At 44.7% G+C, this 71558-nt stretch overlaps 5 protein-coding genes, 1 long non-coding RNA gene and 1 other non-coding gene across 12 annotated transcripts in view; 1 reads left to right on the forward strand and 6 right to left on the reverse strand.

Moving 5' to 3' along the window:
- Positions 1-11368: 11368 nt before the first annotated feature.
- Positions 11369-14807, forward strand: LOC133920988 (protein NUCLEAR FUSION DEFECTIVE 6, mitochondrial-like). 6 transcript variants are annotated; one of them, XR_009910194.1, is made up of 5 exons: positions 11369-11632; positions 11737-11867; positions 13461-13497; positions 14014-14086; positions 14465-14807. XR_009910194.1 is itself a non-coding variant. In XM_062365680.1 (4 exons), exons 1-3 carry the CDS (start codon positions 11490-11492, stop codon positions 13478-13480), a joined length of 294 nt encoding a protein of 97 aa, XP_062221664.1. In that variant the 5' UTR covers positions 11369-11489; the 3' UTR covers positions 13481-13497; positions 14465-14807. The 6 variants fall into 6 exon arrangements, 3 of the variants coding, with proteins under 3 accessions (XP_062221664.1, XP_062221682.1, XP_062221672.1); XM_062365680.1 differs by lacking the exon at positions 14014-14086; XR_009910191.1 differs by lacking the exons at positions 13461-13497; positions 14465-14807 and adding an exon at positions 14263-14453 and having other exon boundaries at positions 11370-11632.
- Positions 14808-15537: 730 nt separating this feature from the next.
- On the reverse strand, positions 15538-18040 carry LOC133921010 (uncharacterized protein At4g28440-like). The gene is made up of 2 exons (XM_062365708.1): positions 17694-18040; positions 15538-16000 (listed from the first exon to the last, which is right to left on the reverse strand). The coding sequence occupies exons 1-2, from the start codon at positions 17923-17925 to the stop codon at positions 15810-15812; spliced, it is 423 nt and encodes a 140-aa protein (XP_062221692.1). The 5' UTR covers positions 17926-18040; the 3' UTR covers positions 15538-15809.
- A 6206-nt stretch (positions 18041-24246) lies between these two features.
- LOC133921018 (callose synthase 11-like) lies at positions 24247-30702 on the reverse strand. The gene is made up of 3 exons (XM_062365719.1): positions 30422-30702; positions 24967-30339; positions 24247-24504 (listed from the first exon to the last, which is right to left on the reverse strand). The coding sequence occupies exon 2, from the start codon at positions 30323-30325 to the stop codon at positions 24968-24970; it is 5358 nt and encodes a 1785-aa protein (XP_062221703.1). The 5' UTR covers positions 30326-30339; positions 30422-30702; the 3' UTR covers positions 24247-24504; position 24967.
- On the reverse strand, positions 27259-27339 carry LOC133891299 (small nucleolar RNA J33). Its single transcript, XR_009904174.1, has one exon. It is a non-coding gene; the product is annotated as a small nucleolar RNA J33 (small nucleolar RNA).
- Positions 30703-39148: 8446 nt separating the features above from the next.
- LOC133921025 (altered inheritance of mitochondria protein 3-like) lies at positions 39149-43787 on the reverse strand. Its single transcript, XM_062365732.1, has 3 exons — positions 43448-43787; positions 42060-42329; positions 39149-40711 (listed from the first exon to the last, which is right to left on the reverse strand). The coding sequence occupies exons 1-3, from the start codon at positions 43589-43591 to the stop codon at positions 39371-39373; spliced, it is 1755 nt and encodes a 584-aa protein (XP_062221716.1). The 5' UTR covers positions 43592-43787; the 3' UTR covers positions 39149-39370.
- An 18477-nt stretch (positions 43788-62264) lies between these two features.
- LOC133889674 (uncharacterized) lies at positions 62265-64173 on the reverse strand. Its single transcript, XR_009903918.1, has 2 exons — positions 63001-64173; positions 62265-62544 (listed from the first exon to the last, which is right to left on the reverse strand). It is a non-coding gene; the product is annotated as an uncharacterized LOC133889674 (long non-coding RNA).
- A 6738-nt stretch (positions 64174-70911) lies between these two features.
- Positions 70912-71558, reverse strand: part of LOC133921033 (pentatricopeptide repeat-containing protein At3g58590-like) — a 2349-nt gene continuing 1702 nt past the window's right edge. The window contains exon 1 of the mRNA XM_062365746.1: positions 70912-71558. This exon is cut by the window's right edge and continues 1702 nt beyond it. Coding sequence (XP_062221730.1) covers positions 71088-71558 — 471 coding nt within the window. The 3' untranslated portion in view covers positions 70912-71087.

Genomic DNA, 71558 nt, shown 5'->3' on the forward strand with positions numbered 1-71558 from the left:
GAAGGGCAATCAAATGGCTTGGCGCCAAAGGACCAAGGCGGTGGTGAAGAGCGAGTGAAGGCTTTGCTCCGATGGACCGTGCGAGGCTACGGGAAGCTATAGATGATTCACATCAATCACATGAGGAAATCAAGAATAGATGGAGTGAATTATATATAAAAGTTGGCAACCCTCAAGGTTTGAAAGAAAGAAGCGGTACTTGAAAGTTTTTCAAAAGCTCAAAGTGGTTCAAATGTGTTTTTATCTTTGAAATTGAGTCTAGGTATGCCGCACTATTAAGAGGGATGCAACATGAGCTAATTGTCACGTCTCAGTGCTCAAGAGTTCCCAACCAAACCCAAAGTGAGAGTTTGTTGTTAAGAGTCTGGAGCGGAAAGTGCGGAAGTGTCCGAAATGGGTTTTGGAGTGTTCCTAATTTGATCCTATGTGTTTTATGTCATTAATTCAGTTGGGATGTGTAGCCCTCTGAATAAGCTTTCCATAGAGTCCAAAATCGTCGAAATCGGACTCCGGGATCAAAAGTTATCGCTGTTTTTCGGAGGTCAGCTGTGCTGTACTCGGAGACTCGGTGAAGACCGGATTCTCCGGTACCTGGAGTGGCCGGAGACTCCGGTGTAGGCCGGATATTCCGGTAAAGTTCAGAAAAGAGCCTAACGGCTAGTTTTTTTTGAAGTGGGCTATTTCTACCCCACTCACCCTATCCTTTGGGGCTGCTGCAAGGGCACGAAAGAAACACTTTTTAGAGCCAAAAGAACTCCATCCCACTCCATTCTAGTGTGTGAATTGAGAAAAAAAGTGAGTTGGGTTGAGAGATTGGAAGATTGAGTGCAAGTGAGCTAAAATCCAATCTTGAGCACTTGAGTTCTTGACAAGAAGTTCTCGAAGCGTTTGTTACTCATGGAGGTGAAGCCTCCTAGCTGGCTAGGTGTCGCCGGTGAGCTCCTGTGCTTGTGGTGAGCCACGGGAAAGTTTGTGAAGGGCTCGATTTCGCCTCCGCATGGGAAGAAATCAAGAGTGGATCGAGAAAAGCGGTTGAAAGAGACCCGTCTCGTTGGAGCTTCCTCAACGGAGACGTAGGATTCACGGTGGTGAATCTGAACTTCGGGAAACAAATCTTTGTGTCTCCTCTCTTGTTTCCTTACTTTTAAGTTCTTGCTCAAATATTTGTGCATATTGCTCGATCTACTTGTTTGTGTGTATTTGAGTGTAGGTTCTCTGTGGATCTACTTTGAATCATCTCCAGGAACACACAGCATCACTTAGTTTTAGCTAGAACTCTCTATCCATCCTTTTTATTCAGTTTCAGGCTCTGTTCTGTACAGAAACCGGAAAATCCGGAGTTCACCGGAGTTTCCGGACTTGTACAACCCGGAGACTCCTGTCCGGTGAACAGTAATTTCAGGTATATAAACAGTGTTTTTAGCTTTTTTCAATTTAAGTTTTATTGCATATCTCTTGCTAGATTAGAGTAATTTTTGTCACCTTAGGATTGTAACTTCCACACTTATTTAGGGTGTTTATGCACTAGCTGAGCCTAGCATATTTAGGGTTTTCACTTGTGAAAAACCCGCTAGTTTATATTCCGCTGCAAGTTTAGGCCAACAGTAAAAGGGGACGAATTTTTGTAAAAACGCCTATTCACCCCCCCTCTAGGCGACATCATTGTCCTTTCACTACTAGATATCACAAAGCTTAAACAACAATAAATACTAGCAAGATGATCACTAAGACAATTTATATGTAAATTCTCAAATTCACACGATTAAGTAAATTGCACAAATAAGAACACAAGGGATTATCCCGGAGTTCAGCCACCTCACAAATAAGTGCCTACGTCTTCGTTGAGGAGCTCACAAAGAGCCGGGTCTTTTCCAACCCTTTCCTCTTCTAGCGACCACAAAGATCAAGCTAGAATTTCCTTACTCAATTTGAAGTCGATTACAAACTTCCCGTGGCACTCCACAAAGATTGTGTGCTCTACGGGCGACGCCTTGCCGTCTAGAAGCATAAAGCTTCAAGAGAAAAAGATCACAGCGAATGCTCGATGAAGAACTCAATGCTCAAGAACCTTAATCTCACTCCAAACCCAAACTCACTAAATTTTTGCAAAACTTAGCACTAGAGGGGGTTGGAGGGATTTTGAATGCTCTTGGAATGCTCAAGGAGTGTAGAGTTCAGCAGCAACAGCAAGCATTTAATGCCATGGGGTGTGGAAGTATATATAGCACTCTCTCAAAAACTAGCCGTTACTGTTCTGATAGACCTAACCCGGAGTATCCGGTGAACACCGGAGTATCCGGTCTCAATTCCAAAAACGGCGTCAGAACGGTCACAGAATGTGTCAGAACTAGCCGTTACAATTCTGTTAAGTTATCGGAGTCTCCGGTGAACACCGGAGTCTCCGGTCCTGACGGGGCTATCACTCAGACTAAGTCTGGAGACTTGCCGGACCCTCCGGCTTCTCCAGGTACCAGAGTATCTGGTGAACACCGGAGACTCTCGTCCTTTTTCTCAAAAGAGTAAATATTAACCGAGCCACCCCTGCCGGAGTCTCCCTCGGAGTCTCCGATAAAAACATTTTCTCCTACCGGAGTATCCGATGAACACCGGAGACTCCGGTCTTTTTTCAACAAAAATAAATGCCTAACCGATCGACCTCTGGCGGAGTCTCCCTCGGAGACTCCGGCCTTAAAACTCACCAACTACCGGAGTATCCGGTGATCACCGGAGACTTCGGACAATTAACAATAAAACGGAACCGAGCACCCTCTGCCGGAGTCTGACTCGGAGACTCCGGACTAAATACTGAGGACCGGAGTATCCGGTGAACACCGGAGACTTTGAACTCAGTGAACTTCTGTCTAACATCCCGGTGTCCGTGGATGAGTGTATATCTCAACTTATTGGTTCTAAAGGATATCTTGAGCATTGAGACATTAAACAAGCAATCAAATGCAACCCTCTTAATAAAGCGGCTATCCTAGACTCAATTTTAAAAATAGAGAGATTTAAATCCTATTGAGTACTTCTCGTTGCTTCTCCTTTCTTTTCGAAGGGCGTCAAACGTCATATGTCTTCTCAATTTAGACTTAGATCTGTTCATGACTTAGATAAACATATTAGATCCTTAATTGTTTTATCATCAATAAGCCAAAACCCACTTAGGGGGCCTAGATGCATTTTCAGGCGGTCAGATCGGGAGACATAGTGATCATACTGGAGAAGGAGAGGTGGTCAGACCATGGATGGACAAAGAGGTTTGGGGTCTGATGGTCAGATCGAACCCCTAGGCAATCAAACCGTGGGGCTTGGTGGTCAGACCGGCCCAATGGCGGTCTGACACCGGATTGTGAAGTTTCATTCGGACATTCTAAATTGACATGGTTTCAACTGGCGGTCAAACTTGTAGGTGCGGCGGTTAGATCGCTGGAACAGGCAGCGCCATTTCGGTAAGGCCGTTAGCGAGGGCTCCGGTGACACCTTCGACCATGAAGGGTGCCAAAACATTCTAGGGGACTAGGGGAACATTTCTAGAAAGGCTTGGGTGGCTTGCACGGGGCCAAACTCGCAAAACCCCATGGATGGGATATAAGCTAGGGTTAAGCTTGGTAATAAAGCTACGGAGAGTGGGGAAAGCTAGGGGGAAATGAGGGGAAAGGGGTTGGGAGCTTCACCTTTGTGTGAGAAGCATTCTTGATGGTTGGCCAGCTTTGGGGAGGCTCTGATTTATAGATCAAGCCCCGGGGCGCTCCGACAGGCTAAAAAGGGGAAAAGGGCGTGGGCGGCCCCTCCAATGGGAAGGTGTCAAGGAGGAGCTTGGGGAAGACTTCGAGAGGCTCGGGGAAGCCATCTCTGTCGATCTTCGGTCATCGTGGTAGTCAAGGTAAAGCTCTCTTCTCTCTCTTCTGGCTTGGGACACGCTCCGACGAGGGGGAAGCTTGGGGATGGCTCAGGGACAACGTTGAGGACTCATGGATGACCTCCTCCTCGATCTTCGGCTTCTAGGGAGCTCAGGTGGGAATCTCCTCTCTTCTCCTCCTCTCTCTTTTCTCTTTCTCCATCTCTTTCTCTTGCTCAATGGGGAAGAACTGATGAGGGGGTGAGCGGAATAGAGCTAGGTGATTGCCTTAGGTGGCGGTTCTGAGTACTGGCAGTTAGATCGTGTGGAAGCTCATTCAGACTGTCTGGGAACAGAGGCTACATCAGGTTCTACACGCCTCTAGTGGTTAGACTGACGATGGCGCGGTTGGACCGCCAGGGGGGTCTTTTCCTGTCTTTCTTTCTGAGGGTTTTGGGATCTTCCTAACCACCTCCAAACCATTTCTACTTACATATACCCGGTGGAATCGCGCATAAGCCAAAGACATGTGTTTTCAAAACATTTTTGATTACTTAAAATATGATTCCAAAATACCATGATGCTTATGCAAGCTTAAATGCCTAAATTAGGACTTTTGGGACATGAAAGCTTGACTAGACCTGTGTGGTCAAATCTGTAGAGTAGGTGGTGCATGAGACATTTGAGTGTAAACTTTTTTCGCTAATTCAAGAACAAGAACCTCATGAACATATTCAAGCGGTTGTGCGATCAAAACCAGCAGTAGAAGTTTGATGCTCTTTGGAAGACACTGGATGAGCTGACGAAGAAGCAAACACAGGAGCGTGCAGGGAGGCACATGAGGGGGCCGGAGGATGAACCAATACCGCTTGAGTCCCTGCCAAAGGACAATGAAACAGACATCATGTGGAGGACCAGGTCATTTAACAAGTGGATTGAGAATGAGCTGAAGGAGAAATAGGCTCCTTTCTACGACATAAATGGGGCTAGGTACGACATTATGACTACAAATTTAGCAGAAGTTTACAACTGAGTGATGAAAGGTGTGAGAGGGTTGCCACTGGTGGAGATTGTAGAGTTCATACTTCAAGGGACATGCAAGTATTTCAAGGACCACTATACAGTAGCATACACAACGTTGAATAATGCTAGTATGATTTATGGAATGAAGATGACTAACTATATGGAATACAAGGCGGAAAAGGCAAAGATGCACCGGGTAAAAATCATGAGAACTGCACAACACGGATACAAAATTCTATGCAGGGACAAAGGAAGGAGAGGGGGCAAGCATGAGAGAGTTATCCATGAGTGCACCATGTTTCATGACAGGTGTGTTTACACCTGCTACAAGCTGATGCTACTATAGAAGTCATGCTCCCATGTGATTGACACGTGTGTTGTGATGGGTATGAGGACTCGAAGGTATGTCTTTGACTATTTCAAAAAGGAAGCTTTGTTCGACACATTGAACTATGAGGTCTACGATTTCAGAATTTATGATTCTTTCATGAAGGAATCTGGGCCTGATCGTGTGTTCATCCCTGATCTCGACGAGATAAAGCAAAAGAAGGGACGGCGCATGACTACGAGGCTCCATAATGACATGGATGAAGTAAAAGCTGGGCATCGCGTGAAATTATGTAGCAAGTGCAACAAAATATGACACACTTACAAGAAATGCATCGTTGGTGTCCCAAGTGTGAACCCGACGAAAGTACATCCTTTCGGGTCTGGTGCATATGGCAGATGTCCTAGGGGGTCATTGGTCATCGGCTTCATTGGCTCATTTAGATCAATTAATATTGTAGTTCGTGGTGTGATGAATATTCATGTGCATAACATTGTACTTTACTATTTTAGTATTGAAACTGTCACTATGTGCGAGGTTGTAACATGTTAGGTTGTGATTTGTTCACATATTTATATATGATTTGAGCAATCTATTATGCCATGTTATACGTTGGATGTTTATTTGTTCAGTTCCTATAAATAAAGATTAGTTGAGACCAGGTCTAGAGTGGTTGACACTTCTTACTCTGTGTTTATTGCATATACAAATGTAAATAACTTGTGAACATGCATGTATGGTGCACCTGGAGCTGCTTGATCCTGACGTCGACGTTAGGCACCGTTCGTATCGCACCATGATGCAAGCTGAGGAGATACATCTTTACAGTGGTGGTGAGGTTCCAAGGGCAGAGATGAGCGCGGTGTTTGGCCACATTATCTGGAACGTGGCCAAGGTCTTTCGATCGATGAGCTGCGATTCATCCTCAAACATCATGACGGGACCATGAGCATTGGCTTATACCCTGTCACGCCCATCCACCACCTTCACTGAGCCGCCGCACCCACTGGTATGTCCGAGCTTCACTGTCTTTGACCCCAGCTTCCTCTTTGACCCCTACTACAGCGAGGCGGTCCTTCACTGTCGCTGTTCACCCCCACTATAGTGGCATGTTGTCTCGACTTTCATTCCCCGACGCCATTGACCCGCACTACGGTGTCACAGGGTCTAGGCCAGCTTTCACTAGTGGCGGTGACCCCTTCTACCCCACCAGAGGGATGACACACCCTTACTTCGCAGACCCAGGTCCTTCAAGTTCTTGTGTCCTAGGCTCAGGTACGACACTCACTTCATGCATAACAAATTTTTATGTATGTCATAATTTATCGATGCTAACATGTTTTCTTCGTTGTTCCATGTGCAGAGATCGAGGATCTCCAGGACGTAGAGGCACATGGTAGCTATATGGAGCTACTTAGCAGGGACGTTACTCAAATCCCTAGGTACCTAGCGAACCACTCTCGGGGACACAGCCCTCTCAGGACGAGTACGCAATTCCACCGCTGGTTAGACGTCCTGCGCGGCCGATCGTTCCACCAGACCACCTCATGTACTCAGCTAACCAGATGGGAGCGAGGAGGCGCAGGGTCTCGAGGATGAATGCGACCAGGGGCCTCGTCCCTAAGAGGGGACGCAACTTGTATGCAGCTATGTCATTACTAACATGGTGTTATGTAATTGTCTTTGTTCAAAGTACTATGTTATTGTTACTGTAATAGTATCTTTCTTCAAACTACTCGTACAACAACCATTCTCAAGACATCCTGACGATAGTGGACAGATGCAGCAACACATATTCTTTCTTTACATTGTTTTTCAAAATAGATGCAATCAGATATATACTCAATTTTCTATAAATACCATTTATTATTGAGTAAAAAGGCATCGCTGTCAAAGGCTCCAAACAAGAACATGGTGCTTTAGACATGAAGTGACCACATGCCTCAACTTTTAGCATGAAATGACAACACCTTGCAGCAGCACAACATCACTACCGTGACTCACACTTTAGACACGAAGTGACCACACAACTCATCTTTAACCATAAAATGACAACACCTCTATTATGACTCAGGCTTTACACACGAAGTGATCACACAACAGAGCTTTAAGCATCCTATCCTATAGCTTGTACACATCCTGACCACACGTAGTAAAATGATGAGGAAACGCTCGGTCATTACCTTATCCCTTCTTCTATAGTACCACACATCTTTCTCTCTCTATCGGCGGACGCTTTCGATATCTGCTCGAAAGGAATCCCTAAGAACCACCCTATCATAGCAACAACTCTCCCTCCAACACACTCAACAGTTACTGGCAATATACCCCTTTGTGTATATAAGGGTAACCCATCCATGATTACTTCTTCTCTAACACAGTCTAACACAATTCCTTCCATAGCTTCCAAGTCCAGCTTTAGGTCTGATAAGGGAAAGAGAAAGATGGGCCCTTACGAGCTATGGCGCGACATCCTTGATAGATGCAAGCATGAGGACGAAGAGCGAAGGAGAAATGAAGACCAAGAGCAGAAGAAGAGGGAGCTAGAGTTGGAGATAGAAGAGCATGAGGCACGCATGCCACGGTGCGACTGCGGTATAATAGTAAGCTTAAAATCGTTCTCAATTACCACAGTTGCTTGGTTCTGTTGTGGGGTAAGTGTGCATGACATCATACCGTGCTATGAATTTTATCTAATTCATATGCTTCCCTCCATCAGTATGAAAAGCCCAGGTGCAAGTACGAATGGTTCGCGAACGAAGAAGAGTATGTGAACATCAACTACGGCTACAATAAGGCTGAGGCAATAAGGTGAGCGGATGTTGAATGGCCGAAGATGAGGCTACGAGAGCTCAATGAAGAGTGGTGGGATAAGTACCTCACTACATGCGGTAACATACAGGTTCCTTCACAATGCGTGTATAGCATACTGGCTGTGCTGGGGCCTATGGCATATGGAATGGCATAAGGGTACGTGTGCAGTAAGCCCTACCCCTATAGATGCAACTTTCAAGAGATCTGGTGGGAATATCTGGATGAGAAGCCTTCATCTTTTCCACCTGCTCAGTAAATATTTCCTTGCACCCGACAATCTGTCTTTCCATAAGGCATGCTTCATTTAGCGATAGAGTACTATATGCCATTGTAACTTGTCGTAGAATGTGTACAAATCGGTGCATATTGCCTTATATACTGTACCCACATACAGATAATGAATGCTTATGATGACCCTAATTTGTGATGTACTTTACTTTCTCCAATGAAATGATCGGGTTTTATCATTGTACCAATACATTTTTTCTAAACCTAATACTCCCATAGGATTCCAAGCATAGGCAACAATAACTCCTTGCTGAACTTTTGCAAAATGAAATGATCACACCAAGAAACAATTTTTATTGGGAATCTTTATCAAGCATCAATGCCACAACTTTTCTAACTTTCACAACGAATCCTATGCTCCAGCCCCCATGCACTCAGTCCATATATCAGCCCCCAGCCACTATAAATAACCTCACCCTCATCCATTGATACACGACTCATTTCTCAGCTTTCTCAACCACAATGTCTTCCTTAGCTCCACCAAGCCCACCAAAAAAACATTAGAGGATTTTCATCTCCCAGGGGGTCAAACCGTTGATGTGCTTCTGTGATGACTCCTGTAAGCTTCGCGAGTTCCAGGACATCTTCTACACATATGGTCTACACTTCTTTATGTGTGCCAATTACCAGCACGACAAGTCTCGACATAGACCGTATAAGTACACATCTATATAGCGACATGGATCACTCATGTGACACTTTTTATATGATTTTATACATTATCTTACTAATCTCCCATCTTTTTTTCATTTATTCAGTCTCCTCCACCTATCTATAACTTCATGGAATGGCTCGATATGGAGCAAAATAAACACTATAAGCGGTTGGTCGACATGAGAATGCGGTGGAGGAGGGAAGCGTACGAACACTGGTGAGTACGAGTAATAATAGGAGAAACTACGACTTAAACGTCAGGAGGAGCAGCCCATAAGGAAGACAACAACGGAGCATGCTGTAGCTGAAGCACGTGAATCAGAGAAGGAACGGAAGTGGGAGAGAGACAGTTGCGCTAAGCCAGTTGCGCTAAGGCGTAGGGCCCCGAAGTCCTGCAAAAGGGTAAATATCCTAGGTGCACTTAATTGAGAGCATCTATTGTAACCCGATATTTTTATTTCCTAAGCCATGTTAGGATTAGTAGCAGTATGCTATTAGTTTAGTTTGTAGGCATACCGTACTTGCCAATGTTTGTTGTCGTCATCTCTTTATGGTTAGGATCCTTTCATGAAACGACAATAAACCCCAAGCCCCGTATAATATTTGTCAGCGTATATTACATCTATTTCGGGTTCTATGTTAATAGTGCTTCACAACTACAATTATCTGAAAAATACCATATTTGCCAATGTTTGTTATCGTCATCTCTTTATGGTTAGGATGCTTTCACGCAACGACAATAAACCCTAAGCCCCGTATAATGGTTGTCAGCGTATATAACCTCTATTCCGGGTTATTAACATATTCCGGGTTCTACGTTAATAGTGCTTCACAACTACAATTATCTAGAAAAATAGATTTTGTATCATCCTAATATTACTTTATAAAAAATTACTCATATAATTTTATATCAAATGAATAAATAAATATCGATAAATTTACATCGAACCAAAAATTTTAAGGAAGAATACCATATATGCCATTAAAAAAAGTTAATGTTCTCTATATGCTACTGAAATTTTTTAACTTCCTTATTTTGTCATCGGTTTTTATCTTTTCTTCCTTCCCTGCCATTACGTTCCACTGCAGGCACAACTCCCGTCAAAACACTGTTCACGATTCATAGAAGGTAGCGGCTCGTGCTCCTCCAAATATCTATGATCTTCTATTCCTCTAAAAATTCTAATTTTTTTTATATATTTTATAATCTATGTGTAACCTATTTTAATTAATTCATCTAAAAAAACTCAGGTAAAATTTAAATTTAAATTATTCAGAAAAATATTACTTTTACATCCTCTAACAATTGTTATGACATCAAATAAAATCATTAAAATCTAAGAAAATTCACTAATGTTTTTATTATATGATAGAATAATTTTTAAAATTATTTATAGACCTAGGTTATATGGTGAAAACAAGAGTTTCTTTGTAATGCTCCATTTTAATTGCGACGATAAAAATGTATATAAATAAAGTATTACAAAGTAACTCATTTTTTTAACATATAATCTAAGGCTAGAAATAATTTTAGAAATTATTCTATCATATAGGATGAATATTAGTAATTTTTTTCAGATTTTTATGATTTTATTTGAGGCCTTAATAATTGTTAGAAAGTATAAAAGTAACATTTTTGAGAATTTTAATTTAAATTATACACATATTTTTTGAATGAATCTAATTAAAATAGGTAGCACATAAATTATAAAACATGTAAAGAAAATTTTAGGATTTTTTATACAGAGGATCACAGATATCCGAAGGAGGAGGCCGCTATGCTAGATGAACAGTAACCATGAACATTATTTTTGACGGCCGTTCTGGGAATGACTGAAAAGGAAGAAAATATTCAACTGATGGTAAATAAGGACGTTAAATTTTTTCAATGGTATATAGGGAACATTAACTTTTTTCAATGGCATATGGAGAAGTTTTCCAATTTTCAAAATAATAACCACCATCGACAACTATTTGTGTAACTAACATTTCTCGTTGAATTAATGTGTTCTATTTTTCAAATTGTTGTATAAAAAAATTATGTTTAAAAAATAAAATTCTACATATACATATATTACTCATTTAGTGGGTGAGTACAATATGTGATCCGCTGAATGAGCGATATGAAGATTTTACCCGTTCAGTACGTAAGAACTTGATCTCACTCGCTAAACGGACGAGATATTTCTCTCTCTGATTATTTAATTCGTTGACCGTCGGGCTTATAAGATCTTGTTCATTCAATAGACAAGTTATGGCTCTCACCCATTGAACGGACGGCTATAGACTCATCCTGAGATTTTTTGAAATAGTCATGTATTCTTAAAAATATTAAAGAAATAAAATATATAAAAAATCGTGCAAATCACGGGGAGGGCCGTTGAGTGGCCGTGGTGCGAGGCCCGTCCGCGCACGATTCCAACGAACCACCGCCTCCTCCCCCAGCCCAGCATAGCCGTAGGGTTTATTGGCGTCTCCCTTTCCGTCCGCCCCTCCTGCCGCGCCCGCCACCACGCCGCACCACACGCACACGCCTCGCCGCAAATGGCCGCCGCCGCCGCGAGATCCCTCCTACGATCCAGCGCCCCCTCGTCCCTCCGCAGCGCGGCGGCCAAAGCCACCTCGCGTGCCGGTGCGGCTCCACTGCCGAGGCGGCTGCCCACCTCTGCTCCCCGCGTCCTCCTAAGGTACGCGCAATCTTAGTTTTTGGGTCCGTGGGGTCCCCGTCTTTTTGTTCCCCATTTGCTTGATCTGGATGAAAATTTCAATGTCTGTGATTTCGAACCTGTAGGTCGCCGGTGGAGATGAGCAGCGTGTGCCTGGAGTCGCTGATGCCCATGCACAGTGCCACGGCTTCGGCGCTCATGACGTCGCTCCTCGCCGCCCCGGTTTGCAACAAGGGGTTCGGTTGGCTCTCCGAAGGTGATTTGCTCTGGCCTCAATGTCATTTTCTTTTGAGTAAATTTCAAAAACCCACAACTATTTTGATATATTTGCAAAAAAAACTATAATTTTCTCACCGTAGGCTCATCTATCAGCCTCGGCAACAGTGGGCTCACGGTGAGAAAATTGTATTTTTTTATAGCATGTGTTAAAATAGTTGGAAGTTTTTTAAATGAGCATCAGAAGTTGTAGTTTTCTGGAATATATGTCAAAATAGTTGCAGGTTTTTGAAATTTACTATTTTCTATTTCTTTTTGGCAAATTTAGATGACCAAAGTTATAAAGCATATCTGTTTGTCGCCATGTAGTAGAGTGTTTTGGGCTGATCACAATTCACAAACACACCAATCATCGAAAAAGTACTTCATTTTCCTTAGTAGATGCCTAACTTTTAGGTTGTTTTGAAGTTGCAATAAGAGTTTGAATTTTTGGGGTAGCATAACAGGTTAATGTTCTATACCCAAACAAACAGACTACCCCCTTTTGCTTGTGGACATTCACGCTCCCACATTGTGTGGAACATCAACCTAATTCTACTACTCCTGCGTGAAAGATTTGGTTCGATTTGAACGAATATGAGTTCACATAGTTCTGACCAGACCACCTAGAGTTTCAGTGGAAGTTGTGCACAGAGCAATCTTCAATCCTTTTTAGGATGTCCCAAAAATGTGTTATCCTATACAATACAAATATGCTGCTTACACCAGATCACCTTTGACATAACCAACAGGTTTTGATCCGTCTGTAGTCATTGGTTTCAATTCCATTAGATATTTTTCATGTTTGCACAATCCAACATCACCGGTTTTCTAGTTAGATGAACGATTTGAAATATTTTATATGAACAGGGGTAGGATAATGTGACATTTTCACGTAGTTCCTAGGTTTGTGGCACTATATGTGTGTGTATGTGTACGTGAGTCTATTCTACGCTTAGGTGCACTATAGTTTACCACTGTGCACACCCCCATTTACAGCTAAAAAAACTATCAGTTACAATCCGCTAGATAGATTAGTTACAATTGCTCGTCTAGAAGTACATAATTGCAACACGAGTTACAATCAGTTTAATATATATAAGGACTGGAGTTACGTTTTAGATTGTACTACGATTATGATCGTGTTCCTTAGGTTGTACATTATTAGGCAAGAAATTCGTTATGAATTACGTTCATCCATAACGCAATTGCAACTCAATTTTTTTTTTATTTACGTCTGATTGTAACTTCCTGTCTCGTGGATTGTTACTCTGCTATTTTTTGGATTGTAATTGGGGTTGGCGTAACAATAATTAGAGTTGAGATTAGACATGTAATATATATACAGTATGAGTATATACTATTTTCTGAGATGTATATACTATTTTCTGAGATGTACATACTCCTTCTGAACACCCATTAGAGGGGGAGTATGTACACCCGGTAGCTCAGAAAAAGCTTCATATACAGAAAAGTCCCCATCTCATAGCCACCATGGAAACCATACGCATTTTCCAATTCAAAATTGAAATATGATAATGAAGTTTTCCATGTTGAAACCAATCTTATACTTTCCGCGTGGCCCTTGTTGTAGGTCAAGATGAAACTAGATGAACTTCGGGCCCCAAAAGGTGAAATAAACATTAAAGGTTCCCTTACTAATAACTGTTGATGGCTAGGTTCCATCACTAGTTTATGCGTCAGAATGATATGCTGAAAGAGAAGACCGTCATCTTTATTTTAAGGAACCGCATCAAAAATTTTGTATTGCGCACTTCCACATTAATAAATAAACATGTAGCAGAATATGAAAAATAAACTCTGTTCTTTCTTATGGAGCTAGGACTTCTTATCGTTTCTTGTCTTGCAAAATGTGATAGCCCAGCAGCTATTGTACCACATTTCATTACACCACATCAAGGACTTCCAAATATTGTCAATTTTTGAGCAATCTATCGTTGAAGTTGTGGACCGTTTGGCCATACCAGAGACTTCTTTCTTTGACTGAGTTTTCCCGCCGGTTTTGTTGAAGTTGAACTCTTCATGAATTTAGTATTTAAATAGAATGTTTCTAAATTTGAATATGACATCATCATGAATTACAAATTTGAGGAAAAAGGGACACTGATTCTTTTGTATTGGCTCAGCTGGCAATGATGACGTGTGACAGTATCTAGGTGGAACGTAGCAGATTATAATCCCGTCACCTCAAATCTACAGGTCTGGTCAGATCTTAAAAACATCCATGATAACATATGTTTATAGCCATTTTCTATCAATGTGCCATATTCTTACAAGATAGAAATAGTTGATAATTAGTCTATCGGCCACAATAAATCTTTGTTCATTTTTTGTTCAAAATATTTGTTTTCTTGACCCATTGTATATCTCTATAGGCCTGTGATTAGTGCGATGGAAGTCATCTTGGATGAAGACTAGCCCATGCTATTTGTCTTGCCATCTCTGTTACATTCTTTTTATCCGTGATAATTGATAAATGAAATTCATGGGCGTAGAGCAAAAGTAGCTTTTATCGCTGTTAACTTTTATGATGTCAATTAAGAGCTCTAGCTCAGATTATTGCGTTTCTATTTGTAGATGGATGATCTGTCGCCTGCTGTGATGGTAAGCTGGTTTGGGTTATGGAACACCTCGTGAGCTTAAAGTACTTGGTCGGCGTCTCAGTTGACATGTTTTGTGCTCTGGGATTCCAGTTTGTATAAGCGTTTACAGGGTTATACATGACATTCACTGGTGGTTATCCAAGCAATTTCAATCTTCATTAATTCAAGTCAAAAGTTATGCTGATATATTGTTTGCCTTTTTACTCTTGGTGTGGTATCATAATCTCTTCAAACTATGTTCTGAAGTATGGATTGCAAATTATTTGAGCCACAAGGTTTCTTTCTCTCTTTTTTAAGCCAGCCACACGGTTTCTGTATGTGGAGCTGTAGAATAGAAACGCAGACTGGTCCTTTCCCTTGCACACAGGCCCTCTCCACCGTATCTGCATCTGGGATGACTTGCAGTTTGCTACTGGCCTAGCCCAGAGCACGGTTTGGTTCCAAACCGCTCGACCCGTGAAACCAGCCTGGACCAAACCGTAGTTGCGGTTATGTACGGGTCGGTTTGGTTTGCACAAGAAACCGGCTAACCCGTCTCCTTCCAATTGCGCCATGTAATTGTCTGACACCCGTGCTCTTCGATTGCTGCCCTTGTGTTGTCTGTATTGGGGCAGCCGCATCGGCCTTGGCGGAGACGCGCTGAATCGGTGCTTCGCAGAACAGGACACCGACGTCCATGGCAGGAGGGGCTCACGAGCAGGAGAAGCCGAGCGAGGTTGGGGTGGGGCGGAGGGGGTGGGGGTGGAGAAGGCGGGCATCCATGGAGGTGAAGGTGGGCGGAGAGGAAGAAGTTTCAGCCGTGGAGATCTGCAGCCTCGGAGAGAATTAATGGAGGCGGTGCTACTGAGGTTGAAGACGATTCAGAAGTTTCATTTCTTTCGAGCGAAGAAGACGATACACAAACCGTCCAACCCATCCAATCCAAACCAGCGGCGCTTCCAAGGGTTACAAAGAGTGCCCATCTGCAGCAATCTTACTGATATGGACACATGATTCAAACGCGATTCACAATATTTGGAATATGGAAACTATAATGCAAAACTTAAGTTCTCAAACGCATCAATCCATTCAGAAGAGCTCAAGATGCATCAGCGTATTAACTGCTCAGCACGTGGCGTTTGTTCATACAACGACAACGCTGCAGCAACTAATATCCATTCATAGGCATAAATGCATGATAATAAGGAGCTTGAACTAGTTCAACCCAACAGCTCTAATCTACTTCATAAGCTCCATCATCTTATCAAGTTATCGTTCTTGATGATGCAACTTTCTTTACCAACAAGCGTTCTGGTTAACAAACGAGATGAACAAGACCTTCACTCTTCAGCAACGTTGACAAGCTCATACTCCACAAGTGAGAGGTTGTTTTCCTCCTTCACAGTGAAGCTTGCCGGTTCAGTGACTTCGACGCGACCCCATTTGTCCACAGCAAGCCTCATTGAACCTTTGAACATGTCAATCTTTGCATTGCGGATAATAACAGTGCTGTCAGGCTTCAACACGTCAACTGTCAAAAGGCGTAAACTTGTTAGATATCACCCACGTATAACCATGTGCATGTATGTTTGGCGCAATAACAATTGAGCTGGGCATGATAACATTTGAGCTCTAACACATGTGAGCTGAGGATCCACAAATTTCAGTCAACCTATATTTGTATGAAAGCATGTAACGTACATTCACTTGTCATATTATCATTTACATAATATGCTTATCATCACAAGCAACACAAAAATAAATATGTAATGAAGCCCAACAAACATAGTATGAACAGCACACATTTGAGATTTGAGTGAGCACTTATGGAGAATCAGATAATAATGTAAACAAGTTAAGACAACATGCACTTTAGAGCCTATACTGGTATGCAACTATGCAGACATAGAAATCTGATTGACAAGTTAGGCTGAACGCCGGGAGCTCAGAAGACTGTCTTCAGCTAGGGGTGTTGCAGAATACCGTTCTAACATACAAAGCTTCCAAGCAGATATATCTATATTACATACCAGAACTTAACCAAAATGCAGTCAACACGAAGAGCAGTACACAATTGCATGTACAATTATTTTCCATATTTACTGAATATAGAACAAGCGAAGTACCAAGTACATTTCAACGCAAGAAGCAAGCCCTCATAGTAGATTAGTCCTAGAGAAAACAAAATCTTGCAGTTGACAGGGTCGCTAATAGGGCACAGACAAGTCACACTTGTAATATTATACAGAACTGCAGAAGAATATACAAAGAAATACCTATGCAGCTGCGTCATTTATCAAAGGGGGAAATCCGAAAACACTCCCACAAGTCACCCCCTTTTCCAAAAACACACCCACAAATCACTATTGTTCAATTACCCACCCAGAAGTCAACTCCCCTTTTATTTCCCCACCTCCACCCAGCTTTCCTCTTTTCTTTTTCATCTGGTGCCTGTCAACTCAATTCCCCGCCTCCACCGCCATTCGTGACACGGCCATACCAACGGCGGTTGCGGCAGCAGCCGTCTTTCTTGGAGAAGCCCGGGATGAGCATACACAGCACACCGCATGTGAAGCCATCCTCCATGCCGAGCAGCTTTGGCTCAGTGTGCTCGTCGTCGTCGTGCAGCGCCATGGTCCTCCCCTCGGCTTGGGACGCGGACCTTGACAGCGCGAGCGGTGCCAGGGCCAGCAGGAAAGCTTGGTCGTGGGGAAATAAAAAGGGGAGTAGACTTCTGGGTGGGTGATTGAACAATAGTGACTTGTGGGTGTGCTTTTTAAAAAGGGGTGACTTGTGGGAGTGTTTTTGGATTTTCCCCTTTATCAAACTAAAATTTTAAAAGGATATCAGCACCTTCCAGGTTCAATTTTATCACTCCACTATACCTTAAGATCAAATTCTACATCATCACAATCCAATTCCAGGCGTCATAGGCTCAAAGCATTGTTGATTTGCACAAAACAAGGACAAAACTGTGAATACATAGCATACAGCTATCGTAGACTAGATCAAACTGGAGTATTAAACTCCAGTTTTTGCCGTGCTAAGAAACGATGTGATATAGTAGCGTAATTTTCTTGCGCTAATGCACCAATATAATCATAAGCACGCCGCTCCAACCAGTCTCCCAAGGCGAAAGATTGCTCGCGAGTCACAAGTAATGCTGCATGACACCAAACAGAAGAATAGATTACTGTACAAACGGAACGCGGAGCGGATCCTACCCTGCTCGTTGCGGGCGGTGAAGAGGATGCAGCCGGTCTCGTCGCCGATGAGGCACTCCGCGATCCTCGTGGGCCGCGCCGCCGGTCCGGCGGCGGCGGCGGCGGGGCGGCCCTTCTGGAGGACGGTATTGGAGCTGAGCACCTTGGCGACGAGCGTGTGGCCGGCCGTGCCGGGCTTGAGCTGGTCCACCTTGACGAACACCGGCTTCCGCTTCGCCGCCGCTGTAGCCATGGAGACAAGCGCAAACAAACGCGACGGATAGAGATAGGATTACAGGAAGCGGAGGTGAAGTGGGGGCTGCCCAAACCCTAGATGGGGGAGAATTTAATAGGGGGTTATCGAGGAGGTCAACTAACGATGCGGCGGAGTAGTTAAGTAAAGGGATTTTTGTCATTAGGATGCTCATAAAGTGTGATTTGATTCACATTATATTGTACTCATCGTTTTTTTAGTTACATCGTGAAAACGTGATTTAATTCACAACATATCGTCTTAATTAAAATAATCATAGAATGAGTGAAAATACCTTATTACCTTTCTCCTCTTGCGCCCTCCGTAGACATGGACATGGGCTGACCTGACACGTGGGGTCCACGTGTGGGTGTGAGAGGAGGAGGGCTAAAGGGATAAGGTCGGTCGGCTTGGGTTGATTCACGGAGAGAGCGAGAGAAAGACTAGAGGGGAGAGGGAGGGAGGCCAGAGGGGATGGAGAGGAGGTCCGACCGAGCTCATCGGCGGTGGCTCCTCGCGGCGGCCTGGGGCTGAGTGGAGCCCAAGAGGAGGAGGAGGTTGATCGCGGCGACGGGAAAACGTACGGGCGAGGCTCAACCCGACGGCAGAGGGAAAGGGGTACCAGAGAGGAAGAAGAGTGCCAGGGAGGTGGAAAGACAACGCCAGAGGTACGAGGCTGACCAGGAGAGGAAGCTCACTGGTGGCAGCTTGTTGGCTGAGCAGGGCTTCCGTGTTGGGACAGCGGCACGAGTCGGCTGAGGACGAAGCCGAGCATACCGGTGGCACAGAGGAGCTGCGGCGGCAGGAGTGAGACTGGGGTGGCCGGGACGCTGGGTGCATGGTGGCGATGCAAGTTGGGCCGCCGATCGGGCTAGCCGAGCGACGTAACGGGGTGGGGCACGAGCGGCAGCGAGAAGACGCGCGGAGCAACAGTAGCGGCAGCTCTCCCTCCCCAACTTGTCTAGATCCACCCAGGGGTGCTCCTGAGCTCTCTCCCTCCTCTCACTCACTACCCTCTCCATTTCTCTCCACCAAATGCCTGAGCTCCTCCATTCCCCTCTGCTCCGTGCGCTACAACCGATCGAATCCACATCACCGCCGAGCAAATCCACATCGATGGAGACGCGTGGTGGTGGTTGACGGAGAGGGAGACGATGACCGCAACACTTGGCGACGGGAAAGAGGAGATTGGTGGCAGGAAGCGGACGGAGGAGTCGTAGCGACACTCCCGTAGTGGATCTTAGATGTGGTAGAGGAGGAGGGGAGAAGCCGCGGCGACGCTCGAAGCTACTGCTACTGCTATGCAGCCGAGAGGGAGAATGAGGGAGAGAGACGGAGCAAAGTGAGGCCAAGAGAGGATAAGGTGGCCCTGTTCTTGACGGTGGAGCTTACAACATCCAGAGGTGAGGAGGGGCAGAGAGGCATAGGTAAATGGTGGAGCTCCATGCCACTTGGATCTACTCCGCTTCGCCGGACTTAGCTGTGTTGTTGCTCTGGCTGAGGGGATAGAGAAATAGAGAAGAGAGACAAAGGTTGAGAGGTGGGACCAAGGGCATTTGTGTTATTTCGAGATTACTCTCTCACATTGTCAGCTGAAAATGCTTATTTTAATCGAGGCGGTGTGTTGTAGACTAGGCCACATTTTTGCAGTGCGGCTGGGACAAAAAAAAAGATGAGTACAGTGCGGTATAAACCAAACTACACTTTATCGGTGTTCTAGAGACAAAAATCCCTTAAATAAAATGTTATCATTATCAGAGTCAATAGGATAGATTGGTCTATTATATCAATTTCTCCTCCTTTCCAAAAGGTAAAAAAAGTTTCTCATCATTGCGGAATTCGGTTTTTATCTCTTTTTTTCTTTGCCAAAGAGAGAGTTTTAATAGAATTTAAGGAATGTTCTTATAAGGCTGGACGCTAACTCTCTCTTAACTCATATAGATAACAACACACTATCTACTCTTTTTTTTAGGGCAAATCACAAGAGCTTCTATTACACAGAAGTAGGAGAGTTGTCGTTGATGATTACGACCACCAAGCGAGGAGGGACGTAGCTCATCCAAACAGCATAAGAGTTATCAGGAGAGGCAAGCTTGGCACAAACATGGGCCGCCAGGTTTGCATCCCGATTTACATGAACAAAAGAAATAGAAGTAAATCTCCTACGAAGCTCTTGGACATCATGCCAAATGCTCGAGAAAAGAGAACGAGCGCCTCCCGGAGTAGCCATCATCTTGGCGACGGATGGATTATCAGACTCCAGAACAAGCTTCTGAGCCCCCAGCCTTGTGGCCATTTGAAGACCATCCCTAATCGCCAGAGCTTCTGACATAAGAGCATCCAGGAGGTTATCATACCAGCGCGTTTCAGCGCACACAAGATTCCCAAGGTCATTTCGCAGTACAGCTCCAGAGCCTCCAGTGCTGTTCGCCTGATAAAACGCCCCGTCGGTGTTGAGTTTGAAACAACCCAGGGCCAGCTTCCTCCATTTTACAGTGGCGCCACTCGTCTTCACAGGTTTCTGGTAGACCATGAACATGTCCTCAATCATCTTTGAGACATGACGAGCAGCAACAGTAGGGCTCCAACGATCGTCCCCATGGTGACGAATATTCCTACCTGTCCACAGCGACCAAATACAACATATAAAAAGTGCTACATCATCACCAGAGCACATATTCTTAAGCAGTGGGTCCTCGGCCCATGTCATTGGGTGAAGCACTGGGGGCTTCCTCCCTGTGATTTCCCGAATGCACTGCCAAAACATGAGAGCAGTTGCACACTCAAAGGCCACATGAAACACCGTTTCGCATGAATGCCCACAGTCCTCACAAAAGCTTTCCTTGGCAACATGTCGCCGGAACAGTTCAGCTTTCACAGGTAGGAAGTCGTGTATTGCTCTCCACCAGAAAATGCGTACCTTAGGGGGGAATTTTCATTTTCCACAAATGCTTCTAACATTCACCTCCAGCATGTGAGGTTGAGGCTACGCCTGTCCCGGCCCCCAGCGTCCTCAACTCCTCATCTTTTAGCAATCTGTATGCCGAACGGACTGAATATAGTCCATTCTTCTCAAAGGCCCATGCCAGTGTGTCTGCCATAGCCAAATGCCCCAACTTGATTTGCTTGATAGCATTAACATCCAGTTGCACAAAATTATTATGCAGATTTTGGTCATCCCACTGCCTACTTGCCCCATTAATCAGGCCCGACACTGTCACAGTAGTTGCCGACAGTCTCCTCGCGACTAGTTTCATTGAGGACAACACACTATCTACTGATAATATCTCTAATACACTTAAGGCTATTACCAAACAAAACTCGACTCTGATTTAATGTAATTGTTAACTGCGCAAGCTCATATGCAACTTTATTATGCTCCCTCTCAATCTTCTTGATGATTAGGCTACGCAGACGTCGGCTTGCGTGTATGGCTTCCTGGAATTGTAGAATATGGTCTTATCTTTGGCTGCCATTGAGAAAAAAAATGCAAAGGGGAGTATTTAGTTTGTTCTTCTACAATTGTAGAATATGCTTGTGCTCAAACTAGGACTGTGGCACGAACACACATACACGTCACGTCTCTATTTTCCGCCGTTGGATTACTAAGCTAAACGGTTGGCCGGATGGAATTGCTTGACAGAGAAATAAAAACAAGCAAACCGAGTGGAAATTGCTTGAAATAAACGACCAAGAAATTACTCTATCCTCTTTCTCTTATCTTCCCTCTTGACATACCTTCATCTTTCTCACTACTACAAAAACTATTTTTCAAAACACTAAGTAATCTTTTTACAGACGGTTAATTTGAAAAACCGTCTGAACAGTTAGTGAGGACCTTCTACGGTTACGGACCGTGGTGTTATTGTGCCTATAGGAGTGCTAGATGTTAGGCTCTAAGAGAACCTTAGTGATGACCATTTCGATCTCTTCATATACAATTTTCAATGTTCTCCGTAAACATTAGACATATGATTGTTTGTGAAAAGCTAGTGTTTTCTTGATAGTTAAGCTAAGTACGCCATCAAAATGTCTTTTCAAGCATCACCTTTATAAAGTGTCACATAATCTTTTTTAAGCATGATCATTCATTAATTCATTAACCGTACACTTGATGCGCAAGGAAATGGCAGTCAACCACTCGGTCTTCTTTTCTCTCGGAAGAAAACCTTACTTATATATATCCGTTCATCATCCATCTCAAAAAGAAAATATTCGTCCATCATCACCGCACGCCTTCATGTCTGCATTCTGCGTTCATTATACAGGTGCCGCGCGTGCGCGGCTGGGACTCGTGCCATGTGCCACCCCGGGGTAAAATCGGGCACCGCAGGTGGTAGCGTAGCGCGCGGTGGCGTTGGCAGCGCCGGAAAGGTCTGCTGGTCGCGAGCAGCGGAGTGGGCGGGGAGGACGGGAGCAGCGCCAACGCGGCAGCTACGGCTCAGGAAGCTCATCAGAGTACCGGACGGGCATAAACGGCCGGGGGGCAAGGGGCAGCGAGGAGCCAGGGACGCCGGCCGTTTTGGCCGATAGTGCGGTGCGAGGCTGCGCGCTCGGGAGGGTGGTTCGAGCCACCGGTGCGGCAACCGGGCCTGGAAACCCAGTGCACGGCAGTACCCGGCGACGTCGCGCATGCTCAGAGCGCGGCGCCCTTGGTTTGCAGCGGAATAATAGGATACTGCAGACCCGGTGGCCGAGAACAACGAGCGACGACTTTAACAAGCAGCAGTAGCACATGTTACCTCAAAATGAAGAATAGGGTGGTTGTCACTTTGGCACTGGTTTCTTCAGACAAACGGGTCGTTCATCTGATCGACCACCTCCAGGAAATTTCCACTTATACCTCCAGCAGAGCAATCGCATTCGCATTCGCATTCGCACAGCCTTTTCTAGTACAAAAGATGGAACATCTAGCCAGGTCAATTCCACAAATAGTTCACCAGTGCTGCAACAGAATCAGTTACACATTACTAGCTCTACCAAGGTACAAATAATTGAAAAAAATTGCCACGTACTGAATCAGTTAAAATTGTTCTGCGAGTTCAATCAAGCCATGTTGGAGAAACAATGTTGCCACTTATTAACTAATTCTTAAAAGTGAACTCCTTAATGATAGAAAATGAGCAACATTGGAATGAAAGATGCAATAAAAAAACCTATACAAGGAAGATATAGAGGAGACAATACTAAGTATTCCCTCTAAGCTCTGTAGGCTATATGGACTTTGCAGCATGACCTCACACAAAAATGGTGTATATGCGATCAGATTAGCATATAACCTTGTAATAACACATTTGCTCTGGAGGGACCGTAGTGTTGCAGGCAAATGGGCTATATTATAACATAAATCGATGGACAATTTTTAGAATAAATTGTGGGCAACATAGTGTCCTAATAAAATGAAAGTAATATTATGGAGAATGGTTCATGATTGCCTCCCTACATGAACTTAACTTCAAGTGAGATCAATCCCCACAAGGTATGACTGTTATTTTTGTAATAGGGAGGAAAATATAGGACATTATTTTCTCCATTATCAATATGTGAAGGAAATCTGAAAGGAATTGAAAAATGATTATGGAATTTGCTTGAATCTAAAATGTTTTACTCACATCAGGCAATGGCTTTTGGACTAGATAGCAGAAGCTACAGATTTTCATTCTATAGTCCTAGCAGTAGCTATTTGGCACGTATGGAAAAACAGAAATAGTTGTCGCAAGCCTCACCCTTTTCGTGTTGTGGGAAAGAACAAGGCTTACATTGATTTTATTAATCTGCACTTTTTCAGCCTGACTACCAGACATGAGACCTTGAACTCAACTTGAAAATGGTCTCCACTACCAGACAGGTCAATGCTTGTAAATATTGATGCAGCGATCTTTACCCAATCTGAAAGAGCAGGTTTTGGTGTGATGATTCATGATCACCAGGGAGAGTGCAAGTGGCAAGTTGTGACTACATGGACCAAATTCGATGTCCTGAAATCGTAGAAACCCTTGCATTACATCAGCCCTTAATCCTTGCCCAAGATGCAGATGCATAGAATATTATTGTGGCTTTAGACTGTTTATCAGATGCATAGAATATTATTGTGGCTTTAGACTGTTTATCATTGATTAATAAGGTGAAGGATTCAAGTTTGGATAGATCTCCTACTGGAGACATAGTTCAAGACATTAAGTGTTAGGCTACAAAGTTTGTATCTTATTTTTAAGCATGTGTATCGCTCATGTAATGAGGCAGTTCATGTTCTTGCTAAATCAGCAGAACATGACATTAGGTTATGTTGGTTTAATGAGTCCCCTGATGAGATCAGGACCATTATCTGTAAAGAACAAGCTTATGAATGAATGAAAAGGGTGCTGCCCATTACCTAAAAAAAGTACAAATAATGAAGACCTAAATTACCAGCACACAAATCTGGACACCTAAACTAGATAGCTAAAAGCTGCTGAAAGAGTTTAATATGGGATCTAGGCTATATCAGTAAACAGAAAACCCCTCCACATCGAATTAGGAAGCTGTACTGAGGTGATGGAGAACTGCTTAACCACAAATCCGCAGCAACCTGGTTAGAACCTGTTAAGGAAAACTCAACGGTCAGCACTCAGCACCACACCTCTTAAACTAAAAGTTTACAGTCTGGTATTTTCCATTGCAATACTAAAAGTTGTATTCTGCTGCTATTGCCAAGTCATAAAACGAGGATTATTTCGAAGTTTTACATGACATTTTAAATTTGTCATATGAAGGCACTATGGAGCTTTCGTTGGCTATTGTGCTATCTGCAACTAGCAGTACTACGATGCAGACTGTGAAATACAGAAGGGACTACCTATTTGTTCATTAATGCATCCGAAGGTTACCTTAACTAAGGGCAAAGTGTATAACTGAAACAGTGAAGCATAAAATATTGCAGAGCACTTGAATAATTACAGTCAACCTTGTGAATGCATCACAGTGGTGTATGCAGAATAGTAAGTGGTTACTTTGTAAAATGTAAAGAGGCTAGGCAAATCATTAAAGTTTATTGTGAAATACCTCAAGATGTATTTGTTTTTTTGCCAGAAATAATGCGGGATATCTGGAGGCCCCGGCTGAAACCTTCATTGAAAAGCACCCTTGTCTGCATTTCTTGAAATCCCGGCAACCAGGACAGCAACGCAACTGGTGCCATAACGAACACCCCAAGCAGTATCTCATACAAACGTGCCACGGAAAGAACACTATCCCACACCACAGTAGATTCGATGAATGGCCTAATCACTTGAGCGATCGAAATCAAGCCCCAACCGGTGGGAATGAATGCCAAAAGGCTAGTGAAGATGTCAACGATTTGAAATTTTGTGAACTTCAGAAATATTATCAGCACTAGCACCGCAAGAATGATGACGGAACATTGGACAAGCCGGTAGTAAAGGTGCTGCTTTGCAGCATACTTGTCTCGAGCATAGGACATTAGGACGAACACACCAAAAATCACAGCCACAAATATCCAGGAAAGCAGATAAACAGCAATACTTCTGCTATCGTTTGCTATCTTCAGCTGGTATACAACCCCATACTGAAAAAAGAAGTACCTGAGATCTAACAGTATTTCCAAAATCTTCCCCCAAAGACCAGTGGTCCTTAGATGATCTTGCTCCTCATACCACCACACTTCCCAGCTCTGCTCAGCCTTAGAAAAAAGACCACCGGGATACCAGATCCAGTTCATGAAATCATCAAAATCATACACGGTTTTCAACCAATCAAAGCCTGATGGATTAAAAGTAAATGGAGCCATGATCCATGACACCACCAGAAACCAGCTAGATATATTCATGATTATGTAAACAAGCGTATTCCTGGCAATCACACTGTGAGCGGCATACACAGTCAATATTATTCCAAGTTCTATTGCCTTTATAAAGTGGCTCCTAGCATAGAGCCTGTAATTTTCAGCAAAACTCTTGTGCTGCACAACAAAACCACGACCAGTAGCACGGTATTTTGCTCCACCATGAAGGATTGTCCGACCATAGTAATGGCTCTTAGTTCCCATGGAAAATGTGTAGAACAGAGATGAAAAATTCATTTGCATTGTGAAAAAATCCCAGATAGCATGTAGGAAACCTTGCTCAAGAGAGTTTTCTATAATCATAGGCAAGGCAGTGAAGAAGCCGAGCTGTATAATGAACTGTTGATTAAGCACGGTACCCAAGGCTTTATTGTTGGTTGAATTTGCACTGCCCTGAATACCAGCCTCGAGACCACTGAGAGCTAGATACAGGCGTCCCCAAACAAATGTATAAACTGTCAAGACCACCAGCATTGTGTTGAAGTAGAATCCTACTGTTGTATAAAACACAGAAAGCATGCGAAAGAAATCCAGTCTATGACCAAGTCTGTAGATATCCCTACTAAGGGTCTGCTCACCATTGCCACTAGAAACCTTTGCTTCAAACATTGATATCTGATTGAGGCCAACATCACGTCCCTTACCAACCTGAATGTACTCATGGTGACTAACATTGCCACCACGAAGGGTACAATTGAAGCCTGCAAATATGTCCTCACTGATATTGATTACTCTCGATGCCTTACTTATACCACCCCGTGTCAAAAACCAAAGGCGGTCAAACACATCAGGATGCCCATAATGCATCCGAACCTTCAATGGATTAGCTAGGACCCGCTGGCCAAGGGTAACAAAGCTTGTCTCCTGTGCAGACATGAACCAAGCAAGTGAAGAGACAGATCCAGTGAATACATGTTCTCGTACTCCCAGAAGTGTTGGTTTTCGGCTCCCGTGATAATAGTTGTACTGCTCTAACAGGTTACGCATTTTGAGGGCCTCCTCAAAGTAATTATCCTGGTTCATGTCTATTGTTTGAACTGCATCGCCTCTTGTGAATATGATGGCATGGTTCTGGTTTTCAGGTTTACCTTCCCCAAGTTTCAGTGGACCTGGTAACCTAACCCGGTATATCTCAACCTCTCTCTGTAAGCCCTGGTCAAATTTTACCAGGACAGAATAGTACTGTGTATAGCCCTGGTGATGAACCTCATCGACATAAGCAACACGAAGGGCCTCATTTTTCTTCATGAGGGCCAGAATATCATCAGCACGTTGATCTTTAGCATTTTTCTGGTTTCCATATATCTGGCAAGCGACCACATAGGTGTACTTCATGAGAGCAGCACCATCTTCCTGTCCTTTAAACAATTGGCTTACACTACTGGTTCCCCTGTCTAACCTCCTTTGTGGTTTTCGCTGGAAACCACCATTCATGGGATACACATCATTCTCATGCCTAATTGAACCAAAGGATGCAAGATGTTTTGTCCCCTCTGTAACGTCTACCTCGGAGGCAGTATCAAGAAAAGCAAGCATCTTGAGAGCCCTGTGGTAGTACATCATTCCCCTAACAGTCCGTGCTAAGGTCTGGCCTCTATATGAGGCCCAAAGTCGGAGCTCCTGAAATTTTCCAGCCCAAATTTCATTGTCATCAGCCATTCCCTCCCGTTGCATACGTTCTAGAAAGTTTCCCCAATCATCTTCATAAATCTTTTGGAGATAAAACAAAATTGAGACACCATCTTCATTCTCACGACGAAGCTGGTCCTTGTTGTACATCACATCCTCATTGTAGTATGGGGTTAAAACACTGAATGCCATCATCTTCTCAACTGTCGGAGCACGAGGGATGTTCATGAACAGGGAGTTGCTGAAGAAAGTTATACGCCGTCGAGCCTCAGGATTCTTTGGGACATTGCTCATAGAATCTCTGGATGTCAGAATTGTATGGAGGCGTCTCACCTGTTTGTAGAAGCTAACATCATCGTTGCCTGGGCATTTTATGGCATCCTCAAAGAGGAGCCCAGATTCCTTTGGTCTTGATGGTGCTAGCCCCTCTCGCCTCAGTTGTTCCATGTCCTTCTTGTTCTTCGGAAAATCATGGATTGCAAGGACATAAAGAGTTTGCAAGGTATTAACTATCTTGGTCTCATCCTTGTTCTCCTTCAGTAGCAGTTCCACTAACATGATTACAAATGAATGGATTTCAGGTAACAGGATTGGCTTATATTCTTCAGTGAATTTCCCATACTCCATTGCAGCATCAAATGCCAGGAACAGCTGATTGACAATAATATGCTCAACAGTTCTCTCCTCAATGATCTCCAGAAGTAAGTGGCGTATGCTGTCATAAGCTTCAACTACAGCACATCGCCTGTACTCATTGTTACATATCCTTATCCAGTGTGTCCTGTCATCAGCTACCAGGTCTGTTGCCTGACTGAGAGCAAGAAGCAACTCATTATTTAGCAGGAAGCAAGGCCACCGTACCACACGAATTTTCCACACAACTGGTGGCAGCTCAAGAAGCTCAAGTTCCTTGTCACTAATGATGTCCTCTTCTCTAAATGTCTGAATAATCTCATTCCATATCAGCGCAAACCTCTTAGCTTCCACCTCATTAGCTTCAATCTTCCTATATGGCCGACCAAAGCCGTACCTTAGCTTCAGTCGATTGATAGCATCATACAGCTTGCTTCGGAGGCCGCCATGCACAGCATCCAGGTGCTCCTCTGGCATTAAATTGAACTGCATCGCACTTGCGAAGAACTGGAACCTCAAGCGCAGCTGCTCAACACTGCGAATCTCCCCCAGATGTGAGAAAAGCCCGATAAGTGCCCCCGTAAGTGATGAGAAGACTGCATACCATATCTGGATATCCATGAGATAAATAAGGACAACTGGAAGCCACAGTAAGATTACAGCAATCCGCTCTGTGTGAGGCATAAACTCAAACCAGTTACGCCGGATGTCATGGAGGCCAACGAGTGTCTTCGTTGGCCCCACCATGGGCTTAATCTGGAGAAAGTAACTGAAGCTAAACTTAGCAGCAAGAAGGCACACCCAGAATGTGGTATACTTGATGTTATCAACGAGGCCCTCCCTCACACCACGTCCAACAAATATTCGGGTCTGGAACCACCAGGTGAGCGCATATAGAATTCGCCAATTGGTTTTCTCCAGAAAATTCCAAATCCAGGGGACGATGAAGAGCACAAGTGCAAGCACCTGTGGGATGACAAACACAGCTGCTGCCTCAAGGTAATTCAACACCCTGGTGTTGGCAGCAAAAGACCACCTGCGATCTCGCCACCGCTGATCCCACATTCGCACATAGAGCACAATGAATGTGATAGTCCACCCAACAGCAACAAGCCCCTTGAGCACCATTCGAACAGCGAGCAATGTAGTCTCCCTCCTCACAAGACTGTACTGAGTGCCTGCATCAAGCAATGCTTGCACAATGCGCAGACCAGCCCAGGTGATGAACACAGACAGCACCCGGACCTGGATGTCACGGTGGCTAAGGCTGTCCCACGGTGTGCGACCATCCCATGCAACAATCATCGCGGCCTGAAAGAACAGAATGAGCATCACCCATAACCGATCAAAGCTGCGGTACACATTCCAGAATGACCTCTGCTCAACAAAACCAGTCTTCCCAATGCGCCCAGGCTTTCTTGGCTCTACAAAAAAACTCCTTGACGGAGACAGTGGCCACTGGAGCCGCCTGAAAACTCGCCGGCTCCAAAAGTACTCATTCACATCATCATAATTTCTCCATGCCGAGTGCGGTTTGGTCCCATTCTGGCTGAACTCCACCTCAGCCTTGAGCACATTATAAATCGGCGTCACCACCTGCTCAAGGAAAGCATCCTCACCGCACACCGCAGGAGTAGCCGGCCGCCCTGTCTCGACATCAATCGACTGGTCGATGACATGGTTAAGGTCGAGGGCCATGTAGTGGAAGATGTAGCAGAGGCACTCGGGCATGAACCTCAAATTGGCCGCCTCCCCCCAGATGAGCAGGTACATCGCGGTGTACAGTAGGTCACGGCGGGTGTCAGGCCCGACCCCCTGAACGGCACGGCGGCCGGCACTGGGCACATGGATGTGCGGCTTCTGGCCGAGGTAGGAGCACCAGGAGGTGTAATTCTTGAGGAGCTTCTTCCGGATGCCGCGCGCGACGGAGTGGTGCAGCACGTCGGCGGGGTGGTCGGTGGGGAGTGTCCCCGCGGCGCGGAGCTGCGCGTTGGCGAGGAGGAGGACGAGGTGCTCCCGCTGGTTGCGGACGTTGTGGAGCTGGAACCCGAAGGTGGCGCCGAGCCAGTCGAAGAGGTCGGCGCGGAAGGCGTCCCAGTCCCGCGCGAGCGGCGGCGTCGGCAGGTCGGCCGCGTGCGCCAGCGCCTCAACCGCGGCGCGCACCTCCGGGAACCGCAGCGACGGGTGCTCCCCGTGCATCACCACGTCGTGGATCGGGATGATGTTGTACGCCGCCGGCTCCGGGTACCCCCCGGCCGCCGCCGCCGCCGCGGCGCGGCGGTTGCGGAGGAGGCTCATCTCTCAACGCCAAGCTGCAAAAACGGAGGCGCGTCAGTGCCCAGCCCCAGTGACGGGTGAGAAATCAAACCACTATTAACCGAGGAGGAGGAGTACATGGGAATTGGGAAGGAGGACTATGAGATTGCGATGACGAGATGCGGTGAGGTGGGCGTAATCATGTGATGCGATGAGCCATTTGCGTTTGTTTTGCTTCGGCTTTTTAGGGGTAGGAAGGAGTGGAGTACTCAGTACTCACTCGAGTGGAAGTGTAATCCGATGGGGAGGCGTGGGCGAGTTTGGCTTGCTTTGCTTCCGGGGTTTCTAACCAGCCATGCGACGCCGCGAGCTAGTGTTTCTGTGCGTTGTATCATCCAGTGGGGTAATGACGACGACGGCTACCAGATGAATCTAGATGGAGATGATGATCTACTTCTTCTACCTTAATAGGGGCGATTATTTTTTTTGCCACCGAGCGAGCGAATAATTTGGTGTGTGGAAGTGGACTTTCACCGATTGTTTCGAGCAGGTTCTGATGCTTGCTCTCGTTTGCTTTCTCTATGTGTCACAAACGCATAAAAGTGCTCGAGGATGGAAATTTCGGATGAGAAAGTGAGTGTCACCTGTCGAGTTTTAACAAATTGTACTCAATTTGTGTACTATAGAATTTGGGTGTTAGCTGGTCTTTAAGCATGGATTATACCAAATTGACTAGTTACTTGATTAAGTTAAATTATATTAAATTTACATATACTTACAGATCGATATACTGGTCTTTTGATAGAATGGGCTCTCAGGCACGAGTACTTTTTTTTTTTTTTGGTTGAAAAGCAGACCTTTGAATTAGGGTGAGAAAGAACAATAACTTTTAATGTTGAGGGCGATATGGCATAAAAATCTCTTACTTTTTAACTACTCCTTTTCTACATATGGAAGCATTCGGCTACGGGCTACATGCTATTCACGTGCCGTGTTCCCCTCTTAAAAATAAAAGACTTATGGCAACTTTAACAGATGTCTAAAACCAGTCTTAATAGTTACATTTTGGGTATATCAGTAAAAAAACTCCTCCAACAGAAACTCAAAAATGTTTTAAAAAACAGTTACACCCAGAAAATGTCTCCGAGCTTGCAAGATGTAGCGAACCCCAATTGAACTCCCAGTCAGTGAAATCCTCGATCTTGAGCTCGGCCCACGCTTCGCGCGCAACCGCTGGTTCCCGCGCTACCCGCAACGGAGCACTCACCGGTGGGGCGGCTGCTTCGCGCGCGCTCCGCACCTGGCAAGAGCGTCGTTTGGCAGCCGGCGGCTATGACGCTTGTCTGGCGAGGGCGGCAGAAAGACCAGCTCGGAGGAGGCGATGACTTCCCTTTACTTCTTGTGCAATTCTTGTGGTTCCTTGGAGTCCATAGACAATGACTACGTCACCAACCTGTTGATGGGTGCCGCCGCCTCTACTCCGGGGCTTGACTTCGGCACGCTGGACGGTGGGTTCTTGGAGACGCTCTGCGGCAGCGGTGGTGCCGACCTATTCAGGGTGCGCACAAGGGACGACAACAATGCCAGGAAGAGGAAGGCGCTCGTAGGAGCCAACGACAGGAAGGGCGATGAGGCCTGCTTGGGCAAGGTGGGGGAAAGAGCAGTACGGAGAGGGTTCCACCATGGTCTAGCTTTCTAGTTCATAATGTGTTGATCTCATTCTAAATTTTGGTTGCGTCACGCGGATAGGAAGAGGTGCAAAGTGAGCGGCAACAAGAGCCCGGTGAAGCCGAAGGTGGAGGAGGCGATGGCGAGCGACAATTTGTTTCCTGCGTTCAATCACTGCTGTAGCAAGTTGAGGTGAGAATGACACTTACATTTGAGTGTGTCACACAGACGTAGCTTGAAATTATGATCCTTTTTTCTGTTTATTACACTTTCAATTCTTGTCCATGAAGCTCATGACCGTGAATCCACAACTTGATTTCAGCAACCTGCCTACACTCCTACACAATGATCTGAGCTTGAATTATCTCATTTCCGGTGCTCCAGATCTATGAAACAATTCGCCCCTAACATGTTATTTCCTCGGTAACAATCAGTGCTCTCTAAGTCTATTAAACACGGCTCTACCCCACACAACCAACCCACAATTTTCTTTTCAGAAGCAAGTGACTAATTATCGATATGGTGTGATTGATGTAGGTCAGTTACAAGCTGATCATACAAAGATCGAGTTATAATACATGGTAATCTTCAGTGTTGATATTTTTGTATATAGGGAGTATGAAGACCTATGGCAAGTGAAGTCATAAGCTGACTGCCATTAGACTTTAGGCCTGAGAACTGATTAATTTTATGATATACTGGATGTACGGCAGCTTGATTCTTCTCATAGAGATCATATCGATATCGCAAAATTAAAGTATATTGTGCAATAGATATGATGCAGATATTATAAACATTTACTTCTAAAGTTCTAATCTTTTACCATAGCATGCGGGTGTTGTAATTCCGTTTACTCTAGTTATGTTGTCCATGCCCGAGTAATAACTACTGTTACAATAACTTGAATGGTAAATACGGCCACAATGCATCTGTTAGTATCATAACTAGAGTTACGCTGCCTATGCCCGAGTTGTAACTATTGTTACCATAACTTGAATGGTAACTGTGATCACAATGCACTTGCAATGTCGTAACTACAGTTACGTTGCCTATGCCTGTGTTATAACTATTGTTACCATGACTTGAATGGTAACCGTCGTTGATATTTATATGTTTAAACATAGTTATTAAAAATATTGCGGTTTGAATTATAACCATTTAAAAATATAGCCATTGGGATATAGGGAGTTAGATATTGGAATATGTTGGAGAGTACAACGATACTGGGAGGGAATCTTATTGAGAAGGCTCCCTATATGGGGTTTTTGGGAGTCTATTGGAGATACCCTTAGGGTCTGTTTGTTTCCACTACAAATTATGGAAAACAACTTATATAAATTGAAGTGAAAACAAACAAGCAGCTTTTATAAGTTGGATTTCACAATCTGGTTGCTAGATTATCACAATCTCATAATCCACTCTCCACCAGCTTTTCTCAGCTTTTGATTTGTAAAAAGACCAAAGTACCCGTCGATGTTGGGTGAAATTTACCTACCATTACCATTACAATCTTAACAGACTGTTTTTCTCTAGTATCTCTCTCCCCGAGATGGTCTGGTCGTCTCCCTCTTCCTCCCCTCTGGCTTCCCTCTCTCCGGTCGTCTCCCTCTTCCTTCACTCCCTTTCCCTCCAACACATCCTCTCTCCCCGACTCATCTCTCTTTCTCTCTCTCGCCTTCGTCTTCTCTCCCGTGGTCTCCTCTCTCCCTCCGACCTCTTCCTCCATGTGAGCGCACGGCCACACATACTCCCTCCCTCTCTCTCACACTAACGATTCAGGCGGTAGGCACCTTGGGTCGAGTGACGCGGGTGGAGGTCGGGCGGCCAGAGGTGGAGCTCGAGCAGGCGACGCGAGGGCGGAGGTTGGGCAGCCGGTGGCGGAGCTTGAGCGGGCGGTGAGCAGTGAAAGTCGGGCAGGCGACGAGCGGCAGAGGTTGGGCGACACGAGCGAGTGAGTGAGTGAGAGAGAGAGAGATAGAGAGAGAAAATGATAAGTGGGACCCACTAGACCTCCAACCCTCTTACAATCCAGATAGCCAAACAACCATAAACTTTTGGTCCTCCAGCTTTTCACAATCCACAATACAAAAACTGCTTTTCAAAATCTCCAACTGAAATAAATAGACTCTTAGCCATCAGAACAGTGAACATCATATAACATCTTAAAGTCTTCAACTTCAAACAAAATTCATTGGTAACTAAAACTAAATAAATTCTAAAATGATTTTACAGAATCATGTGAAGATTAACAGAGAAGGCAGCGCAAAAGACCTGAAGCTTTAATGACCTGTCACTCATAACAACGGGGTTTGGGAGCTATCCTTGTCCCACAGCGTTATCACATCTTCAACTATACACATTAGCTAGCTATAAAAGGCTAAATGTGAGAGTAATGATAAAAAATAAAAGTCAAACTACTCCATTTGATCATAAATATATACCATTTTAGACTTGTGTACAAGGATTAAGGAAATAGCTTAAATAACTTTGTTGCCCTTCATTTATATTACATTGGAAAATAGAGATAATTTATTGATAAGACTAATAGCATTTATTTAGCAAAGGCAATGATGAAAGAAAAGATTAAAAGTGATAGAAGTTCTAGGATGACATACATTTAGCAAAGAGTTTGAAAAGCTAAAATGGCATACATTTATGATCGGAAGGAATAATAGATAGTCTACTCATTTAATCTAATAATTTTGTACTCTATTGCTTAAGAGCCTATATTAATTTTATACGCAATGCTATATTTAAGCTATTAGAAAGGTTGTTTATAGTGTTATCTATTGGACACATACAACTCTTATAGATAATAATTATCTATGTTGTTGGAGACACTTCTAGGGTAGCTCTAATAGTGGACACATCAACTAGCTTTACGGTGCCAACTTCGATTCCCGTTTCCAGCCTGGGGAGAGAGAGCGAAAAAATGCTATATCTTGACGTTGTGCTCCCTGTCATCGACGATGACGAATCCACCTTTGAGCCAAGCTTCACCGTCATCTAACTCACACAAACCAAATCGAGCTCTGCCACGACCCACCTTAGTGTGGATGTCGCCTCCCTAGTCCCCAGCCTACAACGCAAGAGGGAGACGATCGGCGACCGTCTTCCGTCTTGAGGAGGAGCTCAATGATGGCCACCCATCTATCTTGTCAAAGCCGATGCCACCTAGTCCATTGCCATCGGATCTAGTGGGTGGCGGCTCGAATCTCACTGGATCCAAATGGTGGTGGGGTCAAGAAGGTGAGCAGGACGGCAGCCAACGTTGGGAAAAGGGAGTGTTAGAAATAAAACTAATCATCACTAATCACATGAATACATCACTAATTAATGGGGAATTAGGGATAAAAAATTGGATTAGGATATGCCATTAATTGATGAAGAACCCCTTGATTAGCACCTCGCAACCCCTCGTAGTCATCCTCCTTACTTTGGTCGGCCTTCAAATCAGTCAAAGTGCTCTCCAAATTGTATTTGGAGAGAGAGAGGCTGATAGGGTTTTTTCTTACCACTTAATGACGTGAATTAAGAGGTAGCAGAGTAACCCTCTTTTTATATAGCGCTAATCTGATCTGGGACCTAACCATATATGTGTTTAGCCCCTTAATCACATGAACAATTACAAATTAACCCCTAATGTTAGTTTAATCATGTAATTAAGTCATGCTGTTTTTGTTTAATGGGTTTACTTAGCCAAAGATCACATATATGAGTCTAATAGCGAGAGGTCAATGGTGGAGAGAGAGGGTAAGGGGAAGGGGAGCCCGACGACGAGGATGGACATGGTGGGCAGCAAGCGTGGGAGGAGGGAGAGGCTGGTGACGGCTTCGATCCATTGTCGAGTCGCCCACGATGGGCTCTGTGTGAATATGTTGGCCTTCTCCTCAACCGAGATGTCCCAGCGGGAGCCGCAACTACTCCGAAGTGGCTCCGCATGGTGAGTGCATGCTTGTCTACGTTGCCAAGGATGGGCTATGGGAAGAGAAGGCCGACAAGTGAGGAGGTAAAGTCCAGAGAGCATGGCGGGGGGGGGGGGGGGAGAGTGGGGGGGGGGACGAGATGGGGGAAGAGGGTGGAGAAAGTAGTAAAATAACCTTGGAAAATGTGCAAAAGTTATACTATTGGGCTATTCATCTTTTTCTGCTGCCTACAGGTGAGGTGGAGGTGCCATGTAAGCTTTATAGCTAGCATGTAGATATAACGGTTGGAGGTGACTTTATAGATGCTAATCCCGTGTGTTTCAATCACCTAACATGCTTTTTGTTCGCTTCTGCTGAACTTGCACTGTCATTTTTTTTTTGTGCGGCACAACAAATCTAATTAGGAAACGCAAACATCACAATCCAGTGGAGTATATTTCTACCAATGGAAAAGGAGATGCACATGAATACCGATTTTTTTTCGCACAATTTGATCCAAACAACTACTCCATATCTCTAGTTATGTACCTCTTGCAACAGAATCTCCAAATTACGTTCTAGAAAAACACATAATCTCCAAATTCTTTATAATGCAATGATTCCACTAGAATCCCTTGGAGTCTCCACACTCTTAGACCCCTGTTTATAACGCGAGAACTCGAATTCCTTGGAAAATTTCTGCACTCCAAACGTGCCATAAATAGTTGACAACGTGTTCCAAACAGGCCATAGATAGATGACATTAGTAGTAACAATTCCTGCTGTACTAATACTACGCAGTATGTTTGAATTCCATGACCCCTATACCTAAACCATACCGACATGTGTCTCGTAAATACCGCATATCCATGTCACAGAACAAAGACGTAGCTGCACGGCTTGAGAAATACGTTGGTGACAGGTGGGCCCAACAACCCGCTTGTGGGTGGACCCTGCCACGACTAGACAAACCACTTGACACCGCCTCCATCGGCTCTTTCCACTCTAGTCTTGTTTGATATAGTTAATGCTTTTGCATAAGAGAATTTTGTAAAAAATAGATTTTTTTTGGATTGTGCAATTAATTATTAGAATATGCTTATTAATAATTTATTATAGAATTCTCTAAAATCTATGAGCATAAGCTATATCAAACATAACTGTGTCATTTTTCTATTTTCCTATGAGATTACCATGACACGCCCGCCTCTGACCTCGGCCCCACCGAGTCACATATCACATCGTCAATAATGTTGCAACTAGACCAGGACACTGAACTACGGGCCCAGGAAGAGGGAAAGAAATTGGCATCACTACATGGGCTCGGTAGTCAATGGGACACCAGGTCGACCGGGTGGTAGGCGCGGTGACATCGGGAGCACAAAGGCGTATTCATGGAATTGCCACTGACAGGGGAACCAATGGGACACCGGGTCGACCGGGTGGTATGCGCGGCGACATCAGAAACACAAAGGCGTATTCACGAAATTGCCACTGACAAGGGAACTAACAATGAACCATGCTAAATTGGAACATAAAAAAATTAATCAATATATAAATTATAAAGATAATATTTGATGTACTAAAAAATATTTTTGATAAACACTTAAAGTATATTAGAAAGCAATGTTCGCCTAAAAAATTTTCTAGTGATCATCTTAAAAATCTTTTAGATATGAAATCATTGATGATGGTATTAACATCAATCTCATCCGTTAGTTTCTTCTCAATGCATAAAGTGCCAAACTATTATTGAAATATTGTAGATCTCAAATAATTCTTCAATAATTTCAACTTTGAAAAGTTCTTTCAGCTGACGCCACAATCGAACAGTAAATAAGATTCGATAAGCAATATAAATATTAGGAGGAAATGAGTGGATGAAAATAGGTAAATTTGGGTCTACAAATGGCGACGCAGATCACTAAGTCGCCGAGTCACCGATTAGGGCCCTTATGGCTTACGCTGAGTCGCTGACATCATTGTATCTATTGCTGAATTCATTTGTCGTTGAACGAAGCAGACATGACTGCACGACACGAAGCGATTTTATTAACACCTCTGTGTACGAGAGGATTGCTAATTTAAGCTGCTGCTAACCTGTTGCAAAAACACCAAAGTAGCACATCTGCTTTTTTTTGCCAGCCAAAGGCCAAAGCTCCTGCACGGTTAGACCGCCAGTCGATTGAATTTTGAATTGTTATAGTTTATTAGATCACAAACAATATACATGTATGAGAGAAAGTCCTTCTAAGTTTTGAAATATGGGAGGGGCTTGTGGATTTTAGGGGCCGAGGTGACCGCCCTGGTTGCTCCCTTAGGGTTGGTCCTGATCACAGAGCTCTCTTTTGGAATCTATTTTTCGTCTTCTCCGTCTGGAACACACCTCGGAGTTGGACGGTAAAACCTTGACTAACGATCTACAGCAACGTTAAACAAAAGAGAAATTTATAATAATAATAAAACAGAAGAGGAGAGAATTCTCACCGGATTAACCGACCGCCGCTGCCGCCGCCGACCCGGCAAGGAGAGATGGCGTTCGTCTCCCTTTGAGAATCCCGACCTACAGCGCTGCTCGATCCTTTTCTACAAAATCCGTTTGGGAAGAGAAATGGGAATCTGAGAACTGGGATACAGCTGCGCAGGAGGAGATTTGTTCCACCCTTTTACAGATGAATAGTTCGGCAGTGGAATCGAAATGGACCCCCTTCTCGAGCAGGCGTTTGGTTTTCTGCAGCCCTCGGTCTTCGACCTTCGTCTCTCTCAGTCTCGATTCCTTCGGTTTTCTACGTGTCCTCGTCTCTTCTCGTTTCTCCGCTCGCCGACTGCCCTCCTTGCCCCGTTAGCTCATTTGAGACGTTCTACGTTTCGCTGCAGAGGAGCAAAGATGCTTTAGGTATTTTCCAATGATCCGTGATTCCGGAACCTTTTTTAACAAAGACAAGTGCTATCAAGTCCCAACTCAGACGCATTCTCTCCTCTCGCTACAATCCGATGCGCATACAGTGCTTCCAAGTTCCACATGATTGCTGACGTGCCAAAAAAAGCTGTAAAGATATGACACGTACTACCCGATTGTCCTCACGATACTCTTTCTTTTAAAAAACCTGCAACTTGATCGACCTACTTTTCGAAAATAAAACCACCAGGGCCCAGTAGTACGATTGGCTCATGCTGGGTTGGGTTGCAAACTGTGATGCAAACAAAATTTAGCAGCATGCCAACTAAGTAGTGGGGCCGCAGTAGTGAATTATCACCTGACCATTTCACACGCCACCAAATGACAAGATGCTTGGCAATAATTTGCTTTAGAATAGATCTGAATAGTCCAATCGACATGATACGTTCGTAGTACACGTGCCCCAGCAATTACATGAAACTCGAGTCCAATTATATATGTACATCGTCCTGACAAGCGACACACGGCATCAGCTCAAATCTTATTTATTTAGCTGCGTGATAACGGTCATAAGTCACAACAGTCGACCGAGCACGATGCCCAACCTGGATCAAATCACCACGCGCGAGGGGAAGCACCGGCGGACCCTGCTTCGTTCAGCCTATCAAGTAGTGCATTGAAATCTATTGGCTGGCCGCTCTCGGCCATCCTCTGTGTCACATTCAGCACTTGGTCCCTTGGATATCCCATGGAGATTGCCTTCTCGATCATTTCTCCGTAAGGATGGCCACGCATCATATGCGACCCTGGATGGTTCATGCCAACACTACCTGGGGGCATCGGTGGTGGCTGGATTGCTGAAGGGCCGCTCGGTGGGTAGCCGTAACCCGTGTTGTAGCCTTGCAAATTGCCCTGTGGCGCATATTGTGGAGGGCCGGCATAGGACCCTTTGCTTGGAGGTGGCCCAAAGGAGCCCTGACTTGAAGGTGGTAGTTGGTGCCTTTGCATGCTGTGTTGCGGTGGAGGCTGAGAGATGCCAGGTCCTCTGTATGAGTACGGCACTTCAGAACGGCTCCCACCTGATGCAGCAACAGTGTTGTATTGTCCTTGCATAGCCACATTGCCAGGCATAGTTTCAGGGGCAGGGTTCAAGGGCTGCTGGGGTGGATAATGAGGGTAGTTTGGTGGAGTTTGAGGTCTCATCTGAGTTTGCACAGGAGGATGTTGGGGTTGCATTACCTGAGGAGGATGCTGAGGATTAGATTGCTGTGGTTGCACAGATGGTGCAGGATACTGTTGAGCATTGGATTGGGCCTGCTGCACTGGCTGTGGAGGAAACTGCTGAACATTGGATAGTTGGGGCTGCTGGGCAGGTGGAGGAAATGGCTCTGAGAAAGTCTGCTGTGGCTGGACCACTGGTGCAGGAGTCGGCTGGGATGATTGCTGGTGCCACTGCTGCTGGTAAGGAGGATAAGACTGCGGCTGAGTTCGATTTGCGGCCTGAGGCTGTTGGGATGAAGCATGGACCAGAACATCTTGAGTTGGGGGTCCTGCTCGTAAGTACTGCACTGGTTGCAATTGCTGCCCCTGCGCGTCCTGGATACCTGGGGCTTGGCGCTGTGGATAGTAGACGATGGCTTGGCTAAGAACATAGCGGTCCTGCTGTGGCACAGGAGGGGTAGGGGCTGGCTGTTGCACAGGTTGATCCTTGTTCTGTTGGACTGATTCAGAAGCTCTAGGTGCAAGTGATTGCGAGTTCATCTGTTGAGGCAAAACAATGGCCAATTGTTGGCCTGATGTATCTGGCTTTTCTGCACGCTTCTTTGGCTCAGGAAGAGATGGTGCTGGCAAATCTTCCTTCTTTGATGTATCTTGTGTAAGTTGAAATTTGGCCAATTCCTTCTGAGTTTCAGCTAACTCTTGTTTGTCCCTAAGAATTTGGATAGACCTGTGCACCTGCATCGTTTAAATTTTAAACAGAGTTGAGAACTTTTAAATAGAGCACGTGTAAATCAAATGCTCAAATATCTATCAAATGCATAAACATAAATGCAACATAGATGTTGAAATTGAACTATGAAAACTAAATGTTCAGCCAAAAGAAAAATATGGCCAGAATCTTCCGTATTGGGATATGATCTGGTTTTGTTAGCGAATTTCTTAATAGAACATGATATATGTCAGGACAGAACCAGCTCCAACTTGTTGTATGCTTCAGCCTACACCTTCCAATTTATATACATAGGACCATCATCAACCATGGTTTAGCCAGGGGCCCTATGTCAAACATAAGTATATACAAGAGCAGTTAAGTGTACAACAGGCACCGAGACATGTTTGTCAGAGGAAAGTAGACAATAGGATTTTCTTGTACATTCTGCCTGTCAGTCCATGCATTGTCCTTAAGATGTTCCCTGTGGCAGCTTAATGTTGAGATACAAATGTTTTGAGATAAGATACAGTCATGCATGTTACACACATACAGGCCAATAGTTGTCTCCTTAAATAACTAAATAAGACTGAAGGCACAGCCCTGCCCATGTACAAGCCACAATAAGATAAAGGACAAAGCCAGTCTAGAAGCCCCTATGGATTATCCTACCATCATAATGACTGATCCTTGCAGTGTCATTGCTTCGCAGATCACATCAATAGACCATAATGACTGATCCTTGTAGTGTCATTGCTTCGTAGATCACATCAATAAGACCATAACTATTTTACACCATGTGTAAAAGTGACCTCTGAATTAAAGCATGGCATAGTACCATGACACTGTTCTAAGAGTGGGCATGATGTGTAATTTGTTTAAACTAACACCATCATGGTTGTAAATATAATAAACAAAAGCAATAAGAGATGCAGTCTAGGTTCCTTCATATATCTGAAATTCTGAATGACTAATATAATACTTCTCTATATCAATACCTTTCACGACTTAGACTTGACTCACTATTTACTAGATGAAAATATCCAGCAGCATGAGTAAAAAATCTGAACAGCAAACTGGAGTAAACATTTACAACCAAATGGGCAAGTCATACGTAAGGGATAAGAAAGAATGTTCTAAATCCTGGCGCAACAAGTATCGTAAGATGGTCTCATCTAGAGAAATTATCAGGATAAATAATGACACATGCCAAGCAACTCAAAAGGCTGTCACGTACTATACTGGTACAGATGAGCATATGACATGACCATAGTACTGTAGTGATACTCGATTTATAAGCATGCAGAAACAGACAAGATGGGAATAATGTGGAAGCATCGTCTAGTCTATTGCACTAAGTACTAATTTACTTACTTCATGTAGATGCTTCTCAAGAGACTTCAATCTTTGATCAGTCTCATCACGAAGCACATCGCTTCGAAGTTCACCTATGGACCTCTCAAGCTTATAGCAATAAATCTCCAGTTGTGAAAGCCGACTAGTGATTCCCTCAAGAGATCGTAGCAAATTATCAGCATACTTTTTCATGCACTTCTCAACAGCAGAAAGTACATCCTCCTTGCCATAACTTTCTTGTTCAGAAACTTTCACAAATGGTCTCCCCAATCTGCTGTCATGAAAATCCTGTTGCAAGAGTACAGGGAGGGCTGAGAATAACGAATGCAAGGCAACAATTATTATCACAACCATCCTAAAATTAACTCGCCACTGCACCTTATAAACAAAAAGTCTCATAGGGAATTGATAGAAACGTTCCAGCACTATCCAATTACAAAATTTGATGATTCCTATTACAACAGTTAAAACTCCACCATCTAGCAACAAAAAAGGGAATTGATAGAAATGTTCCAGCACTATCCAATTGATTTTTAAACTTCTCCGTTAAAATTTCGCACCTAGCCATCAAGATAACACTAACCTCTGCAGGGTCTGAAAAATAGGTATGACAAGAAAGTTTTGAATCAACAATGCAATGCACATTAAGAGAACTGTCAAGTCACGTTTTCTAAAATTTAGACTTATTTCCTCAACAAATATTAATCTTCTGAACCCCAAGGCACTAGGAAAATATATCAGGTAAACAAAATAATCACGACCACCATCAATCATTATTTGACAAAAGGATTATTCGATATAAAAAAGGGCTAAATACCATAGCAGCTAGCAGCTCCTGTTTAAAAAAAGCAGGTTTCTAGTATCATGACAGCAATAATATACAAAGTAGTTCAGTTTATAACCCCATGAACCGAAAGTTGGCTCTATTGCCTAAATTGCATATTTGATAACTTAATACTGCTTATCACAGGAAGGGTCAAATCAAAAGGACCCAAAAATCTGAAAGCATTGCAGATAACCAGACATATCATGTAAAGCTTGCTGTACAAAATACAAGAATGACACGATTTTCTCTGAATTGAAAATAGATCAAACTATGAAAATCGTGTAAGAATATCAAGGATAATAGTCGAGTCAGAAACTTAAGTCATGCATAATTATATGTCAACCCACAGAACTTTCCATCTAAATCAGTTAAATAAGAAGCTTAACTTGTTTAGGTTAGTTTCATTTGTCCTGGTTCGTAAAATTTTCCAATCCAGCGAACGGATTCACAGAATATGGCACCACACCATCGAACCAAAATCGAGCTCCACGTTTGGGTCAAGGTTTCGCGCGCCGACACTACTGACTACTACTCGCAAAAAAGGATCAAAGCGGAGGAGGAACAAGGGGTTGACGTGTACCTTGTCGGCCGGATCGGGGCGCTTGGGCTCGGAGGGGGTGGCGAAGTTGTCGTAGGAGCAGAGTACGTCGTCGGTGCCGAAGTCGAAGCCGCGGGAGCCTCCGCCGCCGGAGCCACGGCCCGAGGGGGCGCCGGAGCCGGACATCGCAGGGCTAGGGTTTTGCCCTGTCGGGGCGGGCGGCTTGCTTGGAGGAGAAGGGAAGGGGGCGGTGGTCGTTTGGTACTACTGGCTGGAAAGGGGGAGGGGAGGACGAAGAGGAATTACTGTGAAAGAAGTATGACGTCTTGGACGGTTTGGCCTGTGCCACTAGAGTGTTACCGTGTGTTTGTTCACCGAATCTGGACTGGATGGGATCGCCCCCGTCCAGTTTTTATTCGTCGATCCGGTGTCTGGTTTCCGGACAGGGCCATCCAAGGATCGGATGAGCCGATGCCGGGAAAAAAAGACCGGACGAGTCCGTCCACGTTCGTCACCCAAGCCAACGCTTGTGGTTCCGTGTAATTTTATATTTTTTATTTAATTTTTGATTTTATTGAGAGTATAAGAGTGGTTTAATTTTTTTAAATATTTTTATAAGTAATTTGGAGCTTATTAGTAACTTATTTTAATTGGTTTGATTTAAAATATCTGAGCTAATATTTAATTAAAATTCTCTAAATAAACCTACTTTTATAACTTATAATAATTTTATTGTCTCAAATAAATTCTAAAAAATCTAAAAAAATCACTAATATTCTTCTCATGTGATAACTAATTTATAACTAACTTAGCTTATTTAATTCATCAAATCAAATAGAAAATTAGCTCATCCTATTCATTCTCATCCTACCAACCAAACAGAAAACTGACTAATCTCATCTATCCCACCAAATAGAAAATTACATCACCTCATATTAAAAAATAGAGATAATTCTATCCTATCCAACATCGTCCTTCAACTAAACACATCCTTAATCTCTAAAATACTTGGTTCTAGGGTCTCATCTCTCCTACATCTAATAAAATCTGCTTAAAACTCAAATAATTTATTCATTTTTATCATTTATTCTCGTCCTTCGATCTCATTATCAGCTACGGAATAGCTAAGTACCTATAAGTTGCAACAAAAATACAGATATTTAACGTGATATATCAAGTACAAACTCAAAGTATGAAGATATGAATATATAATGAAAGTATCATCGAATAAATACGTCAAGGATAATATCGTAATTTGATTTTAAATGAGATTAAAGAAAAGATTATTCACTAATTTTCCTAATTAAGGGAAAAGAGGTATCTCGCCGTCTTGATTGAGACGAAGACTAGGCTTAGTTTTCTAAACCGACGATAAGACTTGGTCTCGATCTGGTGATGGCCGGTTTTTATTTTTATGTTGAGAGGAATATTTTTCTTTTTGTTTTATAGAGGAGAAGATTGATAAAATAGTTTTTTAGGTACAAAGACGCACGTTACTCATATACACCATGTGCGTACGTATATGTGCATGTCCCTACACACGATACAAGGAAATAAAGAGGCTCGAGGCATCCAGTCGCTCGCCTGGCGACTTAACACACGAGCTACGGTGCAAATGGTTCGGAGATTTCTTGTAGATCTACAAGCCTGCAGCTCATGAGGGCTTAAGCAAGCATTGCCGTCACCGCATACTCGCGGCACCACGGCAATGCCGTGCGCGCGCAGAGGCGAGCTGCCAGAACAAGGTCACAGGGAGAATCGTAGCTGAAAGCACGGCCCGCACCGTCGTCACTCGAGCGGTAGGCGCTGGGCGACCGCGCGGGCACGCACGGCATGGTGCGAGCGTGACGGGTAACAAGCCAGTGCAGCCGCGCGCAACGGCACTCGACCGGCAGGCACACGAGCAGTGACGAAGAGGCGCATGCGCGCCCGCCGCCCGCGACGTGCTAAGCCGCAGATGGCAAGCGACGAGCCGGCAAAGGCAAGACCGCGCCGTTGCAGGGCGCAAGGGCGTGCGGCGTGCCTCCGCCGCCACGGCCCAAAGCCGAGAGGGACCGACGCATCTCGCCATCTCCCGTGCCCGTGGTCCGTACGTAAGGCGACACGTACGCACCTGCAGAGTTTGCATGATTCGCCGGATCCACCGTGCAATGCAATATACTACGCCGTTGAGTTATTTTTATCAACCTTCATATAATCCATCTGATCTGGATAAGACTTTTTTTCGAGTCAGATGACGTGCTGATCCCGTATTTGTTTGTTAATCGCGTGATTTGTGATCGGCTTGGACATAAGGCCATCTCCAGCCGAAGCAGCATCCGCTTCCATAAATTACTGTGCCACTTACTGCTTGTACTTTTGCCGAACCAAACACTCCGGAGAGCTCTCCAGCAGAGGCCGTTTCTAGCGGCACAGTGATACGGATGGAGGAAACGATCGGTAAAATTGCGGACGGATGCAGCACCTCCCATCACTGTTCACGGTGTATGAGTGTAGGTCTCAAGAAAGGAGGAAAGTAATAGAGGTTAGAAAATAGGGTAGCTGCTAGAGATAAAAAAACTAGGAGATACTGTAATAATGTTAAATGATGTTTTAATAGTGTTTTTAGGATGAAAATTTGAGGTAGCTACTGGAGATGGTCTAATCCATGAAAAGGTGCACATCAATCATTAACTTTATTAAAGTTATTTGAAAAAAGGACCATTACATCATCGATCTTTTACGGGGTGTTTGTTTTAAGAGATAACTCCGTTCTTGATATGATGGTCTATCATGGGTTTATTCTCTGAATTTTGAGAAATGATATTATCTCTTATGTTTATACTAATTACATGCTTGTGAAGAATAAAGTGGCGATGGATCAAAAACCGGCCCATTCTATTCCTCAAACATATGGGTTGGAAATGAAGTGATCGATCATCCCCTCATTACTCAGACAAAAACACCCTGCTAGTCGATATGAATATATGATGCATATCATGTGTGATGCCAATAGCTTATAGCTAGCTAACCAGTTAAGGGAAACATTTCAGGAGATGTTCATTAATTGGTGGCTCAAACGAACCCATTGATTCAGCAATGCAAGAAAAACAGTTGGAAAGACACGATTCACGCACAGCAAAATTATATTCCGCAACTGTTGGATGGTGTAGCTACGTATACAAGTTCACATTGCTGTTTGCAATAACCATTTGCAGCTTAATTTGACTTTGTAACCGTGGGAGTATTGAGTAAAGGGATATCCTGATAAACGAACATCACGAGGGATATAATGGTCAAAGGTGTATATGTCGATCACGCGACAAAGTATGGTTCTCGTGACTAGTAAAAGGCATACGCGATCAATCTTCCTATGCCATCGCATAAACACGTGACCGGCCTCATTAGTCGCAGGATCAGACATGAGATAATCTATCCAAACGTATTTATTGACATCCACTCAAGTATTTTCCTTTCCTAAGCGACTCCAATGGATGAAGTCATGGACGACGCAGAGGAGCATTATCTCGTCTCATAGCATTAAATGCTACGAAGTGAAACTTTTGCAGGTCGACGCGGTGCCGCACGATGGATGAGACTTTGTCAGCAAGCTAATCAAGCAAGTGGTCGGGGACAGCACAGATGGGCATTGTCCTATCCCGTAGTATTGAATGTTATGGAGTGGGACTTTGCAGACCAGCATAGCAGCACACAGTTTGGGATATACTGAGCCCTCCGAGTAAGTGAACACACCTGGTCCTCCGTAATGATGGCTTATGTTAGATATTAGGATGGGCAGGTCTTCTGTTTGGACTCACATGTAAGTTCTCCCCCTCTCTACTATATAAAGGGATGAATACCCTGTTTGTAGAAAAAGAGAGATCAAGTCTGGCAACCAGCTAGAACAATTTCTGTAACCAATTGAGATCCTCCGTAACACAATACACATAACGTAGGGCTATTATCCTCCGGGAGGCCTGAAATTGTATAACTCTCTGTGTCCCTGAGTCCATCATACGTGCACACATCAATTCTTGAAATGCTATTCATGCACGTGCTGTCCAACATACCTAAAAATCATTGTCAGGGACCAACCCTCGATATTTGACACGTCAGGTGGGGGGCGTGTTTTCGTCATTTCATCAAGTTTGAAAAGCTTGATCAGGTTACCCATTGTCGGAACCACGGCAACCGCTGAGTCCCGTTCTGAGAACCCTAGCCACCGCGAGGTATTTGTCATGGGGAACCACCTGGATGAAATCAATGTGCTCCCAGCATTGGGCATCGAGACGGAGTCCGGGAGCTCCAAGACCCAATGTGAAGTCTGCATGGCGGGCCATGCAGTAGGGGGCGCTAGAGGCCTTCATATCCCTAGCACCAGTGGAGAACCCCTGGCTATATGCCCAGAGGGAAACCAGTTCGGTGCCAGATAGGCAAGTGCTTTGAGACAGCTCCCGCATCCCCATCGTCGTCCCAAGGAGCCCCTGCATAGGGTGTAGTCTACGGTGGCGTCATCGCCTAGGCCATCGTGCCGCCCAAGCGCCGAGAGCTCCCCCCTCATGACTTATCACCGCTTCGTGCCCAACGTCTTGACTATGAGACCATAACGCCGGTATAGAACCTACAAACCCTGCGAGCGCTCCTCAGCCACCCACCGGTACTTACACCGAAGGGCTCGCATGTGGCACCGTGGTTGCGTGATCTCGCTGTGAGGAACCGTCTAAATAGTATTCAAATTAATCATTAAGTCGATCATTTACTTAATCACGACTTCAATGATTAACCCGAATACTGCTCTGGTAGTCCCGGTACGTGTTTTGTGCCCAAGATCGGAGCACATGCCTTCCAATATTTAGCATAACAACATAATTTAAGAAAAAAACAAGTAATTAAAATTATATTACAAGTTCTTAAGCAACATGATTTACAACAAAAGATAAACTACGTAGCGGAACAAAACCTAACAACACAAAACCTAGACGGAGCCATATGCCCTTAGGCTCCACCCAAAAGCACGCTACAAGAGAGTAGGGTGCACTACTCTTGCCCGCCACCGACATCGGCAAACATGAAGTAGCCAAACACGACTCCTCCTTACCTGCAAAACCTGAAGAGCAGCTGTGAGGAACCGTCCAAATAATATTCTAATTAATCACTAGGAGGATCATGGCTCATAATCACAACCTCGATGATTAAACAGAATATTATCCTAGTAGTCCCGGCACGTGTTTTGTGCCCAAGATCGGAACACATGCCTTTCAACATTTAGCATCACAACATAGCTTAAGAAAGAGCAAGTAATTAACATTTGTATTACAAGTCTTTAACATGCAACCATTTCAACAATTTACATCAAAAGGTAACAACATCTACGCAGCGGAAACATAAACCTATACAACAAAAGAGAGTAGAGCCACATGCCCTTAGTCTCCACCCCAAAAGCACGACCTCCGAGAGTAGGATGTACTACTCTTGCCCACTACCCTGATCGGTAGGCACGAAATAGCCAAACACCAGCTCTTCCTCACCAGCATCACCTGAAAACACGGGCATGAGTACGAAGGTACTCGCAAGACTTAAATCATATAGAGCACATATACATAGCTCGACTCCAAGGATCATGCATTGAGCCATTAGCAAGGAAAAGTCACATGGTTGAGTTAAACATAAGCGGTAAGCAATCTAGACATATATGTGTGAGCAACTACTTAACCAACAATAACATAAGCCTACCCTATCATAACCAACTGAACATACATAGCTGGAACCATAAGAACATACATGTAACAAGGACCAACTCAACCATATCCCACATATCCAACCATCAACCACAAGCAAAAACTCTACGACTGATGCAGATAGACAGAAGCATGCTCATGACCGAGAGCGCGGCACTTCGAAATGTTTTTACACCCTACAGGGGATACTCCTAGATCCACATAACTTGAGGACCATACGGCTTGCATGACCACACAGGTCCATACAAGGGGTACTCATGTCAACCTTTTCTAATAAGCCCCAACCATTTGGATCTTGCATCGCTCAGCGCGGAGGTACTAGAACTACTCCCGGAGCAAACTACCTCTTATAAGCCCGCTCGCTCACACTGTTGATGTTCACACCCAAATGATCACAGCTACAGAAATATTTGGCTCACCTTACCATTAGATCGGCATGTGGCGAGTAAGGTAAGTGCTAAAGCCGACTACATCGACGATTGGTGCTTAAACGATGCAAGCGGTCTACGGTATTACTACCTTTTGCTTGTCTGACCTGGAGTATCCGGGTGAATCCAAAATATCCGGGTTCAAAGCCTCTGGACCATCCTCCGGTGAAGGTGCTCGGTTAGCCACTATTCAACTTAACCCGGAACCTCCGGGCTGGTCCGGACTATCCGGGATGTGCCGAACACTCCGGGTGAGGCTCCAAGAGAGGCTCTCAGTTATTCGTTAACGCAATTACCTGGAGTCTCCGGGCTTACCCGGATTATCCGGGTGATGCAGACTTGGGTTCTTCCACAACTTTTTCCTCGGTCGATTCGACTCACTTTACAAATCTGTGCTACACAAACGTGTATATGCCCTATCCAAAGGATTCTAAACCCAACTTGCACCCTGAACCCTAACCAATTTTAAACACAATTCGACGAACGATTTCTGCTGAACCCGGAGTATCCGGGTAAGGCCAGAATATCCGGGTCAGCCCAGAAAACTGCTCTTGAGTGGATTTTTGGTCGATTCGAGTTGCGATCTTTTTCAAGCCTAAAAATTATATGTTAGAGATAGTCCAAGGGTCCTGTAACTTACTCATCATCTAGCAACACGACTCTAGAGCTCATATGTGTCCAAAACTCCATTTTTCTCCAAAAAGCTCAAGAATTTCAAGAACTACTCGATTCTTCCAAAATAAAAATGGATTGGATAGATGAGCAGCTCATGAGCTAGAGAATGCAATGGTACCACATGCATAACTTGGCCTTGCTCCTAGAAAGAGAAATCCAAGGGAGGGTGAGAGAGCTTGAGAGGGGAGTGAGAGGGGGGGGGGGCTGCTGCAGCTGTTGGCTTGGTTTAGCACGTGAGAGAGGGAGTGGGAGCAAGTGGGTACAATGGGGCTACTCGTGGGGGCAGCCAAGTGAGAGGGAGAGAGAGGTAAGGTGTGGGACCGGCTAGTGGGTCCCACGTATAAGAGAAAAAGGTCATTTTTAACCGCGAATTCTATTCTTTTCTCTCCAATTTTTTTTTCTCTTATCCAAATGATTTTAAAAGAATTGCTTTACCGTTACACAGCAAAATCACGCAAAATTAAACATAATGCTTAAGAAGCATATTTATGCTTAATTACGCAATTACGGATTTTGGGACGTGACAGCAGCTGAGTACGAAGGTACTCGCAAGACTTAATCCATATAGAGCACATATAAATTGAGCCATTAGCGAGAAAAAAAGCCACAAGGTTAAGTAACTTATTATGCGAAAGCAAAACTTGACACAACTGTGTGAGCACCTACACTAGAACCCCTATATCAAACTATTATGTAACCAACAACATAATATAACAAATATTATAAATGGGACCATAATAGACCAACAATAGTAACGACCAACCACCTCCTAACATACCAATCATCCCACAATTGTGACTCTACGACCGATGCAGATGGACAGAAGCTTGCTCGATAACCGAGAGCGCGGCAATTTGAATTGATTTTACACCATGCAGGGGAGTACTCCTAGACCCACACGACACAAGACCACCGCCCACACGACCCGTCAGTCGCGAGTGATGATTCACGTATCAACCTTTCACGTACCCACCCCGAACCTTTATGCCCATGCCCGATGTATGTGGAGGCCACCGAGACCCCGAATGTACTACGATTTACCGGCGCTTCTCGGTGCCTCTACAAGCCCTTGCTCACACCCTGGGCGCATGAGTCAAATGAACGTGGTAACTTACGGTACTTGGCTTACCTTACCATTATATCAGCATGTGGTGAGTACGGAAAAGTGCTAAAGTCAACAACGCCCACGATCGGTGCTTAAACGATGCAAAGTGGTCTATGGTGCCCGGGCTCCTCTCCCGAACTACTTTGAGGAACTCCTCCTGGACAGAATACACCCCTAACACAGCTCACACCTCATCTCATCCTCACCACTCATCCAACCAAAACCATCGATAATGTCATTGTGAACAATAAATAAACCTAAAGCTCACGAGCGATGGAGCATACCACCACTCGACTTCTACCGGTGACCTATGGATTGTTAAGCATCTCATAGCACTTTTAAGTTAGACATCATCACGTTAAAACCCAGCTACAAGGGCTACAGATCATTAATAATACAAGGTAGAGGTAATGCATCAACATATGTTCTACCTATATCTCCTGACAGATGACTCACCAATATGCAAACATACATAAAGCGTAATTTATCAATTTAGACGCAAATGATCCAAACTAATAGTTACAATATGCTTAAATTCTTGCATTGCTGCTTTTCTTTAAATCAAGATCAACCACATAGCCTTTCCGCGGAAACCCACCACTCTCCGAAACGTCGATCACTAAAGAAAATAATGTACTGCAATAAGAACATGATGAAAATGCCATAAAATATGCTTTATAATGAATGAAAACATTTTTCCTAGTTGGAAAAATTCATAAAAAGACTAGAAAAATTGGTTTCACCCATTTTGGGCTTGCGATGAATTAACGGTAAATTAATGAAGCTTCAACCTAATTAATTAATCTCAGAAATTTATTTAATTATTTAATGGATGGGGATATTTTTAATAGGTATAATATTTTATTTTGAAACCAACAAAATTTGTTTCATAATCTTTGGTGCCACAGAGAATTTACTATGAAATTTACAAATTGCAGCAACCAATAAACTATGCTGAAAACGGTTCTGCTGAGTTGACCGCGGTCAAACCACCAATAGGGGCGGTCAGATCGCCGGGAGTCACGGTTAGACCGCTGGTGTTCAGAGAGGTTTGGGTTCTGGCGGTCAGACTGCGGAAAATAACGGTCAGACCGCTTGGAGTGGCCGGAGGCACTTGGTGAGCTCGCCAGTGACGATTTCGGCGAGCTTTTGGGGTGGGTATTTGGACCTAGAGCATCATCTTGACTTCCTCTACCGTGTAGGATAACAAGCACACACCAAAAATGATCGAAACTCAACTATGGCCTCAAATGGTGGTGGAGGCCATTGTTGGGCTCCTTTGAGCTCGATGCCGGCAAATCCAACCATGGGAATGGAAAGGGAGGGGATGGAGGTGCTCACCACGCCCTAGCAAGCTAGTGGTCCAATTGTGGAGGTCGGGGAATGGCCGGAGCTCGAAATCACCGTTGGGGAGGTGGTGACCGGCTTGAGGAGGAAGAAGGCGTGGCCGAGGGACTTGAACTCGACGGGGACGACCACCTCCGGTGGCTACAGTGGGGGAGCTCGTCGGAGACTTGCACCTTGGCTCCCCTTGTCCCTTTCCTTGGCTCGGTTGGGGGAAGAAAGGAGCAGCAGCTCTTGCTGCTTCGCGTGGGAGAGGGAGAGAGTGGGAGTGGGTGAGAGTGAGAGAGAGCATGTGAGGGAGAGGGGCTGCTGTGGTGAGTGAGTGAGAGAGAGAGAGAGAGTGGTGTGGGGCCGGCTGATGGGTTCCACATGTTAGAAAACAGTCTATTTCAACTGCAAATTCAATTCTTTTCTCTCTTGAATTTCTTTCTCTCATCCAATTGATTCTGAATGAAATACTCTAGTGTGCCAAAATATTTTATCTGAAATTTAATTATGACGCTAATGATGCATGATTAAGCTCAATCATGCGATTATGGAATTTGGGGCATGAAACTAGCCCTCCTGGCCGAGACTGCCTGATGCTAGACCGCGTCAACATGCACCGCGCCCATCGCAAAGGCTGGTGAGGGTCACAGTTGCCAAGGGTCATAGTAGGGCCCTCGATGGAATAGGTCCCGTGCTCCCTCAACCACAGGGGGTACTCGTGGACCACCGCCACGTCGGGATAGCCCACCCTCCGACCTGCGTGACTCTCTACGCCAACGTGACTTCCATGTCGTGATCCATAGCCAGGTGGACACTAGAGAGTAGGAGGACTAGGCTAGGTGGGAGCAAAAAAGGGGCAAGCAGACCTACCGCACGCCTCTCCCCTATGGGGAGGCATCGGACGGCTCCACCCCATCGTCAGGACCCTGAGACCGTCGTCTCTCCCCCGGGTGCGTGCCACCGCCCAACAATGAGTGGCTCCCTGTTATGGGACAGAGTGCAACGCCCTATCCGCCCGGTTACGGGAGATACGCTAGCTAGACAAGTTCTGATCGATCCTAGCCGAGAAGTATGACGGCTCGACCAACCCATAGGAGTTTCTGCAAATCTACACCATCATGGTGCAAGCTGCGAAAGGCCATGGGAAGGTCATGGCCAACTACTTCCCTACAACTTTGGTCGTTTCCACCTGATCCTGGCTGATGAACCTCCCCCACGGGTCGGTTCACTCCTGGGAGGACATGTGGGACCAGTTTTTCGTTAACTTTTAAGAGACCTACGTCTGACCAAGGGTCAAGGATGACCTATATCTGGTCTAACATCGATAAGGAGAGTTATTGCGAGACTTCATACGATGTTTTATTGAACATCGAAACATCATTCCAAGGATCACAGGAGAGTCTATGATCATAGCGTTCAAGCAGGGGGTCAAAGACCAGAAAATGGTCGAGAAGTTAGCCACCTGGGTAATCCGAAGCACAACTGAGCTCTTCGAGCTCACGGACAAGTGCGCACAGGCCGCTGAGGCCTGAGAGCAGCAGATCAAAGCCAAGCAATGACCTACTTTCGACCAGCTGACCTCTTCCAAAGGGGTCCATCGGAAGGACAAGAAGAGCAAGCGCAAGACTAGACCTCCCGAGGTCTTGGTGGTCGAGCAAACTGGTCTAACACACTGACTCTTCAAGAAGAAAGATGGAGAAAAGGGTCGGCTACTGCCCGATCCACCATACATACGCCCACTACCTGACCGAGCGTAAGGTCGTTCAAGGCATCATCGACCAAGAGCTCGGGGAGCACAAGCACAAGCACGACAAGGAAGATGAGGACGGGCCGCCCTCTTCCAATCGGCACTGGGATACCGACAGGCCAATCACATGTCCATCATATCTTCTGAGGCATCATGACATATTCCTCTAACAGGGAATACAAGTCTGTGGTCCGGGAGGTGTGGGCGAGCGCATCAGACCCGAGCTCGCGCCTGAAGTGGTCGGAGGTCCCACTCACTTTCAGCTAGGCCGACCACCCCATGTGCATCAGACGCCCTAGTCGATACCCCATCGTGGTCGAACCCACGATGCAGAACATCCGGCTGGGTCGTGTACTCATCGACAGGGGGAGCTTGATCAACCTCCTCTTCATCGACGCGTTGGACGCCCTGCAGATTTTGAGGAGCTCGCTGAGGCCATCTCTACCCTTCTTCAGGAACACCCTGGGCTCCTCGGCTAAGCCTCAAGTGAAAATTGAGTTTCCCGTTACCTTCGGCTCGCCGGACAACTTCAGAACCGAAAGGGTCCTATTCGATGTGGTCGACTTTGGGACTACATATAATGTGATCCTTGGACGACCAATGATGGCCCAGTTCATGGCCATTACCCACTACACATACCAAGCGATCAAAATCCCTAGGCCAACAGGGGCCATCACCATTGTTGGCAACGCCAAAATGGCCCCGCACTGCGATAAGAGGAGCCTCGACATGGTTGAGTTGACTCCCGGGTCGCAACCCGTGATCGTTGAACCCAGCGGGCGACCGGTAAAGGTCCATGTCATCGCCAGCCCAGACGATCGGCTCAAGGCAGTGAGCCTAGATGACCGACCCGACCAAGTCGGTCCAGATATGGGCCACACTGGACCTCAAATAGGGACTCACGCTTATCACCTTCCTTCGGATGAAGCACATTGATTCACAACCAACCGAAAGGAAGCACTTTGTCAGGAGATTGATAAGCTCCTAGAAGCAGGCTTCATCCAAGCGGTGTAGTACCCAGAATGGCTGGCTAACTGAGTCATGATCCAAAAGCACAATGACAAGTGGAGAATGTGCATCGACTTCACCGACCTTAACAAGACGTGCCCAAAAGACTTTTTGTTCCTCTTCCCCAAATCGACCAGCTAGTTCACTCAACAGCCGACAGCAATCTGTTAGGTTTCTTAGATGCTCGATCGGGGTACCATCAGATTAGTATGTTTAGGGAAGAAGGGGAAAAGATGGCTTTGTTACACCCTTTGGGGTCTTTTGCTATGTAAAAATACCTGTGGGCTTAAAAAGCACTGGTGCCACTTACCAGCGGTGTATTCAACTCGTTCTCTGACCACAGCTCGAAAGAAACGTCGAGGCATACGTGGACGATGTGGTCATCAAAAGCAGGACCAAGACAGACCTGGTCGTAGACCTTCAAGAAGCGTTCCACAATCTATGGAAGTACCACATGAAGCTAAACGCGGAGAAGTGTACGTTCGGGGTTCCATCAGGGAAGTTGCTTAGATTCCTCATGTCTCATCGAGGGATAGAGGAGAACCCTAACAAGATCAGGGCTATTGACCAGATGAGATCCCCGACTAGGTTAAAAGAGGTTCAGAAACTAACATGACGCATTGTTGCTCTGAGTAGGTTCATCTCAAGGCTAGGGGAAAAGGGGTTGCCGCTCTTCAAACTACGAAGAAAAATGACCACTTCCAGTGGACGCCGGAGGCAAAGGATGCATTCCAAGAGCTCAAAAGGTACCTCTCCTCCCCTCCCGTACTGGCCGCACCTCGACCTGACGAGGATCTTTTGCTCTATGTTGCCTCAATACCACAAGTCGCGAGCGCGGTCCTGGTTGTTGAGCGGGCAGGTCTCTAGCGACCAGTGTATTACGTCAGTGAGGTCCTGCACGACACGAAGGCTCGGTATCCACAGGCTCAGAAACTGCTATACGCCATTCTAATAGCCTCTCGCAAGCTCAGACACTACTTTCAGGTTCGCAGAATCAAGGTGATTTCCTCATTCTCAATTAGGAAAATTCTTCATAATAGAGATGCGACAAGAAAAACATCAAAGTGGGTCGATAAGGGACTCACTACTAGTTGTAAACCAGGTGCAGAAGGAGTTTTAGTGCTCTGACCCGATAATGGTGGCATACCTCGCCGAAGTGACAAGACTAGAGTGACGCTTCGTCGGCTTTGAGGTCAAGCATGTCCCTCGCAAGGACAACTTCCTAGCCGATGAGCTGGCCCGTTTAGCTTGTTCTTGTGAACTTGTCCCGGTCAGAATCTTTGAAGAAAGACTCTCATGACCATCCACCGTGGTCTCGGGCCAAGGTGAAGGGGATGCTCTGCTAAAAAATGAAGTACCAAAGGCAACACCCTTAGAGACAATGCCTCCTTCGGTGCCGTCGACCTCGGGTGACCATCATATGGTCGCCCTGGTCGATTCGGGTACGACCTGGATGAATCAGATCTTAGACCACCGTCAGAATCGAGCAGTCCTTGACGATGATACATCATCAGAAAAGGTCTCGCAGCAAGCCGATAGATACTCCATAGTAGAGGGACGCCTCTACCACCGAGGGAGCAATGGCTTTTACTGAAATGCTTCACTCAGGAAGAGGAGAGCACATTGCTCTCTGATATCCACATAGACATATGTGTTAGCCACGCTTCATAATGCATCCTGGTCGGAAGAGCATTTTGGCAAGGATTCTATTGACCCACTGTCCTCCAGGATGCCTGCGAGCTGGTGAAGGTCGTGTCAATACCATGACCGAAATACCAAACTACCAGCCCAGATACTGCAAACCATACCACTCTCTTGGCCTTTCGCTGTTTGGGAGCTCGATATCGTGGGACTGTTCCCTAAAGCCTCATGCAGTTTTGAGTTCCTGTTCGTGGCAATCAAGGTCGATCCCATTAGGAAGATCACCGCCACAACAGCGATTAAGTTCATACGAGGGATGGTAGGGCGGTTTGGCAGTCCAAACCGTATAATCATGGACAACAGAACTTAGTTCATCAGTAGTGTTTTCTAAGACTACTGCGAATAGATCGGGACCAAGGTTTGCTATGTGTCTGTGGCTCACCCCCAAAGCAACAGACAGGTCAAAAGGACGAATGGAATGATACTGCAAGGGATCAAAACTCGAGTCTTCAACTGGCTTAAAAGCTATTCGAGACGCTGGGTGGATGAACTCCCCACAATACTCTGATCGTTGCGAATGACCCCTAGCCGGGTTAGAACTGAAACCCCTTTCTTCCTAGGTTTTGATGCCGAAGCAATGCTCCCCTCTGAAATCGTCCTTTAGTCACCTTGAGCCAACAATTACTCGGATAACGACTAGGTGACACGACGGGAGGATGACATAAACTTGATTGAAGAGTTTCGCGATCGCGCTCTAATTCGAACCACCAATTAACAGCAGAGCCTCAATCGCTACCATGACCGAAAGGTGCGGAAGCCAACATTGGTCATAGGCAACCTCGTCCTTAGGAAAATCCAGAATAAGTCTGGTCGGAACAAACTCTCCCTCAAATGGGAGGGTCCCTATAAAATGGTCATCATCACCCGACTTGACACGATCAAGGTAGCCATGGAGGACGATCGTGAATTACATAACTCCTGGAATATCGCCTTGTTGCACATGTTCTATGTGTAGCGTTGCTCGAAGACGAGCTTATCTTTCTATTTTGTAGGACATTCTAGACGAGCGTGGAATACAACTTATAAGTTCTTAATTTTTTTTTAAAAAAAAACTCAGACTCTTTGTTTTGTAGGACTTCACAACCAAGCCACATGCTCCCAACATATTGATTCTCCGACCATAGCATGCGACCACGCTTGATGACCACTACGGAACTTAGTGACCAAGATACCAAATGATCAGGAGGCCGGAGACAATGACCACAAGGCCACAAGTCCTCGCTAGGATCGAGCGCTACTCGCCCCCGATGGACTTGCCGAGCCACGTCTTGTTCCGCACACCAAGAACTTGAATAGCCTGCGAAATAGAACAAGAGCAGCGTCCAACCCCCATGCTTTTTCATTCATAGAAAGGTTAGGTTACAGGCCGACTAGTTACATCCGATCGGACTAATTATCCTATTACATGTATGCCCTATCCTCCCTAACTCAAGTGGCTAGCGCAAAGTTGATAGAAAGTGTCCACCAAACTCTAGCCTCTATTTGCCCTTGAATGAGTCAAGGAACCTCTTATACCCCTCCTTGGAGCGGCAGCTCACCACTCTGGGGATCGGACAACGATCGCCATAAGGTCCAGGGAAGATGGTCGACGCAAAGACCCTACTGGGGCTACTGACCGGCACCGACACACCCTGCAGACCTCCCTTCTGCTTCATCTCTGACTCTTCCTCTTCATCAATCTCCTTCTCCAGAAGGTCCCAATCGACCCCTTCCTCATCATAAGAGATATCGATGACCTCGGCCGAGGGATTCGCCTGGGCGGGAGATCGACATGGACTGACAGAGGGCAGCCTTCTTTGGAAGGGCATGAGCTCGATGGTCACCGGCTTCAACCTCACAAACATACCCACAACAACTGCTACCTCCGGAAGCACCACGATGAGTGGATCTAGAGTCGAAGGCGTCTCTGCCCCCACCTAGCCATTCGAGATCATTGACCTCCTCGACGATGAAGGAGGGGAGTACGCCATGGCCTCTGGGCCTGCCAACACTACAGAGCAGAACACGGGACGAGATGGAGGCAAATGGACTCTAGGCGCTAAAGACTTGAGGGTGAGAAGGAAGGTGAGAGGGTGGTTTGAAAGACCATCAAGCACTCATCTTTTAAACCACAATGGCACCCCAACCAGTGCGGCCTTCAAATCGCTCGAAACCTAAGGGGGCACACTGAAGGAACCAAGAGTCCTTCAGGTTCAACGGCAATCAATGTGTGTCTCTCTCTCGTACCCTTTTTTTCCTCTCGGGACATTTAAACCTCTCCACGTGACATGAAGTTTAGGGTTGCACTGTGAGGACTGACGTAGTCTGTCTGGGGCCCAAGTGGTGTGACCAGGCCAAACCATAGTCATGAGGAAGCTTAGGGGCTACTGTCAGTGTATTGAGTAAATGGGTACCCTGGCAAACGGACCCTGCGAGTGATATAACGACTAGAAGCATAAATTTTCTAAAACAGGTCGGTCGAGCGATCAGGGTATGGTTCCCGCGACCAGTACAAGGCATACACGACTAGTCTCCCTGCGCCATCGCATAAACCCGCGACCGACCTCACTGGTCACAGGGCTGGATCTAATACAACCTGTCTAATTGCATTTATTGACATCCACTTAAGTGTTTTCCTTCCCTAGACGCCATCTCTAGTGGATGAAGTCATGGATGTTGCAGAGGAGCATTGTCCTGTCTCGTAGCATTAAATGCTGCGGAGTGGGACTTTTACAAGTCAACGCGGTGTCGCAGGATGGATGGGACGTTGTCAGCAAACCGATCAAGCTAGTGGTCGAGGACGACAGAGAGGGGTATTGTCCCATCCCATAGCATTGAATGCTGCGGAGTGGGACTTTGCAGACCAACATAGTGGCGCACGACGATGGGATGTACCAAGCCCTCCAAGCAAGTGGACACGTCTGGTCCTCCGTAATGATGGCTTGGGTTAGATATTAGGATGAGCAAGGTCTTCTGTTTGGACCAATATGTAAGTTCTCCTCTCCCTACAACTATAAAGGGATTAGGACCCATTTGTAGAAAAAGAGAGATCAAGTATGTCAACTCGGTAAAACTACCTCTATAACCAATTGAGGTCCTCCATAACACAACACACAGGACGTATGACTATTATCCTCTGGGAGGCATAGACCTGTCTAACTTACTATGTCCCTGAATCCATTGTACGCGCACACATCAATTCCTGAAATGTTGTTCACGCACCCGCTATCTAGCATACTCGAAATCATTGTTAGGGACTAACCCTCGATATTTGGCGCGCTAGATAGGAGGGTGCGTTTTTGTCATTTCATCAAGTTTGAAAATCTTGATCAAGTCTTCGCTTGTCACGCCGTTGCAACCAACGAACGAGATGACGGGTAGCCCATGTGCCCGTGCTCCAACCCCCTCTGAATTCCTCTTCCCTCTTTCCCAAAATCGAATGCCGCTGTAATCACCTTGTATTCTGCATCTTATGTCGCCGCAATTAATGGAGGAGACGATTTTGATTTCATAGATTCTCAACCTACCCGGTTTCAATTACTTCACCGCAATTAATGGAGGATAATTATATTGTTATCCTAATATTTCTATTGCCTATTGAATCATATTTATTGTGCTGTGTGTAGCATCAGCTGAAAGAAGCTTTTCAAAGTTGAAATTATTAAAAATTTATTTGAGATCAGTAATGTCACAACAAATATTAAACTGTTTGGCTACATTATGCATCCAGAAGAATTTGCTGGATGAGATTGATGTTGATACCATCATTAATGACTTTGCATCTAAAATGCTAGATCAATTTATTTTAAATGATCATCGTGCACTCAAACTCACAAATGATTTCCTTGTTTTGTGGGTAATGAATGAGTGGATGACGAGCTTTTTTCATACTTTGGCTGCTGCGATATTTTCTAAAAAGTATTATTGTTAGTAGTTAAATGCTATAACTTTTACTTCTTAATGTATTACTTTGTCACCAAATAACGTTGTCTTTTGTGGTAAACTTTTAAATATACCATATATTTGATTTTCAATTAAAATATAAATATTGTTTTATTTCGCCCTAGGGCCACCGAGATTTCATAGGCCCTGCACACATACAGAAAAAAAAGAAGCAATACATGACATTAAGGCTTATTGGCTGGTATTCAGATCTGAATTTTTTTAAGCTGGTCATAGCTAGCTTCAAGAAATTCAGATCTAAAGCTATGGATAGATTGAGGATATTTGGCCTGACAACATCTTCGATCTCGATCTCTAGTAATGGTGATGAGGGTCCGGCCCGCCCGGCACCTCCCGCTTGTGGACGCTGTCACCACCTTGCAGGCTCCGCACATTCCACCTCCCCCGACGAATGCCGTCCCACCTGCCACCGCCTCTGGCCGCACCGGCCACGTCGATGTCCGGAGCAGCAACATAGCCGCCCACCACGGCGCGAGTTTCGGCCGGCGCGGCCGCGAGCGCGGCGCCGACGATTACCAGGACCAGCAAGAGCACAATGCCGACGCGAGAAGCCATGGACGGGACGTTTTAATTGGCAATGAGATCGATGCACCGTGCACGCACAGAGCTGTCCGTGCAGGACGTGTGCCGAAACTCGGCACTCTGTATCGTATCGTATCCTGTCATGGCCAGGCGCCGCTCTCTATTTATAGAACCTATGAGACGGACCAACAGTTACAAAAGAAACATATGTTGGGGGGCCTGGCCGGGCACCGGGCATTTTGTGGATGATCATCAACCACCGCATTGTGCGGGAAGGACAAAGCAGGCCACGTCGCGTGGCGTTGGATGCAACCCCGTCCGAGTGGCCACCACCGCTGGTAGGGCAGCAGCGGCAGCAAATCGAGTGCCCACCACCGCTTTCTTTCTTTCTTTCTGCAGCAAATCCGATCCTGCAACGGGCAACGCCTTTTTTGCCTTGTGCGTTGCATCCGATGGGCGGCGAGCCAATGTGGTGCTCCGATGTTCGCCTCGCGCATTCTGGTGTCGGTCAGCCGCTGCAATGCCCGTGCGCTGCGCTGACCGGGCGTATTTGCGCCAGAGTAGGAAGGTTCCGTTCATGTGGACGAACGGAGCACAAGAAGGATGTGAAAGTGAAGTACTGATTTTTTTTACAGGAGTCTACATTGACAGGATCCGCTTGAGAACAAGTGCCCATAAGGACTTCCCCAAACTTTTCTTACAGAGTTGGTGTATGTATGGCATGTTGAACTACCCAACATTTCAAATACAAGAAAGAAAACAAAACAGAACACTGAGCGTTGAGTTCAGGCAAATCAATGGAGAGAGAACAATACGTCCTAGTCTCCTAAGAGTACGGTAAAACAACCTTGGCAGGCGATTTCAGCCTGCCCTTGGGAGGGAGTACTGGTAATCTGGTCCAGCCTGCACTTGTGGAGATTTGCATTTTCCAGGAAGTCACACAGTGAGTGCAAATGGTGTGCCTGCAAGCAGGTAGATATCACAGTTACAGGCCTACACATTATGTAACACGGTGTCACACCAGAACTACACATCTTGTAACAATATGGTGTGAAACGCAAGCAAAATCGACCAGGATTCAGAATTATAAGACTTACGTTCAGTAAATTGCAATTATCTGGAACTGTTAATTTTTCCATCTAGACTTGATAAGTAACTCCAAGTATTTGTCCCTTAGATTAGATTATGTGCAAGTCTAGACTCTAGAGTAAGAAAATGCTTTGAATTCTTTGACCAAAGCACCTTTCAGGTATCAGGACAAGAGTGCCTGATCACCAATAACGAACACCTTTGTCGCTATGCAGACAGTGCCCAGTGGGAAGGAAAGCAATAGCAAATAAAAGCCAATGCTTGGATACTATATAAGCTTCATTGCCTTACTAATGTGCATGCTTTGTCAAAAGCCCCAGGTACCATACCACAGAGTGTTAGTTGATGTCTCTGTCCTAGACTTGTGCTTTATCGTCTTTGCAACCGAATAGCCACATCCTAAGCTTGCAACGGCCTGGGCTGACCTCCTCATACTGAAAGGACAACTTGAAGAATTTTATGGGATAATCATTCCAAAGTGAACCAAGAGGTTATAAATAAGAACCAACTGTTTCTCAAAAAGGAATCCACGTTTCAGATACACATTGAGTAGGAAACACACCTGGTAACAGGTATCCTCCAAGTTCCAATCATTCAAAAGCATCGGATGCAGGTCAACATCAGCTAGATTCAAGCAAAGCATAGTAGTAAAGGGGAACTTACTGAACTCATTCCAGTCACTTCAACCTCTCTATGGAATGTAAACAGCTAAGTGCACCTTGGCAATACCAAAACAATGATCCTGCTCCTTTTACCCTCCTTTTGGCACTACAGTATAAAACCTCCTTTTGGCACTCTTGTGGATGAAAGCACCCTTTTCAGTAGATAAACTGGATCAAATATGATAGTAGATTCTTGATGCTCACCACAACTTTAAGCCATGACATCATTCTTGAGTTCTTATATGCCATGTATTACTTGAATCTCAGTGACTGCATAGATCTTGGGATATTTTCACCTTTGGTACTCATTTCCATTTAGCTTTGTGGACATGCACACCTATCTGTTGACATGATTCAGCCTTAATTAAGAAGATCATTAACCCTAATATCAAACACCATCTTAAGCGGAAGTGTATGGACATGTACCTGCGTTCGGTAACGCCATTAGTGCTTGACGGTGAGGTCGAAGTGCGTTAGTGTAGATGTGGATGCTGTCGATGGTGATGACGGCGATGGTCTTCACCTTGTTCACTGCATGCTCTTAGGATCGGATAGATTAGGGTATGTGGGGAGAGATTTAGCCTAACATGAGAATTGTGATCACACGCTGCACGGGACTCCCCACCTTTGGTTTATATATCGCAGCACAAGGTGGGACCGCAACCATTTGTTTGTTGGGGCTCCCGATCAGAGCGCTGGAGGGAAACAGACTCCTCCTTCTTTCTCGGTCACGTTAGGGATAAGGCTGAGATCAATTCCAACATTCTCCTCCTTGATCGTAAGGCTAACATCATAGGCCCATTCTTAATGAAATAGCACACCAAGACAAAGCGTTATAGTGGCCAATGAAATGCAAGTAAAACCCAAAAACCTATAGTGTATCAATCCATCTCGAAATGGAATTCATTATTACTAATGGGAGTTGGTTTGCATTATGGTCCTCTTATACAAAATCATAAGCTTTCCAATAACCCCATACCGGCAACATAAGCACAAAAAATATGAGGTGGTAACCCTTTAGTGAGCAGATCCGCAAGCATTAACTTAGTACTTATACGCTTGACACTTATTGTTTGATCCTGGATTCTATCTTTCACAACATGATACTTAATGTCGATGTGTTTGGCAGCACCACTTGACTTGTTGTTACTCGTATAGAAAACTACTGATTGATTATCGCAGTATAATGTAAGTGGTTCTGTAATGCTATCGACCATTCTTAATCCTGGGATAAAGTTCTTTAGTCATATAGCCTGCCCGGTAGCCTCATAACATGCCACTAACTCAACTTGTATCGTTGACGATGCCGTAAGTGTTTGTTTGGAGCTTTTCCATGAGATAGCTCCTCCAGCGAGGGTGAAAATATAATCTGACGTGGATTTCTTAGTATCCACATACCCCGCAAAGTCTGCATCTGAATAACCAACAACTTCAAGGTTATCAGATTTTTTAAATATAAGCATGTAGTTTTTAGTGCCTTACAAATAGCGAAGGACTTTCTTAACGACTTTCCAGTGGTTCAGTCCTGGATTTGACTGATATCTGCCAAGCATCCCAGTCACGAAAGCTAAGTCAGGGCGTGTACATACTTGAGCATACATAATGCTTTCGACAGCTAAAGAATAAGCAATCGATTTCATTTGATCAATTTCATATTGGTTTCTCGGACATTGAAATGTCCCAAACTTATTACCCTTAACAATAGGAGCATGTGTAGCAGAGCATTTATGAATATTGTATTTCTTCAGTACTTTGGCAATGTATGCCTTTGAGACAAACCTAATACTCATTTAGACCGATCTCGATGAATTTCAATGCCAAGAACGTAAGAGGCTTCACCAAGATCCTTCATATCAAAATTAGAAGAAAGAAATCTCTTGGTGTCAAACAACATATCCTTATCGTTGCAGGCCAATAAGATATTATCCACATAAAGAATTAAGATGGTGAATTTTCCCACTTTGAACTTTACATAAATGCAGTTATCAACTTTATTTTCTTTAAAACCAAAATTTCTAATGACTTTATCAAACTTGAGATACCACTGCCTGGACGCTTGCTTTGATCATAAATTGATTTCTTAAGGCGACATCCCAAATGTTTCTTTCTTTCGATGATAAAACCTTCTGGTTGAGCCATGAAAACATTTTCTTCCAAGTCACTATTAAGGAATGCCGTCTTTACGTCAATTTGATGTAGCTCTAAATCATAATGCGTCACAAGCGCTATAGTAATTCTAAAGGAATCTTTACTTGATACATGAGAGTAAGTTTCATTATAATCGATCCCTTCTCTTTGCGAAAAGCCTTTAGCTACGAGCCTCGCTTTGAACCTTTCGATATTCCCCTTAGAGTCATGCTTTGTTTTGTAGACCTATTTACAACCTAATGTTTTTGCTCCGTCAGGGATTTCTACTAGGTCCCATACATCATTATCGCTCATAGATTTTAATTCGTCCTTCATGGCATTAAGCAACTCAGGCGAATGATCACTCATCATGACCTCTTTATATGAGTTGTGATCTTCTGCCCTCCCTATGTCATTAACATCCTCATTCATGTAGATAACGTAATCGTTCGAGATGGCAGGTCTCCTATCACGCTGTGATCTTTTGATCGGTTCATTATGCACTATAGTATCAGGACTGGGTACTGCAGGGGACTACTGAGGCTCATCATTAGTTGCATCATTAGGAATCTCAAAGACTTCAGCAGGGGTTGCACTAACATTAGTTTCTACTGAAGGTGCAACCACATGGGGTACAGAGATGTATGGCTCGTGGATTAGCGGTGCAGGAACATAAACACGCTTTTCCTCGAGATCAACTTCTGTGAGCTCCAGATTTTCATTCTCAAGAAGTACAGCGTGTCTTGTTTCAACAAACTTAGTAATCCTATCAGGACAGTAAAATCGATACCCTTTTCATTTCTCAGGATATCCAATAAAGTAACAACTAACTATCTTAGAATCTAATTTCCAATATATGGATTAAAATTTTTAGCTTCAGCTGCACAACCCCACACACGCAGATATTTCAAAGAGGGCTTTCTCCCAGTCCATAATTCGTAAGGTGTTTTTGGAACTGATTTACTCGGAACTCGATTAAGAATATGTGCGGCTGTCTTAAGTGCCTCTATCCACAGTCCAACTGGTAAACTAAAATAGTTGAGCATACTTCGTACCATATCCATAAGTGTGCGATTGCGCCGCTCGGCTACCCCGTTTTGCTGAGGTTCACCAGGTGTAGAATATTGGGTTACTATATCATTTTCCTGAAGAAATCTGGCAAAAGGACCAGGGATTTGCCCATATGGGGCATATCTCCCATAATACTCTCCCCCGCGATCCGATCTCACTACTTTAATCTTCAGGTTGTGCTGATTTTCTACTTCAGCCTTAAATATCTTAAATTTGTTGAGAGACTCAGATTGATCTTTAATGGGATAGATATAACGGTAATAGGAGAAATCATCAGTGAAGGTAATGAATGAATCAAAACCATCAACCGATGTCACAGGAAAATGACTACATATGTCCATATGAATTAATTCTAATAATCCTGTGCTCCGAGTGGCTGCCTTCTTTATTTGCTTAGCATATTTTCCTTTAATTCAATCTATATAGTGGTCGGAGTCAGAGAAGTCTAAAGGTTGGAGAATCTCTTAATGAGATGCTCCATTCTCTCCCTTGAAATATGGCCTAAACGACAATGCCATAATTTCAAAGAAGTCTCATTAATTGTACTTCTCTTTCTCTTATAGCTTACAACACAAACATTTATAGACACAGATGATTCATTAAGAGGAAGCATATAAAGTTTATCTTGTCGGATGGCAAGACCAATAACATTTGAATTAAACTTAAGAATGCACTTATTGTCTCCAAAATTACAATGAAAACCTTCATAATTTAACATCGAAACTGAAATGAGATTCCTCCTCATGGTAGGAACATAAACTACATTATTCAGTCTAAGAGTGAAGCCACTATCAAGAACTAATGGAAGGGATCCGACAGCTTCAATTTCAGCTTCCTTCTCATTGGCCACTCTAAGACTTCGCTCCCCCTTTCCTAATGATCTCACGGTAAGGAATCCCTGTAAGGAGTTGGTAACGTGCACAGTGGCACCTGAGTCAATCCACCATGAATTAAGGGAAAAATCAGCATAAAGAGATTCATCAGTAAAAGGTTATTAAATCATTACCCTTCTTTGCGAGCCACTTCAGGAAACCAACGCAGTTCTTTTGGTAGTAGTCCTTGTTGCAGAAGTGGCATCCATCATCCTTAGATTCTTGAGAGGTAGGAGCAGAAGGAGCAGGTGTCTTGGTGCTCTCTATGCTGTCTTGTCATGCTTAGCAACAAGATGCAACTTCTTCTTAGACTTGAAATCCCCTTAGAATTTTCTTTTATTGTTGGGATTGCTAACTTGATTCACAAAGTCTTTCTTCTCAGCCCTCACCCTCTCTTCCTCTTGAACGCACATTACGATCAAGTCGCTCATGCTCCATTTCTCCTTCTAAGTGTTGTAATTTGTCTTAAAAGGAGTAAACTCAGGAGTGAAAGATGTCATAATAAAGTGGATAAGGAAACCCTCAGAGATTTCCATGTCCATACCTTTGAGTTTAGTAGTCATGTCTGTCATCATCATGATGTGTTCTCTTATGCCTTCGGATCCAAAATTATACTTAGTGTTAAGGAGCTTCTGAATCAGTGTACTGGCATAAACCTTGGAGGTGCCTTCGAATTACTCATCCACAGATGCCAAGTACGTCTTAGCCTTTTCTGAGTTTGGAATTGCTCCCCTTATAGCATCTGATATCGAGTTCCTCATTATCATAAGTGACATGCGGTTGGACCGCTCCTACTTCTCAAAAAGTGCATCATAAATTTTCTTTAATTTATCATAATTTTTCACGCCAATGGCGGGAGCAGTGGGAGTGTCAACCCTGAGTGCAAAGTCAAGGTCCAAAACACCAAAAACAACAGTCACTTTAGCTTTTCAAGCGGGAAAATTATTGCCCGTAAGTTGCTCTATACCGTCAATTGTGGTGGCAATAGAGAAAGCGTTAAGAGCTAGAGAGTAAAAAAAAATTAGGCCAGATTAGAAATTTATCATAAAGAAATAATTTGCATGAAAATAACCCTACGTTGGTTTGATTAAAATCATGCAAAAATACAACTCCAATCCGCATCACTGTTGGACAGAAAACGGAAATTTTTTTAATGATCACATAAAATGACACGTAATCACAATCAACTTTGGTCAAAAAGTAATTATGAAACCACATAAAATTGAGCGTAAAATTCTCCGGAAAAATCTTCTCGTTGGTTCCAATTTTGTCTAGAGAATTAATCGTAATTTTGTGCACTAATCATTATTAATTTTGGGCCATAATCCAGTGCATAAAATAATAAAAGCATTAGATAACCACCAGAAATTCTGGAAAATGAAAAAGCCCATAGACTTAAAAGAAATTGGCCCAACCGGCCTATAAAGCCGTTCGGCCCACGCGTGCGCATCTGGCCATAGCGCGGTGCAGGCCTAGCCCAGAGGAAAGTGCCGGCCCACGATGATTCGCGTAGCCTAGAGGAAAGCGCCGACCCACAACGTTTCGCGCAGCCCAGAGGAAAGCGTCGGCCCACGACGATTCACGCAGCCCAAAGTCGCGATAGGCCCAACAAATCTTGGCCACCCGATCAGAACCGACGGACATCCATCCTTCTCTCCAGAACAAAACCGCCGAAGCGGCGCTGGGTAACCCCAACCCTAATTCACTTTTCCTCTCCCTCCCCGAAAACTCCGCGTGAAAGACGAGCGGCGGTGAGACCTCTGACGATGGAAAGCCACTGTCGAAGGAGAAGCGATAGAGAGAGAGAAGAGGAGAGAAGGGGCAACACCACCAAGAGAGGGAGCGGCGTAGCCACAGGCCTACCCGCCAGAGCACGCATGCGACGATGGTCGCGCGCGGCTCCATTGATTAGATCTACGGTGGTGCCCGCGAAGATCTCGCGCACGCGGTGACAGGGAAGCACACCGGTGAGCCGATGCACACAGGACAGAGCGGCGACGGTGTGGTGGCCAGCGTAACAGGTGGATCCACGCGCGTCGTACACGGAGCGATCCGCGGCGACATGAACAGGTGAGTACCCCTTCTCCATGACTTTAGGGTTCTATAAAATGGGGATTTTTGGGATTTAGGGTTTCTGGTAAATGGGGAAATTCGGGTTTGCATTAAGTCTCATAAAAAATGGTCGAATCCCCTCCTTCTCTATGCTACCCGAGGCCAAAACTTGTTGATCTGCCCCCATACAAACCCCAAACCACACAAGCATACTCAAACATGCACATAAACACGATCAAACCGAAAGAATTTGACTTTAAAAACATGAATGAGTGTCTAATCCGAGCCTAATTAGGGCTAATTCACATCAATTAAGCCTTAAACAGAAGCAATTAGGGTCTAAACAAGCTTAATTGATAAAAATGGTACTAAAACTTGATTAATTTTGGCCTAATTAACATGAGCTGAACCTAATTGACATCAATTAAACTTTAACATGATCATACATGACTCACCGATCATCAACATGGCTTAATCCGATCAAAAATAAGTCTAGTTGACCACTGCTGAGTGTCAACCGAACACAATAAAGCATTAATAAAGTATAATTGGGTCTGATTAGGGTTCATGGTTGCTCTGGTACCATTGTTGACATGATTAAGCTTTAATTAAGGAGATCATTAACCCTAATATCAAACACCATCTTAAGCGGAAATGTATGGACATGTACCTGCGTTCGGTGACACCATTAGTGCTTGACGGTGAGGTCGAAGTGCGTCGGTGTAGATGTGGATGCTGTCGATGGTGACGACAACGACGGTCTTTACCTTGTTCACTGCGTGCTCTTAGGATTGGATAGATTAGGGTATGTGGGGAGAGATTTAGCCTAACGTGAGAATTGTGATCACACACCGCACAGGACTCCCCCCTTTGGTTTATATATCGCAGCACAAGGTAGGACCGCAACCATTTGTTGGTTGGGGCTCCCGATCAGAGCGCTGGAGGGAAACGGACTCCTCCTTCTTTCTCGATCACATTAGGGATAAGACCGAGATCAATTCCAACACTATCTTCCCTTGTAACTTTCACAAAGGATGAGGACCAGATTCAACTGCCCAAGGGAGCAGCTGTAGCTGTGGGTAAGGGTTTCGTGTCGTTGAGGACGTGCAACACTAGATCTTGAAGGCCATGTTCCCAGGTTACGAAAATAGGAGTCATCCATCTCGCCTCCTCATTCTTGCCCAATCCTGATTTTAACATTATAGAGGTCTCCTTATTCTTGATACCACACAAAGAATGGAGGGATGTTGGGATGAGAATCTGTGTGATGAGAGATTAATAATGATTGTCTTCCTCCTGTAATTAGCCAACAGAAGATGGTAGAAACAAAGACAAACCAAAATGTGGGACAACCAAGACGCCAAACCACAATGCTCCATCTACCAGAGAAGCTTCATCAATGGTACATGTACGTCCAATCAACATCATGATACAATGGAGGGAACAAAACAGGTGATGACGTGAGGTGATCTTATATTCTTGTGGTATCTTCATTATGTGCAAAGCCAACCAAAAATGAACTTGAAAACCAGTACAATCTAAATATTAAACTAACAGCAAAAAAATTGATGGATTCATCTGAGAAAAGGCACACCTCCATTTTTTATCAAGCGGAACTCCATCTGATCCATACTACCTAAACACTTGTGTTTCTATTACACCATATGTTTTGCATCCTTGGAGGAATGTGCGCCATATGACAGTACTTGGTCGGAAAGGCATGCCTCTTATCACAACCTCAGCTTCTTTCAAATGACCACACTTGCACAGCATGTCCACCACACAAATGTAATGCTCCATCCCAGCTTCAATGGCATAATCAGCTTTCATATTTTTGAATATCTTCATTCCCTCCTGCACAAGTCTACCATGTCTACAAGCTGAAAGAACTGCTAGAATTGCTACTTTGTCAGGTTTCAAGCCATCCTTTTCCATGGCTTTAAACCATGCCAAGGCCTTATGAGAAAAACCATTAAGTCCAAGGCCAGAAATCACAATTGTCCATGAGATAAGGTTCCTATCTTCCATTTCCTCAAAGACTTTCAGACAGTCTTCAATTCTACCACATTTAGCATACATATCTAGCAGCATATTATCAACATA

Source organism: Phragmites australis, chromosome 1 (assembly GCF_958298935.1).
Source record: "Phragmites australis chromosome 1, lpPhrAust1.1, whole genome shotgun sequence".
In the NCBI taxonomy this organism is placed as follows: Eukaryota; Viridiplantae; Streptophyta; class Magnoliopsida; order Poales; family Poaceae; genus Phragmites; species Phragmites australis.

Coding starts and splice junctions, on each gene's coding strand:
- LOC133921010 (XM_062365708.1), bottom strand. CDS start 17,925: ATGGCTACAGCGGCGGCGAAGCGGAAGCCGGTGTTCGTCAAGGTGGAC. Junction 16,001..17,693: donor CACCGCCCGCAACGAGCAGG/GTAGGATCCGCT, acceptor GCCTTTTGACAG/TTGACGTGTTGAAGCCTGAC.
- LOC133921025 (XM_062365732.1), bottom strand. CDS start 43,591: ATGTCCGGCTCCGGCGCCCCCTCGGGCCGTGGCTCCGGCGGCGGAGGC. Junction 42,330..43,447: donor GCCCCGATCCGGCCGACAAG/GTACACGTCAAC, acceptor CTCTTGCAACAG/GATTTTCATGACAGCAGATT. Junction 40,712..42,059: donor TTGAGAAGCATCTACATGAA/GTAAGTAAATTA, acceptor TAAACGATGCAG/GTGCACAGGTCTATCCAAAT.
- LOC133921018 (XM_062365719.1), bottom strand. CDS start 30,325: ATGAGCCTCCTCCGCAACCGCCGCGCCGCGGCGGCGGCGGCGGCCGGG.
- LOC133920988 (XM_062365680.1), top strand. CDS start 11,490: ATGGCCGCCGCCGCCGCGAGATCCCTCCTACGATCCAGCGCCCCCTCG. Junction 11,633..11,736: donor GCTCCCCGCGTCCTCCTAAG/GTACGCGCAATC, acceptor TCGAACCTGTAG/GTCGCCGGTGGAGATGAGCA. Junction 11,868..13,460: donor GTTCGGTTGGCTCTCCGAAG/GTGATTTGCTCT, acceptor CCCTTGTTGTAG/GTCAAGATGAAACTAGATGA.